The sequence below is a fragment of the Triticum aestivum genome, chromosome 3A (assembly GCF_018294505.1).
Source record: "Triticum aestivum cultivar Chinese Spring chromosome 3A, IWGSC CS RefSeq v2.1, whole genome shotgun sequence".
NCBI classification, from domain to species: Eukaryota; Viridiplantae; Streptophyta; class Magnoliopsida; order Poales; family Poaceae; genus Triticum; species Triticum aestivum.
The window spans coordinates 234,490,642-234,562,730 of NC_057800.1; positions in this window are offsets into that span (position 1 = coordinate 234,490,642).

Genomic DNA, 72,089 nt, shown 5'->3' on the forward strand with positions numbered 1-72,089 from the left:
TAGATATTTAATGACTAATGGTGATTCACACTTTATTCATGGTGCTTTCCATAAAATGCTTGCCATGTATGATGTTAACCATAGAATTGCATCACATTACCATCCTCAGTCTAGTGGTCAAGTTGAACTTAGCAATAGAGAAATAAATTAATTTTGCAAAAGACTGTCAATAGGTCCCGGAAGAATTGGTCTAAGAAATTAGATGATGCACTTTGGGCTTATAGAACAACATATAAAAATCCTTTGGGTATGTCTCCTTACAAAATGGTTTATGTAAAAGCTTGGCATTTGCCTCTTGAGTTAGAACATAAAGCATATTGGGAAATCAAAGAACTCAACTATGATTTCAAACTTACCGGTGAAAAGAGGTTATTTGATATTAGTTCATTAGATGAATGGAGAACCCAAGCTTATGAAAATGCTAAGTTATTTTTTAAAAAAAAGTTAAAAAATGGCATGATAAAAGAATTCAAAAGTGTGAGTTTAAAGTTGGAGATTATGTTCTTTTGCACAACTCTCATTTCAGATTCTTTGCAGGAAAACTCCTCTCCAAATGGGAAGGACCCTATGTTATCGAGGAGGTTTATCGGTCTGGAGCTATCAAAATAAATAATGTCGAAGGTACTAACCCGAAGGTTGTTATGGCAACGAATAAAACATTATATCTTAGGTACGTGATACGATAAGTAAACGGACTCCGAAAAATCCGCAAAAATATTTTTTGTCAGTTTTGGAATATTTAGAAAATTAGGAAAATAAGAAACTTCCAGGAAGCTTACCCTGGTGGGCACAATACACCAGGGCGCCAAGCGCCCCTAGGTGGTTTTTTCCCACCCCGGGTACCTTTCGGACTTCGTTTTTCTTCCGTTTGCTTGTTTCCCAAGATAAAACAATCTTTATATACCCCCCAAACCTATTGACCACCATATCGCGGAGAAATCTTCTGTGTTCTTTTCTTGACCACCATATGGCCTCTTCAAGCTCCTCCAAGGACAAGTTCTTCAAGAACATCATCAACCCATATTTGCGGGACGTGGTGCAACACCCTCAAGTCATCCAGATGCATGAGGGGGTGCTTCGCCTCCGTGATGTGCCAGGTCCTAAGGGGACGGGAACCATGGAGGCCAGACTTGAAGCTATGGAGCGGGAGGTCTTCTGGTGCAAGGGGATGGTGGAGCGTGGACTCAATGCCAAGCACCTCATGATCATGGACCTTTCCCATGATCTCAAGGTGGATGGCAAGTCCATGAAGGACATCGTCTTCACCCTCAACGAGCAAATCAACTTCCTCCAAAGCCAGATCTACGATCTCCAAAACCAAGTCTTTGAATATGAGGCGAGGTTTAAAGGTATGAGTTTGGCTGCCGGTTGCAGGACCCGTGAGACTCACTCCTCCTCTTATGATGGTGGACCTCTGCCATGGAAACCCGAGGACAAGATCTCTTCTTCATCACCACCACCATATTCTTCATCACCACCACCAACTTCTTCATCACCACCAGCATCTTCTTCATCACCAAAAGAAAATTGAGTATCGGGTATGGGCATTCCCCTTGGCTTCCGCCAATCTTGGGGGAGGTGCCCCGGTATCGTATCACCCCCGCTATCTTTTTCCTTTACTTATTTTTGTTTAATATTTTGCTTTAGATGAATAAAAGTTTAGTTTGATCCTTTCTTTTCGAGAGTTTGCTTAGTGATCTATCCTTGTAATCGTGTGCGAGATATATAATAAAGTGTAGTTTGAGTTTTTGCTTTCTTTACTTTCATGTTGCAATAAAAAGAAAGGAAATAAATAAAAGGGAAATAAATAAATCAAGAAGATCATATGCTAATCTTCTAGTAGGTGATGACACCACATAAGGAAAAGTATAAGTGTAACATCCCAAATTTTTAATTTGGAATGTTATACATTAGATCATCATTGCATATCATATTTTATTGCATTTTGGCTTGATCCTAGAAATTTCTACGCAACTCAAGAACCCACGGAGAGAGTTGGGGATTTCATAATTTTCATATTTGAGTTTTCTCAAATTTTGAAAAGAGGATTGTTTGATTTTCATTATTTTCTCTTCGAATATTTCTTTTATGAAAATAAAAGAGAGGGGATAAAATGACTTACTCAAAATAAAGAAATATTGGAGATTTAATATTAAAATCAAATAAGAATTTTATTCGGAGTTTTATCGCTATTTTGTTTGAATTAGGAAAAATATGCATTTTTCCAAATTGCATTTTAGGCCCAAATAAATGTTCACCTTGTCCGCTATATTTTTAGAGGACGGGGAAAATTTATTTCAGGATTTTTGGAGTCTGTTTAGTATTTATTTTCCTTTTTTTCCTGCATGGAATTATTTTTTTAAAAGTCAATCGACTTAGTCGGGCCGTACCCGACAAGGACATCCGCCGCCCCCGGCTTTATAAGCTGCCCCGCCGATCCCGCAGCCCACCCCACCCCACCCGCCGCCTCCACCGAACCCTAAACCTAACTCGCGACCGCGTCGCCGCCGCCGCCTCGCCGCGACACCACGCCGCTGCCAGACGCCGCCGACCCCGCCGCCGGAGTTGACCGTCGCCGCCGCCACACGAACCGAGGTAGCCGCCGGTTTTTGTTAGAAAACCGTTTGGTTTTTTAGAAACCCCGGTTATTTTTTAGATTGTTTTTTCGGTTTAGTTATTTAGCGAACGCCCGTTCGTACGTTCGTTTAAACGAACGGTTTTCACTCGTTAACCGCAGACAGCGAACGTTCGTTCGTTAGCCTGTTAGCTAGCTCGTCAGTTTTTCTTTTTCCAGGGTTTTCCCGTGATTATTTTCGATCGCGATTTCTCACTCGATTTTCGTTTTAGTTTATCTTTTCACTCGTTTATCGGAATCAGGCGATTCAAGTGCCTAGATCTTCGTCTCGAAGCCCTCTTTCTGTTTAACCAACTTGAACACGATTTTGCTACTGTAAAATTTGACTTAAGTCCAGATTAGTAAATGGATCTTGTTTCTTTCGTAGTTTGAGTTTTGTTGCTTCGTTTGATTTGATTCTTTTTGCAAACCAGAGCCCTTAAGTTGAACTTTCTGGTTAGATTTCTTATTTGAGTTTTACCCGTGCTTCTAGTTGAGTGCTTATTGTATGCTTGTTTGATTGCGATAGAGTACCCGGAGTGTGAAGCGTGCTACTACAAGTCTCTTGGTTTCACAGATCATCAACAAGGTAAGTAACACTTTGATCATACCTTTTTACTACCTAGTCTTATTGCATTAGATCAATCCTCAAACAATTGCATGGTTAGGATTTGATTAACTTGTGGGTTTTGGGAAGTAGACGAGATAGTACCTATTCACCTGCTTATTATCAAACCTATGGGAGTTACTTCTACGTTGCTTATATTGCTATGCTATGCTAGTAGACGTGTATTGGGTTTGATTGTATTCATGACAGATGTGAGTTTGTTAATTAATGGTTCAACTTAAGGTGGCAACTTTAATACACATCTGGGTGGATTGCTTGTGGGCACCTGGAGAATCCAGTGTTGTCCTAGGATATCCCGGAGGACCCGTGTGATCATCCTACGGCCCGCCACCCAGGCTCAAAGGGATCATAAGATTATTCATGCTAGAAACTTCCGTGTGCAGCCACAAGCCATTATGCGCTCTGGCATAGTTGAGTAAGTTGCGTGAAGCTCTCGAAGAGGTAGACTAGCTGATGTAGTGGGTTGTAGGTCGTACTGTCTATCCAGAGTAGAGAGTTAATGCTTCAGAAAGACTGTGTCTCGAATCTCCGACCATGGATGTATTTGAGTCTTGTGGGGAAAAGTGCACAAACCTCTGCAGAGTGTATAAACTAATCATAGTTAGTCGTGTCCCTGGTTATGGACGTTTTGAGTATCTAGTTCTTGGATTATTATGTTGATCTCATCACCCTTATTATAATTTGATTGGGTTTAATGATGATGCTTAATTGGGATTGAGTTGGAGGAACCTTCTCAATGTTTAACAACCACCATGATAGTTAAATAAAATTTATTCCTTTGTTGTAGGGAAATTGGCTTTATGCAAAACTATAACAGTAGAGCTTACCACCAGCCAAATATGCATGTAGTGATAGCAACTATTCTGTTCATTACTCTCTTGTGTTACGTTGCCAGCATATTCCATGTGCTGACCCATTTTGGGCTGCAACGTCCATGTTGTAGACTTTTCAGACGACGAGTAATGAGCCATAGGTCGTTGTCTTTCACTCAGTCATACCGTTGGAGTTGACGGACTCATTTTAACTTCCAAGGCTTCCGCTGTTATCGTTTTAGATGGCCTTAAGCCATATTTTTTGTATTAAGTTCTCTTTTGAGACATTCAATGTAATAAGTGTGTGATTGCTACTCTGTTATAAATCCTCAAGTACTGTATGTGTCAACATTACCGATCCAGGGATAACACTAATGCACAGATATCAGACTGCTTGAGGTCTGGTTGCTACAAGATGGTATCAGAGCACACGCTGACTGTAGGACACGACCACTAAGCTAAAACCCTAGATCACTACTCCCTTCTCATTTCTGACTCCTCTCCCTTTTTCTACTCTTTACGATGGCGGATGTAAGGAACAAGTTCACTCAACCGGATGAAGATACACCTTTTGGACGACACTTGTAGGAAGTTACTAGATACCTGAACATCGGAATACCAAGCTTCACCAGGACCTACAACGCCACTTTACCAGAATAGGAGCGTTGGATGATTCGAGTTCAAGTTCCAGGAAGGACGTTCATGCCAGTCATTGAGCCCATAGAGTTTTCCTTTGATGCACCAACCCGGAGTCTAGGAAAGAGCATGGCAGCCCACATCACCATGGGACGCATTGGAGAAGTTTACCACAAGGATCCCAAGGATACTATCTACCAGATTTGTGGGCACCGAGATGAGAAATGGGAGATGATCAACACCAGGAAGGATAGATCTATTGCAGCTTTCTTCCAGGAGCTAAAACAACACATTCATTGCCAAGAGAACCAGATGCACGCAGGCATGATAGATCTGAAGAAGGCAATGACCAGGATCACAGAGATGGAGGAAGAACTCAAGTATACACGCGATGGATACGAGAAGGAAATGAAGATACTAGTGGAGAAGAATGACGATCTGACAAGGAAGCTAGGAGTATTCGTGGGAGACCCCGCGCCCGGAGGAGAAGACGACGATTCCACTTGCCCGGAGAACTACATCATCATCGACGACACTGACTCAGACCCCGACGATAGCGATGATGACTTTGTTGATGAAGCTAGAGTAGATATTATGGAGTCTTCCACCGATCAATTTTTCTAGTCGACCACCATATCAGTAGTAGTATTTCCCCCATGTATATAGCTTAGTCCAAGCACTTTTGTAATGATAGTTAGACCGATTGTATGCCTTGTTTGAATTGATTGAAGTGATATGTTGGTGTTTGTCTCATGTGCATATGGGTAGTGTTTCCCCCTAGACCTCATTCTATTATGTTTTCTCATCTTTTCTAAACCTATTAGATGCCTCCGAGACGCAACAATGGATTTGCTTTCCCACCGGAGCTCACTCAGTTGATCCAGCAGCAGAATGCATTGATGCAGATACTAGTCTAGAATTAGAATTAGGGGAACAACAACAACAACAACCCACCACCACCACATGTTGATCACTTAGCCCGTTTTCTAAGGCTGAATCCGCCGGTGTTCTCCAGTAGCACCGGGCTAATAGATGCAGATGATTGGCTCCGCAAGATTGGAAGGGAGTTGACCACTGCAGGATGCACAAATGTGGAGAGAGTGCGTTTTGCCGCACATTAGCTTGATGGACCCGCAGCATCATGGTGGGAGAATTTCACAGCCACTTACCCCATTGACACTCTTACATGGGACTAGTTTCAGCAGGCTTTTCGCACTGCCCATGTATCAGCATGAGCTATGACCATGAAAAAGCGCGAGTTTCGCAACTTACGCCAAGGAGGACGCACCGTTGGCCAATATGTGGATGACTTTAGTAAGCTAGCACGTTATGCCCCATATGACATTGCTACGGATGCAGCTAAATAGGAGAAGTTTCTGGAAGGACTGAATGATGAGCTGAGCATGCAATTGATGGTGGCAACTTTTAATAACTACCAACGTTTGGTAGATAGAGCTCTCATGATTGAAGGGAAACACCAGTAGATTGACAACTGCAAGAGGAAGTATAGACAAGGGAACTATAATTCTGGAGCTCAGCAAAGGCCCCATTTTACCCAAAACTCGGGAGGGCCCCTTCAACATAACCATGGAGGTCACAACCACAATGGAGGGATTTTGCACAACCATAGTGGCCCCAGGAATGGGAATGGTAATGGAGGAAGCAACGGTCAGAACCGTTCCAACCCAGCAACGCCTGCTAAGAAGGATCTAAGTCACACTACTTGTTTCAAGTGCGGGAAGAATGGACATTATGCCACGGAGTGTTCTGAAACAAAGAATGGCAATGGCAATGGAAGCTCTGGGAAGAAGCCCAACCCTTCCAATAGGGGACAAGTGAACCACATGAACGTGGAGGAGGTTGAAGCGCAACCGGATGCAGTAATAGGTAAGTTTATGGTTAAGTCATTTACTGCAATTGTTCTTCTTGATACTGGTGCATCGCATTCATACATATCAAGGGGATTTGTGGATAAGTTTAAACTGCCAACCCATGCCCTTAGGACACCTATGTTAGTAACCTCGCCAGGAGCAGAGTATATGGCTAGCCTATGGTGTGATCGGTTACCATTAAGGATTGGTAGCTACGTGTTCCCCTCAGACCTAATAGTACTGGAGTCACAAGGACTGGATGTGATATTAGGCATAGATTGGTTATCGAAGTATGGAGGGAACATTGACTGCGCCAGTAAGTCGATTCTGCTTACCACCCAGAAGGAAGAAGGATGAAGTATGTATCCCGGCATGTGCCGAATAGGACTCAAGTGAATTCCTTATCAGGAGGAAATACCAGTGGTGAAGGATTTCCCGGATGTATTTCTAGAAGTGTTGCTAGGCATGCCACCGGATAGAGACATTGAGTTTTTGATTGAGCTTTTGCCAGGCACAGGGCCAATATCTAAGAGGCCGTACAGGATGCCCGCTAAGGATTTAGAGGAAATTAAGAAGTAGATAAAGGAGTTACTGGATAAAGGCTATATTCGCCCAAGCTCGTCACCTTGGGAATCACTAGTGTTTCTAGTTGAGAAGAAGGATGGTTGTTGATTATCGTGGATTGAATGAGGTGATGATCAAGAACAAGTACCCAATGCCGATGATCAATGATTTGTTTGACCAGCTGCAAGGAGCTAAGGTGTTTTCCAAGATCGATCTGCGATCAGGGTACCACCAGTTGAAGATTCGAGACCAGGATATACCTAAGATAGCTTTTACCACAAGGTACAGGCTATATGAGTATACCGTTATGTCATTTGGTCTGACTAACGCACCTGCCTATTTTATGAACATGATGAACGAGGTGTTTATGGAGTTTTTGGATAAGTTCGTCGTGGTGTTCATTAACGATATTCTGGTCTACTCGAAGAATGAAGAGGAGCATAAGGAGCATTTGCGTTTGGTACTTGGGAAGCTCATAGAACATCAGCTATATGCCAAGTTCAGCAAGTGTGAGTTTTGGTTGAAGGAAGCTGGATTCTTCAAACATGTTATATCTGGAGAAGGAATAGTTGTAGACCCTACCAAGGTTGTCACTGTGACAAATTGGGAAGCACCCACGCCAGTTGGAGAGATCCAGAGTTTTCTTGGACTCATAGGATACTATAGGAGGTTCACTGAAAATTTCTCAATGATTGCAAAGCCCATGACGGAGTTGTTGAAGAAGGACACCAAGTTCAAATGGACTGAGGAATGTGAGGCCAGTTTTCAACAGTTGAAGAAACGCTTGGTTACAGCTCCAGTGTTGATTCTGCCAGATCAACACATGGATTACCCGGTGCATTGCGACGCGTCTCGTCGAGGACTTGGAGCAATGCTTATGCAGGAGGGAAGACTTGTCTCATATGCCTCACGACATCTTAAACCCCATGAGTTGAATTATGCTACCCATGATTTGGAGTTAGCAGACGTAGTGCATGCGTTGAAGACATGGAGATATTTTCTCATCAGAAAGCATTGTGAGGTGTACAGGGATCACAAGAGTTTGAAGTATATCTTCACACATAAGGAGTTGAATCTCAGGCAGAGGAGATGGTTGGAGCTCATTAAGGATTATGATATGAAGTTGCATTATCATCCTGAAAAAGCTAACGTAGTAGCCGATGCGCCGAGCCGCAAGAGTCATGTCAACACACTCATGACCGGAGGATTACCCAAGGAGTTAGCAGAGGATGTTCGTGAGCTATGTTTGGAAATAGTTCCGAGAGGTTATGTAGAAGCATTGGGGATTCAGTCTACTTTGATGGATAAGATTCGAGAAGCTCAGAAGACGGACAAGGAGATTGCCGAGATAAAGGAAAGAATGAGCAAAGGAAAGGCTAACCGATTTCGTGAGAATGAGGACGATACCTTATGGTTTGAGGACCGCGTTTATGTGCCTAATGATCCGGAGATCAGTAAGTTGATTCTGCAAGAGGCCCATGATTCGCCGTATTCGATTCACCTAGGAAATACAAAGATGTATCTGGATTTGAAGGATAGTTTCTGGTGGACCGGAATGAAGAAGTATATTGCGGAGTATGTAGCAGTTTGTGGTGTATGTCAGAGAGTGAAGGCAGAACATCAAAAGCCAGCTGGATTGTTACAGCCATTGCCGATACCCGAATGGAAGTGGGATAAACTAGTCATGGACTTTATCATGGGATTGCCCAGGACTCATTCAGGCTATGACTCGATATGGGTTGAAGTCGATCGTTTGACGAAGGTAGCATATTTCATCCCAGTTAAGACCACTTACACCAGTGCTAAGTTGGCAAAGATATATATGACCAGGATCGTATGTCTGCATGGAGTTCCAAGGACCATTGTATCAGATAGAGGAACCCAGTTTATCTCAAAGTTTTGGAATCAGTTGCATGAGACTTTGGGAACCAGCCTAGAGTTCAGTGCAGGAGGACATGTTGAGAGCTTGTGCGCTAGACTATGGATCTAGTTGGGACGACAATTTTCCATATGTAGAGTGCTATCAAACCAGTTTGAAGATGGCCCCTTTCGAAGCATTGTACGGAAGGAGATGCAGGACACCGTTGTTATGGGATGAAGTTGGAGACCGTCAGTTGTTTGGACCAGATTTGATTGAAGAGTCCGAAGAGAAGGTTAAACTGATTCGCGATAGACTCAAGGTAGCCCAGTCTAGGCAGAAGAGCTATGTGGATTCTAAACGCAAGGAGACAGTTTACAAAGTCGGGGACATAGTGTATCTTCGTGTATCACCACTTCGAGGAGTGAAGCATTTTGGAGTTAAGGGAAAGTTAGCACCACGTTTTGTGGGACCATACAAGGTTTTGGAACATATGGGAGAAGTTGCTTACAAGTTGGAATTGCCCGAAGGATTGTCAGGAGTTCACGATGTGTTCCACGTTTCTCAGTTGAAGAAGTGCCACGCAGAGATGGCTGAAATTCCTCTGAGAGATACAGTGCCACTGGAAGCGATTCAGTTGGATAGCGATTTGACCTACGAGGAGAAACCAGTGAAGATTCTCGAGTTTGCCAGCCGAGTCACACGCAACAAGGTTATTAAGTTCTGCAAAGTTCAGTGGAGCCACCATACTGAGGATGAAGCCACCTAGGAACGAGAGGAAGACCTACGGAAAGATCACCCTCACCTATTTTCTAGCCACCCCGAATCTCGAGGGCGAGATTCATCTTAAGGAGGGCAGGTTTGTAACATCCCAAATTTTCAATTTGGAATGTTATACATTAGATCATCATTGCATATAATATTTTATTGCATTTTGTCTTGATCCTAGAAAATTCTACGCAACTCAAGGACCCACGGAGAGAGTTGGGGATTTCGTAATTTTCGTATTTGAGTTTTCTCAAATTTTGAAAAGAGGATCGTTTGATTTTAATTATTTTCTCTTGAAATATTTCTTTTATGAAAATAAAAGAGAGGGGATAAAATGACTTCCTCAAAATAAAGAAATATTGGAGATTTAATATTAAAATCAAATAAGAATTTTATTCGGAGTTTTATCGCTATTTTGTTTGAATTAGGAAAAATATGCATTTTTCATAATTGCATTTTAGGCCCAAATAAATGTTCGCCCTGTCTGATATATTTTTAGAGGACGGGGAAAATTTATTTCAGGATATTGGGTGTCGATTTATTATTTATTTTCCTTGTTTTTCTGTGCGGATTTTTTTTTAAAGTTAACCGACTTAGTCGGGCCTTACCCGACTAGGACTTCCGCCGCCCTAGGCTTTATAAGCCGCCCCGCCGATCCAGCAGCCCACCCCAGCCCACCCGCCGCTGCCATCGAACCCTAACCCTAACCCGCGACCACGCCGCCACTGCCACTGCCGCCGACGCGCCGTGACTCCGCATCGTCGCCGCCGCCGGACGCCGCCTCCTCCCTCGCAACCGACCCCGCCGCCGGAGTTGACCGCCGCCGTCGCCACACGAATCGAGGTAGCCACCGGTTTTTGTCACAAAACTGTTCGGTTTTTTAGAAACCCCATTTTTTAGGTTGGTTTTTTTCTGGTTTAGTTATTTACCGAACGCCCATTCCTACATTCGTTTTAACGAATGGTTTTCACTCGTTAACCACAGAGAGCGAACGTTCGTTCGTTAGCCTGTTCGTCAGTTTTTCTTTTTCCAGGGTTTTTCCGAGATTATTTTCGATCGCGATTTCTGACCCGATTTTCTTTTTAGTTTATCTTTTCGCTCGTTTATCGGAATCAGGCAATTCAAGCGCCTAGATCTCCAACTCGAAGCCCTCTTTCTGTTTAACCAACTTGAACAAGATTTTGCTACTGTAAAATTTGAGTTAAGTCCAGATTAGTAAACAGATCTTGTTTCTTTCGCAGTTTGAGTTTCGTTGCTTCGTTTGATTTGATTCTTTTTGCAAACCTGAGCTCCTAAGTTGAACTTTCTGGTTAGATTTCTTATTTGAGTTTTACACGTGCTTCTAGTTGAGTGCTTATTGTATGTTTGTTTGATTACGATAGAGTACCCGGAGTGCGAAGCGTGCTACTACGAGTCTCTAGGTTTCACGGATCATCAGCAAGGCAAGTAACACTTTTATCATACCTTTTTCCTACCCAGTTTTATTGCATTAAATCAATCCTCAAACAATTGCATGGTTAGGATTTGATTAACTTGTGGGTTTTGGGAAGTAGATGAGGTAGTACCTATTCACCTGCTTATTATCAAACCTGTGGGAGTTACTTCTACGTTGCTTATATTGCTATGCTATGCTAGTAGACATGCATTGGGTTTGAGTGTATTCATGACAGATGTGAGTTTGTTAATTAATGGTTCAACTTAAGGTGGCAACTTTAATACACATCTGGGTGGATTTCTTGTGGGCACCTGGAGAATCCAGTGTTGTCCTAGGATATCCCGGAGGACCCGTGTGATCATCCTACGGCCCGCCACCCAGGCTCAAAGGGATCATAAGATTATTCATGCTAGAAACTTCCGTGTGCAGCCACAAGCCATTATGGGCTCTCGCATAGTTGAGTAAGTTGCGTGAAGCTCTCGAAGAGGTAGACTAGCTGATGTAGTGGGTTGTAGGTCTTACTGTCTATCCAGAGTAGAGAGTTAATGCTTCAGAAAGACTGTGTCTCGAATCTCCGACCATGGATGTATTCGAGTCTTGTGGGGAAAAGTGCACAAACCTCTGTAGAGTGTATAAACTAATCATGGTTAGCCGTGTCCCCAGTTATGGACGTTTTGAGTATCTAGTTCTTGGATTATTATGTTGATCTCATCACCCTTATTATAATTTGATTGGGTTTAATGACGATGCTTAATTGGGATTGAGTTGGAGGAACCTTCTCAATGTTTAAGAACCACCATGATAGTTAAATAAAATTTATTCCTTTGTTGTAGGTAAATAGGCTTTATGCAAAACTATAACAGTAGAGCTTACCACCAGCCAAATAGGCATGTAGTGATAGCAACTATTCTATTCATTACTCTCTTGTGTTACGTTGCCAGCATATTCCATGTGCTGACCCATTTTGGGCTGCAACGTTCATGTTGCAGACTTTTCAGATGACGAGTAATGAGCCATAGGTCGTTGTCTTTCACTTAGTCATGCCGTTGGAGTTGATGGACTCATTTTAACTTCCAAGCCTTCCGCTGTTATCGTTTTAGATGGCCTTAAGCCATATTTTTTTGTATTAAGTTCTCTTTTGAGACATTTGATGTAATAAGTGTGTGATTGCTACTCTGTTATAAATCCTCAAGTACCGTGCGCGCCAGCATTACCGATCCAGGGATGACACTGATGCACAGAGATCAGACTTCTTGAGGTCTGGTCGCTACAATAAGTAGAAAATTTTATTAGAGATTGACAAACATAGCATTAGTCAATGATTCAACTCATGAAAGAATTAATAAGGGAAGAGAAGATTCACATATAAATACACTATCCTAGAAATCTTTTTTGATTGTGAGCCCCCATGAAAATATTATCTGCCAAAATTGTTGACATTGGACAAGGAACACAACTTAATGATTTATGTTTGTTCATATTCACATATTGTCATAGATCCTTCAACAAGTGGTGCTTGCCCCCAATCTTTGCTAGCCAAAAATTCCGCACTAAGTAGAGATACTACTTGTGCATCCAAAAACCCTTAAAACCAAATCTTATTTTCAAGAGTCCACCATACATACCTAGGGATTGAGCAAGGTCCCTCAGGTAAGTTGTCATCGGTGCAATAAGGCAATAAAAATTGCTTCTAAAAGTGTGAGATCGTTTAGTGTAAGAGAAAATTGAGCGTTGTACGAACTTGTGGTGGTGAAGAATAAAAGCGACAGACTGCATAATAAAGGTTGCCATCACAAGGGGCAATACAACGTGACGTTCTTTTGCACTAAGGGGTTGAGCATACAAATAAATAAGCGCATGGAAACCTCTGCTTCCCTCTGCGAAGGGCCTATCTTTTACTTTTATGTATTTACTTTTATGCAAAGAGTCAAAATTTTCTCTGTATTCCTTTTTATTTTTCTCCTTTTGCAAGCATCATGTGGTGAGGAAAGATCTAGGCACATATGTCCAGTTGAATATGGGTAGCATGAGTTATTATCATTGACATCACCCTTGAGGTGAATACATTGGGAGGCGAAACTATAAGCCCCTATCTTTCTATGTGTCTGGTTGAAACATTTTTCTCATGTGTATGCGGTGAGTGTTAGCAATCATAGAAGACTATATGATGGTTGAGCATTTGGACTCGCCTAAAGGCTCCGACATGTGGCCCGTCCTAAAAAGATGATGAATTGTAGTTGCAAAGTTCACTGAGAACATAGTTTGTTGGTTTCTAATAGAGTTTTTGATTTATACTTCGATAGTGTGATGAATTGTCACTTATTCATGAGAAGTCTATGATAAAAGTTCTATGATAAAAGTCTTAGGTTTAAGTTTGTTGCTATTATAATAATCTACATGATGCTTCTATGTCCATATTTTATTTTTATCGACACCTCTCTCTCTCTCTCTAAGCATGTGGACATGTTTTTCAATTTTGGTTTTCGCTTGAGGACAAGCAAGGTCTAGCTTGGGGGAGTTGATACATCCATTTTGCATCATGTTTTCATACTGTTATTTATGGTGTTTTTAAGCATAATAATGCTTTTTGGAGTAATTCTAATGCCTTTTCCCTCATAATTTGCAAGGTACACACAAAGAGGGAGAATTCTGGTAGCTAGAAATCTGGACCTGGAAAAGCTACGTCAGGCTACCTATTCTGCACAACTCCAAACAAGTTGAAACTTCACGGAGAATTTTTATGGAATATATGAATAATATTGGAGAAAATAAGTACCAGAGGGCCCCACCAGGTGGGCACAACCCACCTAGGCACGCCAGGGTGCCCAGGCACGCCCTAGTGGGTTGTGCTCACCCAGGCCTACCTCCGGCTCCCATCTTCTGGTATATAAGTCATTTTGACCTAGAAAAAAATAAGGAGAGGACTTTCGGGATGGAGCTCTGCCGTCTCGAGGCGGAACTTGGGCAGGAGCACTTTTTCCCTCCGGGGGAGCGATTCCGCTGGGGGAACTTCCCTCCCGGAAGGGGAAATCATCGTCATCATCATCAACAACAACTCTCCCATCTTGGGGAGGGAAATCTCCATCAACATCTTCAACAACACCATCTCATCTCAAACCCTGGTTCATCTCTTGTGCTCAATCTTGTTATCGGAACTATAGATTGGTGCTTGTGGGTGACTAGTAGTGTTGCTTACATCTTGTAGTTGATTACTATATGGTTTATTTGGTGGAAGATTATATGTTCAGATCCATTATGCTATTTAATATCCCTCTGATCTTGAGCATGTTTATCACTTGTGACTAGTTACTTTTGTTCTTGAGGTCACGGGAGAAATCATGTTGCAAGTAATCATGTGAACTTGATATGTGTTCGATATTTTATTAGTATGTATGTTGTGATTCTCTTAGTGGTGTCATGTGAACGTCGACTACATGATACTTCACCATATTTGGGCCTAAGGGAATGCACTGTGGAGTACCAATTTGTAACATCCCAAAATTCTAAATTTCGGAATGTTATATTAAATAAATAGTTTTGATTGATTGTTTGATTGTGGTGTGGTTGCTTGAGTGAAATTGAGTGAAATTTGAAATTTATGAAAGTGAAATGAGAAGGAATAAAAGTACTTTCCCAAACTTTCACCTTGCATTTTTGATCTCCATGAATTCAAATTCTTTTCAAATACAGAACCCTAGAGTGAAGATGAAATGACTTCTTCCATTTAAATAAATGAAAAGGGTTTTTTGAAAATATTTGAATTTCATTAGGAACTATTTCAAATTCAGAAACTTTAAGCAACTCAATGATTTCCATGAGAGAAGATAAAATGACTTCTTCAAAACAGATGAAATATGAGTTGGGAGTTTCAACAAAGCAAATTTAAATTCCCTTTGAAATTATTTTCAATTTGGAGTTATTTGGACTTTTTTCAAATTATTTTTCTCCAAAAATAAAATATATGGAAAATAGGGTAAAAATGATTCCCTACAGTAGAAAATTGGAGAGAAATAAATTTGAAATCATTTTTGTATTTTTAAAATGATATTTATTGGGTTTTATTAGAGTTGTAGCACCCTTTGCTTTATTTAAATTTTTGAGGAATTTATTTGACGCTAAAAAAATGTTCATGTTGTAGAAATTATTTTTCTGAAAACTTTAATATATAATATGCCTATATAAAACTTTATTTTTAAATTTTTATTCAGTTTTTCATTTTCTGTTTCTATTTTAAAAAAACAAACTACGTGTGCGGCCTATAACTATTAGTCGCCCACGGGCGCAACATAGTCAGCAGACAGGCCTGTAACTGTTTTTATTTATTTTTCGGTTTTGCTTGGAAAAATACTATTTTCAGAAATATTTCTTTTTCTTAAAAAAAGTTCAAAAAAACAACAACGCAGCGCGCGTCAGCCGGCCAGCCGAACACTTTAGCCCATGCGTTTTTCTCTTTTCTATTTTTACGTACATGTTTAGTCCCACATTTCCTATCCTTTGACTCCTAAACCTCTTTTCCACCTATAAGTATAGACCCATAGAGCCTCCAACAATCATCCGATTCGGGTTAAATCAATATTTTGATTTGACTAGATTCATTAAAGAAAAATATTTTTTCTCCTCTTCGACGGGATTTCTGCAAATTGTCTCTTTTCTCCGAAGTCGTCTTTTCTCTACCTTATAAAGGTATCTTTTTTTTCTTTTTATACTTCCATAGTTTATTATTTTTAGACTAGTACGATAGAATAATTAGATTATCAATTAGTCTATGTATTTATACATTAGACCTAGAATTCTTTTAGCCGTAGCTATTTTTCTTCCGTAAAACAGCCTGGCCCTCATTATGGAATTATTAATTTGGGATTGAGTTGGAGGAATCTTCTCAATGTTTTCAACAAACTTTGTAGCTAAATAAAATATATTCCTTTGTTGTAGGGAAAAATTGGCTTTATGCAAAATTAAACTTAGAGCCTCCACTAGCCAAATATGCATGTAGTGATAGCTGTTATTCATCATTATCCTATGGTGTGAATTTGCCAGTACATTCAATGTACTGACCTACATAGCTGCAACGTCTCATGTTGAAGGAATCTTACGACAAGTAAGTGATACGTTAGGGTTACGATTTCTACACTCAACTTTGCCGTTGGTGTTGATGGGAATCCACAACCTTGTTTACTTCCGCTTTTTGGATTGAGGTAATAGTATTTACGTTATTTTATACATGTGATTTACCTCTATTATAAATCCTCGAGTACTATGTGTCAGCATACCAATCCAGTGATGACACTTAAGCACAGAGACTTGACCGTCTGAGGTCGGGTCGCTACAAGATGGTATCAGAGCACATGTTGACTGTAGGATGTGACCCCTAGAAGCTGGCAAGCCCATAGGAAAGATTTTCTCTACAACTTTATTTTCAAAAAGATATTTTACCTCTCTTCTTTTCCGAGCTTTATCAAATATTCCCTTTTAGTTGGACAATACCCCTTTCCCTGTTGACCACATGAAGATTCGACTGACGAGACCACTCCAAGAAGTAAAATATATCAGACAACTAAGACCACACCGGACTGAAGAAAGATTTTACCGTGCATTATAATAATGGAAACTACAATGGTTGAAGACTCTGAAGACTAGGAGAATTTAAAGGCTCTGAAGAATTTTAGATTAGTATGACCTAGTAAGGCTACCCTTATGGAATTAGTTATACTATTGAAGGTGACAATACCCGAGATCAAGGTGTGTCAGAGAAAAAAACCTGGAACATGGAGCGTTAAAACTCAAAGTTTGTCAAGAAAACCCCAAGGAAGGAGATATCAATGATGGAATGATAGCTCATGGCAAAGATATGGGCATAAACACGACTATCCATGATGTTATCGCCCACTTATGTTATTGTCACCGTGCTGGGTTAAGCATGCATTCTTCAGAAGGATTGTAGAGGGCTAATGGAGCACCTATCAGCAAAAGATGCAGTTTTAACCTTAGCTGGTGTATCACCGGGATCTGGAGTATTACATCAAGAAGTTTTGGATGGACCCGCATGAAGCCGTATTTGACAAGGAAGCATTTTGTGAAGAACTCAGGACCCAGAAGCTGAAAGTAGCCAAGCTGGTGGAGCAAAACCACGAGACACCGGAGATTCGTCAGGAACTGAAGGGCAGTAGGACCATGGTTCATGCCAAGGATGTTGAAACCCAGAAGTTGGGAACGCGACTCTAGAAATATTAAAGGACATCACGAGAGACTTCGCGTCAACAGAGATGATGTGGCAAAAGAACCTGAGAAGGACAAGCACGATCAGAAAAAGCCATCAAAAACATAAATAAGACTTGAAGAGTTTGGCGACTTTGAAGATTTATTAACCTTTAGGAGACCAAACCCCTGTTATATACCTACGTTAGATGCGACGTTTGTGAGCTGTCATTTGTTTGATGTTTTTCTGACAGCCACAAAAAAATCTGTCTTTTCAAAACTATTGTTGGCATTGTGTGTGACCCTCTCTATCTCTCTTATCTTACCCCAAAAACCCATGGACCCAATAGAGGATGAATGGAGATGAACTCACATTTTCGTGACCGATAAGTCAATTGGAGACGGACTGATGGATTCAGAACATGGAAGGTCACATGAAGAATAACACTATAGTCGGAAAGGATATGGCCCAGCATGCTCTTCAGTGCTTTGAAAGTGGTGCCGCTACTTGGTGGAGGTTTTGCCAAACCATCAGTGGATGGCAAGGAGTAACCACTTGGGAAGAATTTAAGTTGACTCTACAAAGGTCTCGTCTTGTGTCTCAGCAATTGAAGCCTCATGGAAATGAGATGAAGAAACCTTGTGCCTGCAAGCTCTGTGGAGAAATAGGACACAACCATAAAAAACACAAGGATTAATGCCCTAATTGTGAAGGAAGTCACCCAGATGAAGAATGCCCCACCAAGCAGATTACTTGTTTCTTGTGTGAAGGGACTACCCACTACCCTGCTCAGTGTCACATTTACCCCATGGTACAAAGAACCATCCAGCAGAAGAAAGAAGCAATGAAAGGAGCCCTCATGGAAATTTTGGAAGAACCTGTGATGAAGGAATATGTCGAGGACACACCCAAAGGAAACAAAATTAAAGCCTGCACCAAGTCATGCTATTCGTGTGGAGAAGAGGGACACATCTCCCAAAACTGTATGAATGGAGACCTAGTAGAATTCCCGATAGAGGAAGTAGAGTATGACCCACAGGAAATAGAAGCCCTGATTGGAACGGAAAAGTCCAGGAAGAGAAATAGATTGGATTCCAGGAAGGACCTGAGTCATATCACTTGTTTCAGGTGCAAGGAGTTAGGGCACTACTTTAGCGGTTGCCCAAAAAGGAAGCAAAGGACCCAAGGAGGCTTTGAAATCACAAGGAAACCTCGAGACTTGTCAGAAGTAATATGTTTTCGTTGTAATAAAGTAGGGCACTTTGCCAGAGATTGTCCCAAAGAGAAGGACACTTGTGCTAAATATTTGAGTCTGTGAGAAATATAGTAGTAGTAGAGGGAATATTTCTTTTTATATTAAGGTGTTGAGTTGAGGCATGTGATGGAAGTGCAGGAGATTGTAATAATTTGAGAATCAATAAAGTTAGCATCGTGGGTACTGATTTGGATTTTATGAGTAGTTACTCTATGAAGAAAGATTTTGACCATTTTTGAGGATATGAGAAATATGGTCTATGGAAGATTTGTGCATTTTAAGGGTGGTAGTATCCTGTGAGGACACTTGACCCATGGAGAAGATAATGATATTCCACGGAGTGGACTTCGGACAAAGTAAGTATGAGTTTTATCTCGATATGTGGGATACCCCAAGAGTATGAAGGGATGAAATGCTATTGGATATAAAGGAGGTATAATGTTGGTAATATGGAACAAATTTAGCCCCACGATGAGTCTGAGTAATCACGTCTTAGTTTGGTACCGATAGAAGAAAGGGAGACAGTACAATCATATGGATTTAAGAAGGCTGGGAAGCTAGATGATTGAAATAATGATCAGTTGCCCAGATGATGATTTCAAGGTTTGCAAGTGATGAGATGGGCCATAACCCACAGGCCCCAGGACCTGCCAATAAGCAAGCACACTCTTGCTGATGGAAAAACCTTGGAAGAAGTTACGTTTATCAACAGACGATCTTATAGGAGTTCATGCAAAACCTGAGAGTTGTGAAGAAACAATATATGTTTGTTTAGCTTGCAGAATCAATGGGGTTTTCCAAAATTAGTTCATCAACAAGAGAAATTCTACAATGCTTGGGAGGATGACCTAGTGTTAGAATGTGAGATTCACTAAACCATGTACAAGGTAATGATTTGGGTGTGGGATGGATTGATCACCATACCGACTTACTCTTATTATTCGCCTTGCTATACGGGATGGTAAATCTGAGTGACTTACCCATAGTAGAGAGACGACGACCAAAACCTTGTTTGAACCCTAGAATGGTATGCCAGTTTCCCTTGTACAATGCAGCTTCTTCCAATCGTAGGTCATACGGTGATAATGAAACCCAGACCCATTTTCTGCAGGGACCCAGTCTAATTGTTTGATTACCACCATGAGCTATCGATAGTTGTTTAGTATTGGTGCCAGACCTGCAGCTAAAAATACCTAGTCACAGGAGGATTGTACCGAGATAAAATGATAGAAGCATTGAGGAAAAGTTTATGCCACTACCGGAAGAGCCAGAGAAGGAATTATCTTGAAGATCTAAGAAGACCGATGTCGGTGTCAAAACCGGCGGATCTCGGGTAGGGGGTCCCGAACTGTGCATCTAGGCCGGATGATAACAGGAGGTAAGGGACACGAAGTTTTACCCAGGTTTGGGCCCTCTTGATGCAGGTAAAATCCTACGTCCTGCTTGATTAATATTGATGATATGGGTAGTACAAGAGTAGATCTACCACAAGATCGGAGAGGCTAAACCCTAGAAGCTAACCTATGGTATGATTGTTGTTGTGTATGTTGTCCTACGGAATAAAACCCTCCGGTTTATATAGACACCGGAGAGGGTTAGGGTTACACAAAGTCGGTTACAATGGTAGGAGATCTACATATCCGTATCGCCAAGCTTGCCTTCCACGCCAAGGAAAGTCCCTTCCGGACACGGGACGAAGTCTTCAATCTTGTATCTTCATAGTCCAGGAGTCCGGCTGAAGGTATAGTACGGCTATCCGAACACCCCCTAATCCAGGACTCCCTCAGTAGCCCCTGAACCAGGCTTCAATGACGACGAGTCCGGTGCGCAGATTGTCTTCGGCATTGCAAGGCGGGTTCCTCCTCCAAGTACTTCATAGAAGATTTTGAACACAAAGATAGTGTCCGGCTCTGCAAAATAAGTTTCCACATATTGCCATAGAGAGAATAATATTTACACAAATCTAATCTGCTGACGTATTCCGTAGTGTGACACACCACGGCCAAGCCTTTATCTGATTCGTTTCATTATCCCACCTCAGCGCGTCATGCGAGGCGGTTTCCTTGGCACATCTTGTTAAAGCAGAGATCGTGTCCCCTTATTCCGGGATTCTCATCAATACGGGCGTGGGTAACCCAACCGCGCCATTGATTACGGCGCTTGGAGATAGGCGAGTTTTACCAGGCTGGTGGGGACACGTAGTTGCGTCCACCCATATAAGGGGATAAGGATCCACCTTTTCACCTACGCCTTCTCCCTCCCTTGCTTATCCATTCTCGCGCACTCGAGCTCCAGCGCCCAAGTCCGCACTCCCCACCTCAACCTTCTCCAGCCATGTCCGGAGCGGGTGGCAAGTGGATGGTCTCCTCCGTCATGGAGGGACACATCAAAAAACTGAGGAAGGCCAGATACTTGTCTAACGACATCGCGTACTGGCTTCCCGAAAAGGGGCAGCTCCTCCCCACCCCAAGGCCCCATGAGAGGGTAGTGTTCCTTCCCCACTTCCTCCGCGGACTGGGCTTTCCGATCCACCCATTCATCCGGGGACTCATGTTCTACTACGGCCTGGATTTCCATGATCTGGCCCCGAACTTCATCCTCAACATCTCGGTGTTTATCGTCGTGTGCGAGGCTTTCCACTGCATCCGCCCCCATTTCGGCCTATGGCTCAAGACTTTCAATGTCAAGCCGAAGGTGGTGCGCGGCAACCAGGCGGAGTGCGGAGGCGCCATGGTGGGCAAGATGCCCAACGTCTTATGGCTCGAGGGCTCCTTTGTGGAGACCCTGAAGGGGTGGCAATCAGGGTGGTTTTACATCATCGAGCCGTGCGACCCTGAGTGGGTCGCAGCCCCCGAGTTCCGGTCCGGACCCCCAACGCGGCTCATGTCCTGGAAAGAGACGGGCCTGTCGTGGGGCAACAAAGCAGAGGTGACTGGACTGCAAACATGCATCCAAACCCTGGTGGACAAGCAATTCAAGCTCGTCAACATAGTCCAGGTTATGCTCATCCACTTGATCCTCCTGTGTGAACAACGGGCCTTCAATATGTGGGAGTTCAACCCGGCGCAGCACTGAACTCTGAGCAGGCTCTTTGACACTACGTACGAAGATGCCTGGAAGGTGCTTTTCAAGGGTGCCGAGGCTCCCGCATCCGCCACCGAGGATCGCGGATTCAGCGCGCAGCGTCACGCTAGCGCGGTAAGTTGTTTGTACCTTTTTACAGGGTATTAGTTTTCCATAGTTTAACTCAATGTGGGATCTAAGCTCCCTTACCTTTGACAGAGTTGGAAGGCGAAGTCCGGACAGATCGACTGTCCGGCTCCCTTGCCCGAAGACCCAGCTGATGCCCGCTTGGGGAAGCTGCTGGTTCTGGCACCCTATGTGGTGCCGGAGAAGAAGGCCACGAGGACTCGAAAGAGTGCCCGGCGCCAGGAGGTGTCGGGTTCATCACCCGACAGCTCCGAGGCGCATTCCTCCCGTGAAGACAAGGAGGAAGAAGAAGAGACCTCTCCCCCTCCAGCGGGAGGAGAGAAGAAAAGGAAGGCCGCCCTCTCTGGGGAGGCCGGAGGGTCCAAGAAGGGGAGAACCCTTCCCCCGGAATACTCCACCGACGCCGACGAAGGCGGAGAAGAGTGGCCGCTCAGGGCCAAGCCCCTGGCGAAATCGTAAGTATCCAGATACTAGAGTAATTCATAGTATTCCTTTATTACACAGCTTTCACTTATGTCGAATATGATTTATGCAGCCCACCCAAAGACCGTCTCGACACATCGTCGAGCGGTTCACTGGACTCGTCGGATGTGAATTCGCTTCCGACGACTTCCTCCCCCCGCCCTACGGACGACGCCGAAGTGCTGTCTCAACAGGTTCCAAGCCGGGAGGAGGTGGTCCTGGAGGCGCCGCAAGGCGACCTCCCGGACTCCAGGACTAAAGGGGATGGAACCCCCCAGGGCTCCAAGTCTGGCTCTAGGCCGAACACCGCTCTGGAACCTTCAAAGGTTCCAGAGTCCGGTGGGGGACCTCCTTCCAAGAGGAGCAAGCCCACCTTGCCGGTGACCCCCGTCCAATCGGAGGTGCCGGACAATCTGTTGGAGGCGCTCCAAGGCGCCTCCATCGACGAGAAGCACTGCACCATTATGAGTGCGGTGGTCCAGAAGGTTCAGTCCGCCAAGAGCAGACTGGCTGAAGTTTGTACTAGCCTTTTAATACGCTTTGAGGTAAGTAAAGAATGTGTAAATAATATTACCGCATAGACAGTAGCCCCTGATGCTCTGTTTGGCGTTCGGGAAGAAAAGCCGAATAGAGGATCAAATAAAATTCGCAGGAGTCTAACAAAAAGGAGTCAATATGAGTATGCAGGCTTCTCTGCTTGCGTTCGCCGCACTGACTGCGGAAGTGGACACGCTAAAGCAGAACCTCGAGCGGTCCAAGCAAGAGCTCGGGCGTGTCAAGAAGCAGCTCGAGGACAATGAAGGTAAGAAATACCTTGTTTAAATATATATAAAAAGGTGCAATTGCAAAAAATGACAGGATTATCGTGGCTATTGTAGGGGCCACGTCTGAGGTGGCAACCCTTAAGCAAGCGCTGGTCGAGGCCGAGGAGAGGGCGGCCACGGAGCGCACCGAGTGGGAGAAGTACAAGGCCCAGGTTGGCAAGGTGCAGCAAGAGCTCGAGGTTCTCATGAAAAAACATGAGAGTTTGGAGCTTGACTCAAAGACGCGAGCATCCGAGCTCGCGGCGGCTATTGAAAATGCCAGGTCTGCCAAGGCCGAATCCCAGAAGACCCTCCAGGAGTTGGATGAGGTGAAGAAGATAGCGGTGGGTAAGGCATTCTTTATGCAAAGCAAACACATAAATGTGAGTTACTTGTTACTTACCCGAATCCGGAGCTCTCCAGGAGCGTTCGCAGATCTTCCCCGGAGTGTGTCCGATGCCGCCGCATTCTATCGAGCCGAGGAGGGCAGCTCAACAGAGAAGGTGATCTGGTCCCAGTATGCTGAGGCCGGACACCCCATGCCCCTGAGCGACCAGTTGAAGCAACTGGTCGAGCTCCACAAGGCGGCCGAACAGGCCATGAAGGGCCTCATAGTTTGGCTGTGGCCTGGAGAGGCTCTGCCTAGGAGCTATTTCGGGCTGGTGCGGCGGCTGGTGGAGGCCTGTCCAAGGCTCGAAGTCATCAAGCGCTCCGTCTGCATTGAAGGTGCCTGTAGGGCCCATGCCTGTGCTAAGGTGCACTGGGGCAAGCTGGATGCTGAGAAGTTTGTGAAGGATGGGCCACCGCCGAGGAAAGAGCATCGCAAGCCCGAGAATTATTATAAGGATGTTCTGAAGGGTGCCTGCCTTGTGGTGGATGAATGTTCTAGGGATGTAATTTTTGAGTGAAACTTGCTCGTTTTGTCCTGTGCGCTGAAAACTTGTTCATATGCGCTAAGCAATGCTGTTGGAATTTAAAATATTACCTTCTGTGCGGCTGTTTATCAATTCTGAGAGATGGCGAGTCGTCGGCTTCTGCCCCCCGTGCCGCTAGTGTTGGGGTGTTCGGGGATAAACCTGAGCACTCTTTTTCCCATGTTTGGGTCCTTCAAGGGAGGCGCTCAGCCCAACGAACAAGGCAATCGGACTATAATGCGTGAACACTCTCACTTAGCCATAGAATTCTATAATTTTAAATTTCGGCGAAGCCCCTGGTATTCGGAAGACCGAGTTCGGGGCGCTATCCACGCCTTGGCCGGACAGAGCCGACTCCTCGCTCTAAGCGGCATAAGTCTTTAGGGACTCGAAAAACCTCTCGAACAGCGACCAGCTCTCGCTTCATCATGACAGTCAGTTTTAGCTTTCTCCACTGAGGTGCTCGACCCAGCTCAACTGGGGCACAATCGCAGTAGTTCTCCTAGTGCTACCTTAGCCGATATGACAGAATGTAAGGTACCAAAACATAGGAGCCGGGCAAACCCAACTATTGACCCAAGACATGATTCGGAGCCGATGCATATAATGCTATAAGTTTGGGGTGCCGCACTTGTGAAAGTGTTCAGACTCCTCACACCATGTTGTGGGGTACTTAAGCCCCTGGCGTATCTTGGCCGTACCGAAGTGCACGGGTGCAACATGTCGTTAAGGAACATATATTTGTAAAAAAAAGAGTAATGCAAAAATAGACAGAAGCTATGGATTGTTTATTAAAAAGGGCTGTGATCAAAGTAGAACAATACAAATAATGTGATAAGCAAAAGGTTGGACTATTTTAACATGTCCGTTCCAGGGGCAGGCTGCGGAATGGTATGCGAAACAGGTATACTGCTCGTGATAGAGACCACCTAGGATTTCCGTAATGCGACATGGCTTGTCTGCTTCCCTGGTTCTTGCATCGTTTGTGCGGCAATTGAACTGCCGAACAGGCCTTCTGAAGAGTGGAGTCCTGAAAGTAAGAGAAAATTAAAAAATCGGCAGCCCCTGGTGCGGTTTAAGCCGTGTTTTGGGCGTGCCGTGATGGTGCCCCTCCCCCTGTACCCATGGTATTTCTAGAGCGTAGTTATGTACGTGGAGTACTAGTGCCACATTTTTGCCAGGGCTGTGGTTGGGGCCGCATTGCTACACCTGCTCGGAACGTGCCAGGCGGTCTTGTTGTAGGTCACTCCGGGCATGCTTGACGGTGTCCGGACGTTTAATGGCCGGACTGGAGAACTACCTGGAGAGGCTGCTTTGTACTTCCGCTGCAAGGGCCGCCGTGTGCTCCTCCGTTCGGAGGGAGCATTCAGTGTTTCCATTGACCGTAATTACTCCTCAAGGGCCTGGCATCTTGAGCTTAAGGTATGCGTAGTGTGGTACCGCATTGAACTTGGCGAATGCGGTTCGTCCAAGCGGTGCGTGATAGCCACTGCGGAATGGGACTATGTCGAAGATTAACTCCTCGCTTCGGAAATTATCCGGAGATCCGAAGACCACTTCAAGTGTGACTGAGCCTGTACAGTTGGCCTCTACACCTGGTATTACGCCTTTAAAGGTCGTTTTGGTGGGCCTAATCCTCAAGGGATCTATGCCCATTTTCTGCACTCTATCCTGGTAAAGCAGGTTCAGGCTACTGCCGCCGTCCATAAGGACTCTAGTGAGATGAAATCCGTCAATAATTGGGTCTAGAACCAACGCGGCGAATCCGCCATGACGGGTGCTAGTGGGATGATCCCTTCGACCAAAGGTGATCGGGCAGGAGGACCATGGGTTGAACTTTGGGGTGACTGGCTCTATCGCGTATACGTCCCTTAACGCGCGCTTCCACTCCCTCTTGGGGATGTGGGTTGCGTACATCATGTTCACCATCCGCACTTGTGGGGGAAATCCCTTCTGTCCATTGTTGTTCGGCGACCGGGGCTCTTCGTCGTCATTGCTATGCAGCCCCTTGTCTGTATTTTTGGCATTTAACTTGCCTGCCTGCTTGAACACCCAACAATCCCTGTTGGTGTGATTGGCCGGCTTTTCGGGGGTGCCATGTATCTGGCACAAGCGGTCGAGTATTCGGTCCAAACTGGACGGGCCCCTAGGATTTCTTTTGAATGGCATTAACTGCCATATCCTCAGAATTGTCGCCATTAATGCAGCGCTTCTGCTTGTTGCGACGCGACCTGCCACTACTGTCCCTGGTATCCGAATTACCAGGGTTCTTGGTCATGTTGTTGCTACGAGCAAGCCAGCTGTCTTCTCCCGCGCAAAAGCGGGTCATGAGTGTCGTGAGTGCTGCCATAGATTTTGGATTTTCCTATCCAAGGTGCCGGGCAAGCCACTCGTCATGGATATTGTGCTTGAAGGCTGCTAGGGCCTCAGTGTCTGGACAGTCGACTATTTGATTTTTCTTTGTTAGGAACCGTGTCCAGAATTTCCTGGCTGATTCCTCTGGCTGCTGAATTACGTGACTTAGGTCATCGGCGTCTAGGGGTCGCACATAAGTGCCCTGGAAATTGTCGAGGAATGCGGCTTCCAGGTCCTCCCAACAACTGATTGATCCTGTTGGCAACCTGTTAAGACAATGCCGAGCTGGTCCTTTAAGCTTGAGTGGGAGGTATTTGATGGCGTGGAAATCATCGCTGCGGGCCATCTGGATATGAAGGAGATAATCCTCGATCCATACCGCGGGATCTGTTGTGCGATCATATGATTCGATGTTTACGGGTTTGAAACCCTCGGGGATTTGATGATCCATTATTTCGTCTGTGAAGCATAGTGGGTGTGCGACGCCTCTGTACTGGGCTATATCATGACGTAGCTCCAATGAGCTTTGTCTACTGTGTTCGGCCCTGCCGAGTTTGTGGCCGGTGTGACGGTTACCATCTCGAGTCGTGGGACGCCCACGCGATCCGTAGATCGATCTTGTTTGCCTTGCCTTGTCCTCCAACATATCTCGCAGGTCCGGCGCATTTTCCCATGTACGGGGTGCGGCTTGAGTGGAGGGCCGAGAGGCCTCTCTGTCGCGGCCACGAGGTGGCCGATCGGCCGTATCGAGTGCAGGTGATGCAGGTTTAAGTGCTTCCTCCTCTAATCGGGGTAGCAACGTACGCTTTGGGTAGCTCTTGGAGGGGCGTTCGAGTTTATGCTCTTCGGCCGCAAGGACTTCAGTCCATCTGTCGACTAGCAAATCTTGATCAGCTCTAAGTTGTTGCTGTTTTTTCTTGAGGCTTCTTGCCGTGGCCATAAGCCTGCGTTGAAAATGCTCTTGCTCGATGGGGTCCTCTGGCATGACAAATTCGTCGTCGTCGAGGCTTGCCTCGTCTTCGGAGGGAGGCATATAATCGTCCTCGACCTCTCTGTCTACCGATCTCTCATGAGGGCTGGTTTCTCCATCCTCCTGTGCTAAATCTTGCTGGAGGGGGTTTTCTTCGGCACTCTCCGGAGTATTATTATCTCCCGTGCTGGAATCACCGTATTTGTTTTGGCGGGATTTTGATCGGCGCCACTAACGCCGGCGCTTAGGCTGTTTCTTGGAGGGGTCATCCTCCGCTGTTCCATCGCCATCTCCTTCTTTTGGGGTGTCCACCATGTATATGTCATATGACGAGGTGGCTTTCCAGGGCCTAATAGGCGCTGGTTCTTCATCGTCTCCTTCATCGGTGTCCATACCGTCGATGTCTTCGGAGTCGAAGTCGAGCATGTCGGTTAAATCGTCGATAGTGGCTACAAACTGGGTGGTGGGTGGGCTTTGAATTTCTTCATCGTCCGTACCCCAACCTTGCTGACCGTAGTCCGGCCAGGGCTCTCCTGATAAAGAGAGAGACTTCAGTGTCTTCAGAATATCGCCGAAAGGAGAGTGCTGAAAGATGTCCGCGGCAGTAAACTCCATGATCAGCGCCAGGGGCGCAGAGGGTTCGGAGTCCGGAGAGGAGTCCGGCTTCTTGGAGTCACGAGTCTCGCAGAGTGCGGGGCTGGTGTTCAGCTCGATCGCCATTGGGATCGCAGCCCCCGAGGCGGCGTCCAACCGCCCATCCTCGATCGGCGCAGTTGGCTCCGAATTAAAGGTTAAAGCCAATGCGGGTGCAGCCTCCAGGGCACTGTTCGGCGGCAGGGCTAGATCATGCTCGTCGTGACAGTGCGGCGCGCTCGGCAGTGGCTCGAATTCGTCGAAGATCAAGTCCCCGCAGATGTCAGCCGTGTAGTTTAAACTTCCAAATCTGATCTGATGGCCAGGGGCGTAGCTTTCGATCTGCTCCAGATGGCCAAGTGAATTGGCCCGCAGTGCGAAGCCGCCGAAGACAAAGATCTGTCCGGGGCGGAAGGTCTCACCCCGGACTGCATCGCTATTGATGATCATAGGAGCCATCGAGCCTGACAGCGACGACACAGAGGAACTCTCAACGAAAGCACCAATGTCGGTGTCAAAACCGGCGGATCTCGGGTAGGGGGTCCCGAACTGTGCGTCTAGGCCGGATGGTAACAGGAGGCAAGGGACATGAAGTTTTACCCAGGTTCGGTCCCTCTTGATGGAGGTAAAACCCTACGTCCTACTTGATTAATATTGATGATATGGGTAGTACAAGAGTAGATCTACCACGAGATCGGAGAGGCTAAACCCTAGAAGCTAGCCTATGGTATGATTGTTGTTGTGTATGTTGTCCTACGGACTAAAACCCTCCGGTTTGTATAGACACCAAAGAGGGTTAGGGTTACACAAAGTCGGTTACAATGGTAGGAGATCTACATATCCGTATCCCCAAGCTTGCCTTCCACGCCAAGGAAAGTCCCTTCCGGACACGGGACAAAGTCTTCAATCTTATATCTTCATAGTCTAGGAGTCCGGCTGAAGGTATAGTCCGGCTATCCGAACACCCCCTAATCCAGGACTCCCTCAACCAACACTGCCAACAATAAGGATGGAGTATATGAGTTTTGTTGGAACCGTAACCATGCTTCTAAGGTTGGTAGCACCCTAGACCCCTTGTGACGATCGATGGACTTTGAGAAGCCCTGAACCTAACCTATTTTCTTTCTAGCCTCTCCGAATCTCGAGGGAGAGATTCATTTTAAGGGTGGTAGGTTTGTAACATCCCAAAATTCTGAATTTTGGAATGTTACATTAAATAAATAGTTTTGATTGATTGTTTGATTGTGGTGTTGTTGCTTGAGTGAAATTGAGTGAAATTTGAAACTTATGAAAGTTAAAGGAGAAGGAATAAAAGGACTTTCCCAAACTTTCACCTTGCATTTTTGATCTCCATGAATTCAAATTCTTTTCAAATACAAAAACATAGAGTGAATATGAAATGACTTCTTCCATTTAAATAAATGAAAAGGGGTTTTTGAAAATATTTGAATTTCATTTGGAACTATTTCAAATTCAGAAACTTTAAGCAACTCAATGATTTCCATGAGAGAAGATAAAATGCCTTCTTCAAAACTTATGAAATATGAGTCGGGAGTTTCAACGAAGCAATTTTCAAGTCCATTTGAAATTATTTTCAATTTGGAGTTATTTGGGTTTTTATTCAAATTATTTTTCTCTAAAAATAAAATATATGGAAAATAGGGTAAAATGATTCCCTACAGTAGAAAATTGGAGAGAAATAAATTTGAAATCATTTTTGTATTTTTAAAATGATTTTTATTGGGTTTTATCAGAGCTGTAGCACTCTTTGCTTTATTTAAATTTTGGAGGAATTTATTTGATGCTAAAAAAATGTTCATGTTGTAGAAAATCGTATTCTAAAAACTTTAATCTATAATATGCCTGTATAAAGTTTTATTTTTATTTTATTTATTTAGTTTTTCCTTTCTGTTTCTATTTAAAAAAACAAACTGCGTGTGCGGCCTATAACTATCCATCGCCCACGGGCGCAACATATTCAGCAGACAGGCCCGTAACTGTTTTTTTATTTTTGGTTATGCTTGGAAAAGAAAAATACTATTTTTAGAAATATTTCTTTTTCTTAAAGAAAAGTTCAACGCAACGCGCGTGCGCCGGCCGGCCAAACACTTTAGCCCATGCGTTTTTCTCTTGTCTATTTTTACGTCTACGTTTAATCCCACATTGCCTAGCCTTTGACCCCTAGACCTCTTTACCACCTATAAATATAGACCCATAGAGCCTTCAAAAATCATCTGATTCGGGTTAAATCAGTATTTTGGTTTGACTAGATTCATTAAAGAAAAATATTTTTTCTCCTCTCCAGCGGGACTTCTGGAAATTGTCTTCTCTCTTCGAAGTCGTCTTGTCTCTACCTTATAAAGGTATCTTTCTTCGTTTTTTCTGTTTATACTTTTGTAGTTTATTATTTCTAGACTAGTACGATAGAATAATTAGATTATCAATTAGTCTATGTATTTATACATTAGACCTAGAATTCTTTTAGCCGTAGCTATTTTTCTTCCATAAAACAGCTTGGCCCTGATTTTTCAAATAGCCATAACTTTCTACTTGTTTATCCAAATTAGATGAAACCAGCGCTTATAGTTTTGTCTTGTTTTCACCTATCCAGTGAACCTGTTGAAATTTTCAAATTCCGAAATTTGTTCAGATTCATATTCAAACTTTTTTTGTACATAACTTGTGTTTTATAACTCCGATTTAATTGATTTTTTTTTTGCAAAACGAAGCTCTTGACCTAAACTTTCTGATAAGGCCAAATTCACTTAATTTTGGTAGCGTTAGAAATTGTTTTCTTTTGCAAGAGTTATTTGCATGTTTTTGAATTTTTCGAGATCTTTTCTTCGATTCTTTTGCATGAGTGCTTATGTATGCAATTGCTTGCTCACGATAGATTGACCGGAGTGTGACGAGTAGAACTATCAAGAGTTATGAGTGTGAATCATCTTCATCAATAGTACAAGGCAAGTTCACACTTTGATCATACTTTTCATACCCTGTTTTACTTGCATTAGATTCACCCTCAAACATTGCATGGTTAGGATTTGATTTAACATGTGGGTATTGGGAAGTAGTTGATGAGGTAGGAACCTATTGCCCTTCATTCAACCTTGGCTTTAAACGTTATGCTTATACTACTTTGCTATGCTCGTAGACGTGCTTTGGTTTGTGAGACGCATGGAAGATGTGAGAGATTTTAACCAATGGATATTTAAGGTGGTTACTTTAATACACATCTGGGTGGATTGGTTGGGGCACCCTGGAGCACCTAGTGGTTTGCCCGGGCACTTGGAGAACCCAGTGCTTACCCAGGGGGATCCCGAAGTACCCATGTGATCAACCTATGGAATGCCACCCAGGCTCAAAGGGATCATAAGATTATTCATGCTAGAAACTTCCGTGTGCAGCCAAATGCCATTATGGGCTCTGTCATAGTTGAGTAAGTTGTAGGAAACCTTTCCATGATGGGCTAGCAGATGTAGGGGAGTGTAGGTGTACCGGCCTATCTATCGGTTAAGGGGACCTCTTCGGAAAGACTGTGTCTCGGTCATCCGTTTCTCAAACACCATGAAGTGCGAGAAATCCGACGGAGGAGATCGAGTCTTGTGGGGAAAAATGCGCAACCATCTGCAGAGTGTACAAACTAATCATGATTAGTCGTGTCCCCGGTTATGGACATCTTGAGTATCTAGTACTTGAACTATTGATTTGATCTCATCACGTTACTTAAAATTAATTTGTTGGGTTGATGATTATTAATTTGGGATTGAGTTGGAGGAACCTTCTCAATGTTTTCAACAAACTTTGTAGTTAAATAAAATATATTCCTTTGTTGTAGGAAAAAATTGGCTTTATGCAAAATTAAACTTAGAGCCTCCACCAGCCAAATATGCATTTAGTGATAGCTATTATTCATCATTATCCTATGATGTGAATTTGCCAGTACATTCAATGTACTGACCTACATGGCTGCAACGTCTCATGTTGCAGGAATCTTATGACGAGTAAGTGATACGTTAGGGTTACGTTTTCTACACCCAACTTTGCCGTTGGTGTTGACGGGAATCCACAACCTTGTTGTTACTTCCGCTATTTGGATTGAGGTAATAGTATTTACGTTATTTTATACATGTGATTTACCTCTATTATAAATCCTCGAGTACTGTGTGTGTGTGTCAGCATACCAATCCAGGGATGACACTTAAGCACAGAGACTTCACCATATGAGGTCGGGTCGTTACACAATTAGATGATGGGTTGCGAGAGTGACAGAAGCTTAAACCCTAGTTTATGCGCTATTCCGTAAGGGACCGATTGGATCCAAAAGTTTAATGCTATGGTTAGAATTTATTCTTAATACTTTTCTCGTAGTTGCGGATGCTTGCGAGAGGGTTAATCATAAGTAGGAGGTTTGTACAAGTAAGAACAGCACCTAAGCATCGGTCCACCCACATATGAAATTATCAAAGTAGCGAACACGAACCGAATCAACATGATGAAAGTGACTAGATGAAATTCCCATGTACCCTCAAGAACGCTTTGTCTATTATAAGAGACTGTTTTGGCCTGTCCTTTGCCTCAAAAGGATTGGGCTACCTTGCTGCACTTTTGTTACTATGATCATTACTTGCTCGTTACAAAATATCTTGCAATCAAACTACTCTTTTACTTACAATTTTAGCACTTGCAGACATTACCTTGCTGAAAACCACTTGTCATTTCCTTCTGCTCCTCGTTGGGTTCGACACTCTTACTTATCGACAAGAGCTACAATTGATCCCCTATACTTGTGGGTCATCAAACCCAAAGCTAAGCACTTCTCCCATTGCAAGAAAAACCAATCTAGTTTGCCAAACCAAATTGATAGTTCGAAGAGACTTGCAAAGATATTAAATCATGCATATAAGAATTCAGAGAAGATTCAAATAATATTCATAGATAAGTTGATCATAAATCCATAATTCATCGAATCTCGGCAAACACACCGCAATAGGTATTACATCGAATAGATCTCCAAGAACATCGAGGAGAACATTGTATTGAGAATCAAAAAGAGAGAAGTAGCCATCTAGCTACTAGCAATGGACCCGTACGTCTGAGGTAAACTACTCACGCTTCATCGGAAGGGCAATGGTGTTGATGCAGAAGCCCTCCGTGATCGAATCCCCCTCTAGTAGGACGCCAAAAATATAAAGTAGAATATTAATGCATATAAAACATCCAAAACAGATAATATAATAGCATGGAACATTCAAAAATTATAGATACGTTGGAGACGTATCAAGCATCCCCAAGCTTAATTCATGCTCGTCCTCGAGTAAATGATAAAAACAGAATTTTTGATGTGGAATGCTACCTAACATATTTATCCATGTAATTTCTTTATTGTGGCATGAACGTTCAGATCCGTATGATTCAAAACAAAATTTTAATACTGACATAAAAACAATAATACTTCAAGCATACTAACAAGGCAATTATGTCTTCTCAAAATAACATGGCTAAAGAAAGCTTATCCCTACAAAATCATATAATCTAGCTATACTCCATCTTCATCACACAAAATATTTAAATCATGCAGAACCCCAACGACAAGCCAAGCAATTATTTCATACTTTTGATGTTCTCAAACTTTTTCAACTTTCACACAATACACTAGCGTGAGCCATGGACATAGCACTATAGGTGGAACAGACGGTGGTTGTTGAAAAACAAAAAGATGGAGATTGTTTCACATCAACTAGGCATATCAACAGGCTATGGAGATGCCCATCAATAGATATCAATGTGAGTGAGTAGGGATTGCCATGCAATGGATGCACTAGAGCTATAAGTTTATGAAAGCTCAAAAAGAAACTAAGTGGGTGTGCATCCAACTCGCTTGCTCACGAAGACCTAGGGCAATTTGAGGAAGCCCATCATCGGAATATACAAGCCAAGTTGTATAATGAACATTCCCACTAGTATATGAAAGTGACAACATAGGATACTCTCTATCATGAAGATCATGGTGCTACTTTTAAGCACAAGTGTGGTAAAAGGATAGTAGCATTGCCCCTTCTCTCTTTTCTCTCATTTTTTTATTTGGGCCTTCTCTCATTTTTTGGCCTCTTGTTTTTCGTCCGGAGTCTCATCCCGACTTGTGGGGGAATCATAGTCTCCATCATCCTTTCCTCACATGGGACAATGCTCTAATAATGAACATCATCACAGTTTTATTTACTTACAACTCAAGAATTACAACTCGATACTAGAACAAAATATGACTCTATATGAATGCCTCCCGTGGTGTACTGGAATGTGCAATGAATCTAGAGTGGCATGTATGAAAGAATTATGAACGGTGACTTTGCCAAAAATATGATGTCAACTACATGATCATGCAAAGCAATATGACAATGATGGAGCGTGTCATAATAAACGGAACGGTGGAAAGTTGCATGGCAATATATCTCAGAACGGCTATGGAAATGCCATAATAGGTAGGTATGGTGGCTGTTTTGAGGAAGGTATATGGTGGGTTTATGGTACCGGCGAAAGTTGCGCGGCACTAGAGAGGCTATCAATGGTGGAAGGGTGAGAGTGCGTATAATCCATGGACTCAAGATTAGTCATAAAGAACTCATATACTTATTGCAAAAATCTATTAGTTATCGAAAGGAAGTACTACGCGCATGCTCCTAGGGGGATATATTAGTAGGAAAGGACCATCGCTCGTCCCCGAGCGCCACTCATAAGGAAGACAATCAATAAATAAATCATGCTCCGAGTTCATCACATAACGGTTCACCATACGTGCATGCTACGTGAATCACAAACTTTAACACAAGTATTTCTCAAATTCATAATTACTCACTAGCATTACTCTAATATCACCATCTTCATATCTCAAAACAATCATAAGGAATCAAACTTCTCATAGTATTTAATGCACTTTATATGAAAGTTTTTATTATATCCCTCTTGGATGCCTATCATATTAGGACTAAATTTATAACCAAAGAAAATTACCATGTTGTTTAGAGACTCTCAAAATAATATAAGTGAAGCACAAGAGTTCATCAATTTCTATAAAATAAAACCACTACCGTGCTCTAACAATATATAAGTGAAGCACTAGAGCAATATTGCCTAGCTCAAAAGATATAAGTGAATCACATAGAGTATTCTAATAAATCACGATTCATGAGTGTCTCTCTCAAAAGGTGTGTACAGAAAGGATGATTGTGGAAAACTAAAAACCAAATACACAAACCATACAAGACGTTCCAAGCAAAACACATATCATGTGGTGAATAAAAATATAGCCTCAAGTAAAGTTACCGATAGACGAAGACGAAAGAGGGGATGCCTTCCGGGGCATCCACAAGCTTAGGCTCTTGGTTGTCCTTGAATATTACCTTGGGGTGCCTTTGTAATCCACAAGCTTAGGCTCTTGCCACTCCTTATTCCATAGTACATCAAATCCTTCCCAAAACTTGGAAACTTCACAACACAAAACTCAACAGAAAATCTCATAAGCCCCGTTAGTATAAGAAAATAAATCACCACTTTTTGTACTGTTGTGAACTCATTATTTATTTATATTGGTGTAATATCTACTGTATTCCAACTTTTCCATGGTTCATACCCCTGATACTAGCCATAGATTCATCAAAATAAGCAAACAACACATAGAAAACAGAATCTGTCAAAAACAGAATAGTCTGTAGCAATCTGGATATTTCGAATACTTTTATAACTACAAAAATTCTGAAAAATTAGGACAACCTAAGAAATTTGTTTATTAATCTTGGGAGAGAAGAATCAGTATTTTATCGCGCTTCTGTTAAAAATGGGAATTGTTTTCTGGAGCGCAAAAGTTTCTGTTTTTCAGCAAGATCAAATCAACTATCACCGTAAGCTATCCCAAAGGTCTTACTTGGCACAGGCACTAATTAAAACACAAAACAACATCTAACCAAAGGCTAGATGAATTATTTATTGCAAAACATAAAGGAAAAATATTGGGTTGTCTCCCACCAAGCGCTTTTCTTTAAAGCCTTTTAGCTAGGCATTAATATTTTTAATGATGCTCGCATGAAAGACAAGAATTGAAGCACAGAGAGAGCATCAAATAGCATGTGAAAAACAAGTTTAATTCTAACATACTTCCTATGCATAGGTATTTTATAATCAAACAAATTATCGAAACAAGCAAAACCTAGCATATGCAAGGAATAATAAAGAAACAATAGCAATCTCAACATAACGAGAGGTAATTTAGTAACATGAAAATTTCTACAACCATATTTTCCTCTCTCATAATAATTACATGTAGGAGCATAATCAAATTCAAAAATATAACTATCACATAAAAAATTCTCAACGTGATCCACATGCATGCAAAGTTGACACTCTTCCAAAATAGTGGGAATATCATTAACTAAAGTCATGACCTCTCCAGACCCACTTTTATAAGGAACTTCATAAGATTGAACATTATCCAAATATGTGGGATCTAAAGTTGGCACTCTTCCAAACCCACTTTCAATATTATTGCAAACATTATTATCAATCTCATATTTATCACGGAGCTTAAATAGTTTTTCAAGATTATAAGAAAAAAATCACCCCAATCATGATCATTGCAACAAGTAGTGGAGATAGCAAAACTAGCATCCCCAAGCTTAGGGTTTTGCATAACATTAACACAACTGTCATTCATAAAATTTCTACGAATATCATTGCAATCATGCTTTTTATTCAAGGTGCTATCGTGAATCACTTCATAAATTTTATCTTTCAACACTTCATCACAATTTTCAGATTCATGAATTTCAAGCAAAACCTCATAAATATAATCTAGTGCACTCAACTCACTAGCAAATGGTTCATCAAGATTGGATCTCTTAAAAAGATAAGCAAGTGGATGAGGATCCATAAGGTTTTTGTTCTTGCTTTCAAATAAATACATAATTATGCCAAGCGAACAAGCAAACAAACCAAGTAAGACATAAGGGCAAACTAAAAGACGAACGTAAGAAGGGCGAAGAAAAAAGAAAATATTTTCGGAAATCGTTTTAGAAGTGGGGGAGAGGAAAACGAGAGCCGAATGGCGAATGATGTAATGCAAGAGGTGAGAGTTTATGATTGGTACTTGGTATGTCTTGACTTGTCGTAGATCTCCCCGGCAACGGCGCCAGAAATTCTTCCTGCTACTTCTTGAGCTTGCATTGGTTTTTCCCTTGAAGAGGAAAGGGTGATGCAGATGTAGAGTAAGTATTTCCCTCAGTTTGAGAACCAAGGTATCACTCCAGTAGGAGACAATGAAGAAGTCACCGAATACCTGCACAAACAATCAAACAACTTGCACCCAACGCGAAAAAGGGGTTGTCAATCCCTTCACGGTTACCTGCAAAAGTGATATCTAATAGAGATAGACAGATGGTAAAGTAAATATTTTCGGTATTTTTGGTTTATAGATCAGAAAGTAAAAGATTGCAAAGGAAGTAAATCAGAAACTTATATGATGCAAAATAGACCCGAGGGCCATAGGTTTCACTAGAGGCTTCTCTCAAGATAGAAAATATTACGGTGGGTGAACAAATCACTGCCGAGCAATTGATAGAAAAGCACAAAGTTATGACGATATCGAAGGCAATGATCATGAATATAGGCATCACGTCCGTGCCAAGTAGACCAAAATGATTCTGCATCTCCTACTATTACTCCACACATCGACCGCTATCCAACATGCATCTAGAGTATTAAGTTCATAAAGAACGGAGTAACACATTAGGCAAGATGACATGATGTAATGGAATTAATTCAAGCAATATGATGAAAAACCCATATCTTTATCCTCGATGGCAACAATACAATATGTGCCTTGCTGCCCCTATTGTTACTAGGAAAGGACACCGCAATATTCAACCCAAAGCTAAGCACTTCTCCCATTGCAAGAAAAACCAATCTAGTTGGCCAAACCAAATCGATAGTTCGAAGAGACTTGCAAAGATATTAAATCATGCATATAAGAATTCAGAGAAGATTCAAATATTATTCATAGATAAGCTGATCATAAATCCACAATTCATCGGTTCTTGGCAAACACACTGCAAAAAGTATTACATCAAATAGATCTCCAAGAACATTGAGGAGAACATGGTATTGAGAATCAAAGAGAGAGAAGAAGCCATCTAGCTACTAGCTATGGACCCGTAGGTCTGAGGTAAACTACTCACGCTTCACCGGAAGGGCAATGGTGTTGATGTAGAAGCCCTCCGTGATCGAATTCCCCTCCGACAGGACACCAGAAAAGGTCCCTAGATGGGATCTCATGGGTACAGAAGGTTGCGGTGGTGGAAAAATGTTTTTGTTGCTCCCCCTGTTGGTTTTGGGATATATGAAAATATATAGGCGGAAGAAATAGGTCGGTGGAGTCACGAGGGGCCCACAAGGATGGGGGCACGCCCTACCCCCCTGGGCGTGCCCTCCGTCCTTGTGGCGCCTCGTGGCTTCTCTGACTTGCACTCCAAGTCCTTTGGATATCTGCTGGCCCAAAAAAAATCATCGCGAAAGTTTTATTCTGTCTGGACTCCGTTTGGTATTCCTTTTCCGCAAAACTCTAAAACAAGGAAAAAACAAAAACTGGCACTCGGCTCTAGATTAACAGGTTAGTCCCAAAAAATAATATAAAATAGCATATTAATGCATATAAAACATCCAAAATAGACAATATAATAGCATGGAACAATAAAAAAAATTATAGATACATTGGAGACGTATCAAGTGGCTATTTGTTTTCGCCCTCTTTCTATAACCCAATTTGACGTCTTTTGGAATTAGATTTGGAGTTTCGTGTGCTTAATCAAAGGAAAAGGGGGGAAATTTTTCAATTCGCGGTGTTTTCTTGCCCTTTGGTTTCTGTTTAAAGGTAGGGCTCATGCCTGCTACCCCCCCTCCCCCCCCCCCCGTGGGCACCCCGCGAGTGGGGGCTGGGCATGGTGTCCGTGCTATGTGCACGCTTGGGCTAGCCCGAGTGGCGTCGAGGCCCCCTTAGGGTCAAGAATGCAACTGTCGAAGGACCACTATGCGCACACCTTGCCGTAATCCAGCAATCGGCTCCTCACACGGCGCTCTCGGCCGGGCATGCAGGCTACCCAGGAGGCTTAAACCCTTGCGAGCCCCCGGAGGGTCCACCTCGAGAGAGGAGTGCCTCCGCGATACAATAACCCACTCAAGACCACCAGCACCTAAGATAAGTCATGACAGCTACTCTAGTCGGGAGCCTTCTGGCTCACGACAGCACATTCCAGAATCTATCTCAAAAGCATATCATCATTTCATACATTATATGGGAAGCCCCCTCCAAAAATGCTTTCACGCCCCGCAGGGCCGTATTCGAAAATTTTGGCATACAGGTCAGGACAGGAAAGGAAACGCAAGCCTAGCGAGACCCGCTGTTGGCGTCTTCATCATCACAATCCGCACTGCCCTCTTCGGCTGCAAGCACATCCACGCCGTCTTCGGGGGTGAACTCCACGACCAGGTCGTCCACATGGTCATTCTCCCAGCTTGCCAGATGGCCCTGGGTGACCATGGGCACGGGGGCTATCGCAACATTGAAGTCAAAGTCGGGGTCAAGGCTAAGAAGGTAGTTCAAGACGCGTGAGAACACGCGCGCCCAAGAAGGCCCCGACTCCTCACTTCGACAAGCTGGCGAGCCCTCGTGGCCCGGTCTTCTAGATGGGTCATGACTTGAGTGAAGAAGTGGAGGTAGCCGGCGCCATCATCTTCCTGCGGGCGGGAGATGCTCTCTTCACAGATGGTGTCTAAGGCCCGGTTGGCCCTAACCCTGTGGTACTCAAGCATCGAGGAACACCCGCGCTGCATCATCCGATGATGGCTTGCTTCATTTGTGGCCTTCTCCACAAGAGACGTGATGTCCGCGACCTGCTGCTGAAGTGAGGACAAGTCGGCTTGGGCGGAGGCCAGAGCCTCCTTGGCAGCCATCTCGCGCTGCTCTACTGCGGCCAGCTTCGCCCTGAGGGCGTCGGTCCTGCCCTGTAGCTTGACCTGCTGCTGTTGGAAGCGGGTCTCCTAGAGCCTCAACTCCCGGTGGTGCTCGCCAACAAGAGCCACGTGGATCTTCACCACCCTCTGGTCAGTCTCTTACTGGACCCTGGCTTCCTGAGCGGCAAGGGCGTCCTCAGCCGAGGCTACTTGGCGCTCCCTCACCTCCAGCCGCCCGAGTTCCAGGCTGTGCTCTAAGACCTCAAGCGCCAGCGCGTCCTCACGCGCCTGGACCTCCTTCTCATTGGAGGGGTCGTCGCTCGATGGCGCCGCCAGGGAGGCCCTGCGCGCCTGGACCTGCTGCTCAAGGGCGGCATTTGAAGCTCGAAGCTCCCTCTCCCGCTCCTCAGCAACCTCAAGGCAGCAGTCAGCGGCCCTGGCTTCCTCTAGAGCGCGGGCGCAGGCCTCGTGAGAAGCTGCGAGGGACACAGCCGCATCCGCCCTTGGCGCGGTCGTGCTACAGATGCCCGAGGTTGATGCTGACCTTCAACTCATGCCACTCGCGCGCCAGGCGGAGGCCTCTGCCTCGAGGCGTGCATCGATGTCAACATGTTCTCCCCCAAGCTGACCCAGTGCACTCATTGCTTCTTGGAAAAGGTCATGGCAGACGGTGTTGCTCCCGCGTGCGAGCTCCAGCGTGCGGCCGAGTCCTTCCTTCACGTCAGGGGCTGCCAGGGAGGTGTAGGATGACTCACCCGTCTTCGACAGGGGGGTGGAAGCCGACGCTCTTCCCGGGCCTCAGCGGAGGCGCTATGCGGCTTGGCATCGCCGCTCGAGGATGACGCTGACACTGGGGCTGCCCAACCACCAACAAGCACCAGTGGAGGAGCCCTCGACACGCCTGATGTCCACTACGCAACTTTATTCTTGTAAACTTGTGTTGGGCCTCCAAGCGCAGAGTTTTGTAGGACAGTAGAAATTTTCCCTCAAGTGGATGACCTAAGGTTTATCAATCCCTGGGAGGTGTAGGATGAAGATGGTCTCTCTCAAACAACCCTGCAACCAAATAAAAAAGAGTCTCTTGTGTCCCCAACACACCCAATACAATGGCAAATTATATAGGTGCACTAGTTCGGTGAAGAGATGGTGATAAAAGTGTAATATTAATGGTAGAAATATATTTTTATAATCTGAATAAATAAAAGCAGCAAGGTAGCAAATAGTAAATGGGCACAAAAAATGGTATTGCAATGATTGAAAATGAGGCCTAGGGTCCGTACTTTCGCTAGTGCAGTCTCTCAACAATGGTAATATAATTGGATCATATAACCGTCCCTCAAAGTGCAACGAAGAATCACTCCGAAGTTCCTATCTAGCGGAGAACATAAGAGGAATTGTTTGTAGGGTACGAAACCACCTCAAAGCTATTCTCTCCGATAAATCTATCCTAGAGTTCGTACTAAAATAACATGAAGCTATTATTTCCGATCGATCTAACCAAGAGTTTGTACTAAAATAAACCAAAGCAAATTCAGATTCATAATACTCAATCCAACACAAAAAACTTCAAAGACTGCCCCAAGATTTCTACCGGAACAAAGATAAGAACGTGCATCAACCCCTATGCATAGATTACCCCAATGTCACCTCGGGAATCCGCGATTTGAGTGCCAAAACATATATCAAGTGAATCAATATGATGCCCCATTGCCACCACGAGTATTCAATTGCAAGACATATATCAAGTGTTCTAAAATCCATAAAAGTATTCAATCCGATAACAACGAAATCTCAAAGGGAAAAACCAATTCATCACAACAAGATAGAGAGGGGAAAACACCATATGATCCGACTATATTAACAAAGTCCGCGATACATCAAGATCGTGACATCTCAAGAACACGAGAGAGAGAGACAGAGATTAAACACATAGCTACTAGTACAAACCCTCAGCCCCGAGGGTGGACTACTCCCTCCTCATCATGGTGGTCGCCGGGATGATGGAGATGGCACCGGAGATGATCCCCCCTCCGGCAGGGTGCCGGAAAGGGTCTAGATTGGTTTTCGGTGGCTACAGAGCCCTGCGGTAGTGGAACTTCTGATCTAGATTAACCCCGAGGGTTTTTGGAATATTTGTGAATTTATAGGATAAAGAGGGGTGCATGAGGCCACCGAGGTGGGCACAACCCACCTGGGCGCGCCTGGGCCTCCATGCACGCCTTGGTGGGTTGTGCCCCCCTCGGGGCACCCCTAGGTGCTGCTCTGGCCCACTGGTGGTCTTCTGGTCCATAAAAAATCCACAAAAAGTTTTGCGGTGTTTGGACTCCATTTGATATTGATTTCCTGCGATGTAAAAAACAAGCAAAAAAACAACAACTAGCACCGGGCACTGGTTCAATAGGTTAGTCCCAAAAATGATATAAAGTTGCTATAAAACGATTATAAAACATCCAAGAATGATAATATAACAACATGAATACTTCATAAATTATAGATATGTTGGAGACATATCATCATCCCCAAGCTTAATTCCTACTCGTCCTCGAGTAGGTAAATGATAAAAGAAATAATTTATGAAGTGCGAATGCTTGCAAAGTGCACAAGTTTGATCAATGACAATTTCAATCACTTTTCCTAGCATCATAACATCAACTCTTTCTGATAAAACTTATCATGATAAAGTAGCAATTGAAAATGGAAATTTTATTGTGTAATGCTACCTATCATATTCAACATAAACTCTTTTCTTTTGTAGCATGGACATTTCGACTTTTATATGGTTCAAAGCAATAGTCTAGCTTTGACACGAGGACTTTAATACTCAAGCATACCAACAAGCAACCATGTCTTTCAAAATATCAACGCTAAAATGAGTTATCCCTAGCCCATCATGCTCAATCATTGATCCATTCATGAAACACACTCGCATATTAGCTACACCCAATGCTCAAGTACAATCATAGTGCCTCCTAGTTGGTGCTTTATAAGAGAATATGGAGACTCAAATTAAAAATAAAAATTTCATAAAGTAAAATAAAGGCCCTTCGCAGAGGGAAGTAGGGATTTGTAGAGGTGCGAGATCTCAAAGCGAAAATTGAGAGATAAAAAACCATTTTGAGAGGCATACTTTTCCCACCAACGAAAACGACTTAGAGCTCCCAAAACTTTCCATGCTAGATATATCATAGTCGGTTCCCAAACAGAAAATAAAGTTTATTCCTTTTTCCACCATACTTTCACTTTCCATGGCTAACCGTATCCATGGGTGCCCTCCATACCAACACTTTCCAAGGAATTTATTATTTGACAACATAAAGTAAATTCATTTTTCATTTCAGGACTGGGCATCCCTAATACCTTTGCCCTACTCTTGTGCAATGACAAGTGAATAAACAGTCATCGTGAGAATAACACATATAGCATGGAAAATATTGGCCACCCCTCACCGCCTCACGAGCGATACAAGAACACAAAAGAGAAATTTATTTTGAAAATTAGAGATGGCACATACAAATTTACTTAGAACGGAAAAATAATACCGCATATAGGTAGGTATAGTGGACTCATGTGGCAAAACTGGTTTAAAGGATTTTGGATGCACAAGTAGTGATCATACTTAGTGCAAAATGAAGGCTAGCAAAAGATTGAGAAGCGACCAACCAAGAAACGAATAATCTCATAAGCGAGCATTGAGCAAAATTAACACCGAATAATGCACCACAAGTAGGATGTAATTTCATTGCACAACTATTGACTTTCATGCTTGCATAGGGAATCACAAACCTTAACACCAATATTCTTACTAAAGCATAATTAATCATCAACTAGACTCACATATCACATCATCATATCTCAAAACTATTACAAGGAATCAAGTTAATTTTGTCCAATGATCGTCATGAGAGTTTTTATTATATCCTTCTTGGATATCTATCACTTTGCAACTAATTTTCATGTGTTGCTTTTGATAAGCTCAAACAAATATAAGTGAAGATCATGAGCATAATATTTCTTTCTCTCAAATTAATTTAAGTGAAGCAAGAGAGATTTTCTTGAAAATTTTACTAACTCTCAAATAAATCTAAGTGAAGTAAGAGAGCATTTCTTCAAAAATACTAAAGCCCACCGTGCTCAAAAATATATAAGTGAAGCACTACATCAAATCCATAGCTCATAAAAATTTTAAGTGAAGCATAGAGAGCAATTCTAACAAGTCATGGCATAATTTTGGCTCTCTCAAATAGGTGTGCCCAGCAAGGAATCAAGACTTAAAACACAAAATAAAACAAGCAAAGACTCATATCATACAATATGCTCCAAGCAAAACACATAGTATGTGACGAATAAAAAATATAGCTTCGAGTAAAATACCGATGGTCGTTAGAAGAAACAGGGGATGCCACTCGAGGCATGCCCAAGCTTAGTTGCTTGCTCTCTTTGGATAATAGCTTGGGATGTTGGGGCATCCCCAAGCTTAGGCTCTTCTTACTCCTTCTTCCTTCATCCATCGTAAGATAACCCAAAACTTGAAAACTTCAATCACACAAAACTCAACAAAACCTTCATGAGATCCGTTAGTATAAGAAAACAAATCACTACTATAAGTACTGTAGCAAACCAATTCATATTTTATTCTTGCATTATATCTACTGTATTCCAACTTTTCTATGGCAAAAAATCATCAAAGTAAACCATAGAATCATCAAAACAAGCACACAATGCAAAAAACAAAAAACAGAACCTGTCAAAGACAGAACAGTCTGTTGCAATCCGGATATTTCGAATACTTCTGTAACTCCAAAAACTCTAAAAAATTAGGACGACCAGGGCAATTTGTATATTAATCTTTTGCAAAAATAATTGGTATGTTATTGCTCTCTTTTAGAAATTAGAATTATTTTCGTGAGTGCAAAAGTTTCTGTTATTCAGCAAGATCAAACAACTATCACCCAAGAAGAATCTAAAGGCTTTACTTGGCACAAACACTAATTAAAAAAATAAAAAACACAACATAATAGTAGCATAATTGTGCTAACACTCAAGAACAGAATGCAAAAAGCAAAAATGGATTTTATTTATGGGTTGCCTCCCAACAAGCGATATTGCTTTATGTCCCTAGCTAGGCATAAAGAAAGGATCCAAGTTTCGTCATCTTTGTCCAACTCTTAAATCAAACACTTAGAATTCTCTAGAGATTTAGCATAAAGATTTTCAATGATAGTACTTCAAGGAAAAAATTTCAAGAATTCATTCTTGCCAAAGGGATCTCTTATAACTTCAACAAAATTTGGGTGAATACTAATCATCTTAAGATCCTCTTTACTATTATTACTAGAAGTTTCACCCTTGATCTTAGTAACTTGAGTAGTCTTGCAAATATTTACAGGAGTTTTTTCAATAGTTTTATTAGAAGCAAAAGTCGTGCTCAAATTACTAAAGATTTCTTCCAGTTTATCATTCCGAGATAGACTTTCTTCAATTCTTTCATGAATTACGATTCCCTTTTCTTTTAACAACTTAAAAACATCTCCCACTTTTGACCCAATTTTAGTAGCAAAATTATGCATCTTTTTATCCAAGTTTTCAATATGCTCTGCAGTAAGCATTTTCTTTTCAATAGCATCTAATATTTCCATAACATGCTCAAGAGTCAAAGTTGTATCATTAATCATAAGAGGTGGTGAGCCTACTAAATTTCCCATAGCATTAAAAGCATCAAGAGAGGGACACATCAAGAAATTTCCACCGGTAATCGTATCAAGGATGAATCTATACCAAGTAGGGATGCCCACATAAAAACAACAAAGAAGAACCACGGTACATTGCTTACGGATAGATCTATTATGAGCATTGCAAATTCTATACCAAGCGTCTTTTAAATTCTCCCCTCCACTTTGTTTAAAGTTGAGAACCTCATTCTCGGGAGTGGACGTAATAGAGGAAGTACTTTCCATGATGATAATAACAACAAACAAGATTGCACACAAAAATAGATCAGGCAAGAAAACAGCGAACAAAAAAGAGGATGAATAAAACGTCAAATTTTTGTGAAGTGGGGGAGAGGAAAATGAGAGGCAAATGGAAAATAATGTAAATTGCAAGGAGATGAGATTTGTCATTAGGAACCCGGTATAAGTTGAAGATCCTCCCCGGCAACGGCGCCAAAAATTCCTTTTGATGCAGCTTGAAGCTACGTCGGTATTTCCCCAAAGAGGAAGGGATGAGGCAACACAACGGCGATAGGTATTTCCCTCAGTGATGAGACCAAGGTTCTCGAACCAGTAGGATAACCAAGCAACAATACATAAACGATACCTACACACAAATAACAAATACTCGCAACCTGAAGTATTAAAGGGGTTGTCAATCCCTTTCGGGTAACGATGCCAGAAATTGGCAAACGGACATGAATAAATTGTAGTAGATTGATAGATCGAACGCCAAATAAAATAAATAATAATAAAGTGCAGAAAGGTTTTTTTGTATTTTTGGTTTAATAGATTTGAAAATAAAAGGGCAAATAAAATAGATCGCAAAGGCAAATAATATGAGAAAGCGACCCGAGAGCCGTAGATTTCACTAGTGGCTTCTCTCGAGAAAAATATTAAACGATGGGTAAACAAATTACTGTTGGGAAATTGATAGAACTTCAAATAATCATGACGATATCTAGGCAATGATCATTATATAACCATCACGTCCAAGATTAGTAGACCGACTCCTGCCTGCATCTACTACTATTACTCCACACATCGACTGTATCCAGCATGCATCTATTGTATTAATTTCATGGAGAAACGGAGTAATGCAATAAGAACGATGACATGATGTACACAAGATCTATTTATGTAGAAATAGAGCCCATCGTTTTATCCTTAGTAGCAACGATACATATGTGTCGGTTCCCCTTCTGTCACTGGGATCAAGCACCGTAAGATCGAACCCACTACAAAACACCTCTTCCCATTACAAGATAAATAGATCAAGTTGGCCAAACAAAACCCAAATATCGGAGAAGAAATACGAGGCTATAAGCAATCATGCATATAAGAGATCAAAGAAACTCAAATAACTTTCATGGTTAAAAATATAGATCTGAACATAAACTCAAAGTTCATCGGATCCCAACAAACACACCGCAAAAGAGTTACATCATATGGATCTCTAGGAGACCATTGTATTTAGAATCAAACGAGAGAGAGAGGAAGCCATCTAGCTACTAACTACGGACCCGAAGGTCTACAAAGAACTACTCACGCATCATCAGAGAGACACCAATGAAGTGGTGAACCGCTCCGTGATGGTGTCTAGATTGGATCTGGTGGTTCTGGACTCTGCGGCGGCTGGAATTGATTTTCATCGACTCCCCTAGGGTTTCTGGAATATTGGGGTATTTATAGAGTAAAGAGGCTGTCCGGGGTGCACCCGAGGTGGGCACAACCCACCAGGGTGCGCCTGGGCCTTCAGGCGCGCCCTGGTGGGTTGTGCTCCCCTCGGAATAGCCCCAAGGTGCTTCTTCGGCCCATTGGATGTCTTCTGGTCCAAAAAAATCCACGAAAAGTTTTGCCGCGTTTGGACTCCGTTTGGTATTTGTCGGGGGAAACTGATCCACGAACACCTATGGGGCCGGCGGACCGGGCCCCTTTCGGTTCGGCGGGGGGGCGGAGATTGCACGAAGAGCAGATCGAGGCGAAGCACATGAGCAGTTTACCCAGCTTCGGAGATCTCCGGAGAGATAACACTCCTACTGCTGCTTGTTTGATTATCTTGTGTTCTTGCTCTAGAGAGAGAGAGCGTAGTGTTTTTCTGGGTTACGAATGAGTCGAACTTTGCGAACCAGTCGACCCGAACCCCCTCTACATTGCGCATGGGCCTCCTTTTATACGCTAAAGGGGTCACCGACAGGTGGCAACGCAGAGAAGGGTACAAATGTAAAAAGTGAGGTGGTTGGTACAGTTACTTGTACAGTGCACCCTACCTAACCCTGACGGCAGGGGACAAGGGCATTAAATGCCCGTCTGAGTCGCCCGAACAGTGCAGAAAAGGACCGTTAGGGGCGCCACCGTTCGCCACGATGGCGATCTTGTCAGCTTCGCATGCCACTGCGCACCGCTGGCTGCACAGCCTCCCGCCACGCGCGCCTGGAGAGGCCCCCAGAGCGACACGTTGGTGGATGTGCTGGAGCGTGGGCACAGAGTGGCCGCCTGCCGCGGCAAGCGCCTTGCCGCTGCTACTATCTTGTCGGGTCCGGAAGCTTGTCGCTCACCGGGCTTCGAGGTGCCTTGGTTGGCCTTCCCGGCAAGCTCCTCTTGCCGGGGCCTTGTTGCCTTGCCGGAGCGCGTGGCGCATCGCGGCAAGTTCCTTGAAGTGCCTTGGTTGGCCTTCCCGGCAAGCTCCTCTTGCCGGGGCCTTGTCTCCTGAGCTTAAATGCTTTGTTCTTGAATGGCTCCAAGGGAACCACGGAGGATCTTGGCGTTCGCCCGGCAAGCCTTGCCGCGGGGTGCTGCAACTGCCCGTGCATAAGTTCGGGGTACTAGGGTACCCCTATTCTAGTACACCGACAGTATTGATTTCCAGTGATGTAAAAAACATACAAAAAACAACAGACACTTGGCACTATGTCGATAGTTTAGTTCCAAAAATGACTATAAAATGATTATAAAACATCCAAGAATGATAATATGACAGCATGGAATAATAAAAAATTATAGATACGTTGGAGATGTATCAGTATGATAAAGAGGAAATCATTCATTTTGGTACTGTCAAGATAAGATTCATACTTGTTCTCACACAATGCCTACTATACCCTATCATTTCTACAATTTATATTGAGCAATATAAGCCATAGAAACTAGAAAACAAGCAAATTATGCATTGAAAAAAGAATCTATCAGAAACAGAACAGTTTGCAATGATTTGAACAACAACCATATTTATGCTACTCCAAAAATTCTTAAAAATTAGAAAAACCTAGTACATTTGTATATAAATCTTGTGTAAAAACTTCAGATCAAAATCACGCCTTTGTGATTTTTTAAAACTCTGACAATGAGCGCAAAAGTTTCTGTTTTTCAGCAAGATCAAATCAACTACCACCATAGACCACCCCAAAGGTCTTACTTGGCACTTTATTGAAACAAAAGCTATAAAACATGATTACTACAGTAGCTTAATCATGTGAACACACAAAAATAGTAAGGATAAATATTGGGTTGTCTCCCAACAAGCGCTTTTCTTTAATGCCTTTTTAGCTTGGCATGATATTTTAATGATACTCTTCCAAGTCCAATCTTGATGGTAATTTTTGTTCATATTCTAAAAGATAAAAGTGAAGTTCATAGAGCATTCTACAATTAATATAGATCGACCAATATCAAGCTCAAAATATATAAGTGAATCACGCGAAGCATTCTATAAAGCCATACTCAAAAGATTTAAGTGAAGCACAAATAGCATTCTATAAAGCGATACTCAAAAGATTTAAGTGAAGCAAATGAAGCATTCTATAAATCGATGAAGGACTATCTCATACTAGCATGGTGCATATAGGATAAGAAAATAAAAATACACACAAAAGACGCATATCATGTGAACAAAACAAAAATCAAGGTATACCAATAATTGTTGAAGAAGAAAGATGGGATGCCAACCGGGGCATCCCCAAGCTTAGATGCTTGAGTATCCTTGAAATATTTAGTTGGGGTGCCTTGGGCATCGCCAATATTGAACTCTTGCCTCGCCTTATTCTTCTCATATCGATAACTCCTCGATCTTCGAACACTTCATCCACACAAAACTTAACAAAAACCTTGTGAGATCCATTAGTGTAATAAAGCAAATCACTATGTTTACGTACTGCTATATTTCAATTTCATATTAGCATTATATCTACTATATTCCAACTTCACCATGGTTCATACCCCCCGATACAACCCATAGGTTCATCAAAATGAGCGAACAACGCATAGAAAACAGAATTTGTCAAAAACAGGACAGTCTGTAGCAATCTAGAAGCTTCATATACTTCTGTAACTCCAAAAATTCTAAAAACTTTTGCATAGCAGTACTGTGTAAAAATTTCAGAAACTTTTGACGTTCTAGTAAAAAATGTAAATTCACGCACTACAACCAAAGTTTCTGATTTTGCACCACATGTAGCAAACAAGCAATCTAATCATCCTAAAGCCAAACCTTGGCACATTATTTTTTATAATACAATGGATATATAGAAGGGGATAATTATTTTTGAGAAACTTCCATGAAATTTCTACATTGTTTCCTTGAGCATGAACACAAGTGTTCAAGGTCGACCCTCACTTCTCCAATGCATAACCTTCTAATCACTTCTCTTTTTGAAAAAGTGTTTAGGCATAAGAGGCAAGTAACCCTTTTTTGTATTTTTCATTCTTTTATTTTTTTTAACCCACAACTAAAGAAAACAAAAACAAAAGGGAAAGCAAAATCTACTTAGTGAAGAAAGCAAACAAGCACACACGAGAATATCAACCCCACGCTATTGCTCCCCGGCAACGGCGCCAGAAAAGAGTTTGATAATCCCTAAGTGCAAGGAATCATCGTAGCAATTTCCAGAGGTGGAAGTGATAAGTATGGAGTGTCGAACCCATAAGGAGCTAAAGGTAAGATCAATATTCTCTCGAGTCCTATATACAACTGATACGACTCTACGTACACCGAACGTTTGCTTCCATCTAGAAACGAGAAATAAAACTACGTTGTGGGTATGAAGAGGATAGCTTTGCAATATCGGATAACTAAAATATAAAATTAGGGGTTGTTAACATAAAGTTAGAATATATTATAATATATTACAAATACCGAGTGTGGAATAATGATGGATCGATGTGCGGAATTATCCTAGGCAATTATTAACAAGATTAGTAATCATTATTGCAATTTTATATGAAGGAGAGGCATAAGCTAATATACTTTCTCTACTTGGATCATATGCACTTATGATTGGAACTCTAGCAAGCATCCGCAACTACTAGAGATCATTAAGGTAAAACCCAACCATAGCATTAAAGTATCAAGTCCCTTTTATCCCATACGCAACAACCCCCTTACTCGAGTTTATGCTTCTGTCACTCTAGCAACCCACTATAAGGAAATCATGAACGTATTGCAACACCCTACAATGGGAATCCTTCACGTGTGCATGGCACGGAAGGCACCATAGGACAACACCAAAATAAAACATACAACTCAAACCAATCTAGATCATCAATCAACCCAAAAGACAAAAGAAATCTACTCAAAACATCATAAAATGGCAACACATCATTGGATCATAATATGTGGCATAAAGCACCATGTTCAAGTAGGGGATTACAGCAGGGTGCGGGAGAGTCGACCGCTTAAAAGAGATGAGGAAGGTGATGAAGATGGTGATGTTGATGAAGACGATCACTGCGGCGATGGTTCCCCCGGCGGCACCCCGACGCCACCGAGAGAGAGAGGTGGAGAGAGTCTTCCCCTTTTGCTTCCTCCTTCATGGCATCCCCCTAGATGGGGAGAGGTTCTCCCTCTGGTCCTTGGGCTCCATGGTGATGATGGCCCCTTCCGACTTCCTCCTTCGTGGTCTACGCTGATGATGGCCCCCTCCGGCAGGGTGCTAGAGAGGGCCTAGATTGATTTTTCATGGATACAGAGGCTTGCGGTGGTGGAACTTCCGATCTAGGTTTCTTTCTGGGGGTTTCATGATTTATAGGAATTTTTGGCATCGGTTTCACGCCAGGGGGGTTCCTGAGGAGTCCACAAGGCAGGGGGCGCGCCCTACGCCCTGCACCCTTGTGTTTGCCTCGGGACTCTTCTGGCCTAGCTCTGGTGCTTTGTGGGTCTCCTTTGGTCCATAAAAAATCACCACGGTGGTTCCGCTGAAAACAACGTCAGTCCTGGTTAGTTCTAATCAAATCATAACAAAACCATATAAAATTGTTGTAAACATGGCATGAATACTTCATAAATTATAGATATGTTGGAGACGTATCACTAATGATATGCAAAGCCATAAGCTTGGGGACGCTATGTTTGATGAAGATGATATTTTTAGTCCCCCAAGATTTGATGTGCAAATTTGTTATAATGATTGCATGCCTCCTATTTATGATGATTATATTGATGAAAGTGGGTTTGGAAGAGTGTCAACTCTAGGTAATGATCCCACTATTTTGGAGGGTGTTGAATCTTATTATAATAATTATGAAAGTGGATTTGGAGAGGTCATGACTTTACTTAGTGATGAATCCACTATTTTGGAAGAGGTTTCAATTGATTAGGACAATAAAGTTGTTATGTATGATGATTATGGTGATGGCATGTATGATATAAAGAATAATGATAACCATGAAACTTGTCATCATGATTTTATTTTTCAATTGGACTATGCCAATCAAGTATCTCATGATAGTTATTTTGTTGAGTTTGCTCCCACTATTTTGAATAAGAATAAATTTGCTTATGCGGTTAGTAATACAATTTATATGCTTGTGCGTCATGAAAATAATGCTTTATGGGAAAATTATATTGTCGAATTCATTCACGATGCTACTGAAAATTATTATGAGAGAGAAACATATTCTTTTACATATGCCAATAACATCAAGTTTCCCCTCTATGTGTTGGAAGTTTTCAAGTCATGCTTGTTTTTCCTTCCTATGCTAGTTGATTCTTGCTCCCATAAATTGTTTTCCCACAAAATCCCTATGCATAGGAAGTGGGTTAGATTTAAATGTGCTAGTCATATGCTTCATGATGCTCCCGTTATGTTAAAATTCCTATCTTTTATGTGAGCATCATTGAAATCATCATGCCTAGCTAAAAAGGCATTAAAGAAAAGTGCTTGTTGGGAGACAACCCAACACTATTACCTATTGTTTTGTGTGTTCCCATGATTAAACTACTGTACTAGTCATGTTTTGTAGCTTTTGTTTCAATTAAGTACCAATTAAGGTCTTTAGGATAGTGTGGATGACAGTTGACTTGATTCTGTGCAAAAACAGAAACTTTTATGCCCAGTAACATAATTGTTTAAATTCACTAGAACGTGATAAAATTCTGAATTTCTTTATAGATGATTGATATAAAAATTTCCTACTTGTTTAAATTTTTAAGAATTTTTGGATTTATAGAATTATAGTCATTGTCCAGATCATTACAGACTGTTATGTTTTTGATAGATTATGTTTTCAATGCATAGTTTGCTTATTTTAGTTTTTCCATATAGCTTATATTAAGTGATATAAATTGTGGAAATGATAGGATACAGTAGGCATTGTGTGAGAACAATTATGAATGTTGTCTTTGACAATACCAAGTGAATGGTTTGCTCTTTATCTTTACCTACTAATAAGGCACACATTGATTTTGTCGGGTTTACCATCATGGCATTTTTGCAAACAACTCCATGTCTTTTTATATAATTGAACCCGTAGTCCTATTTTGAATGGCTTTTAGATAATTGAACCCGTAGTCCTATTTTGAATGGCTATCTGCGAAAACATTTAATTTTTGCAAAAAAGACCCTTTAATTTGGTATATTCAACCCAAACTCCATATGTCGGTGGCTCGAATGGCTGGGGGTGCCGTAGCTCCTTGATGCAGAACGGCAGTGGCAGTTGGAGCTTGCTGGGGGAGAATTCGTGTGCAGCAGGGGTTGGGGAGGTGGATCCGGAGACGGGGTCGCTGGTGACTACGAGGAAGGCTGGAGCGCGGATTCGGCTCCTAGGCAGGAAGAAGATAGGGAGGTGAGGGAGAGAAGAAGGGAGAACGGAGGGGCGGTGCGGCGACCTAGGCAGGAGTTCGCCGGAGCAGGGTGACGACGGACAAGCGCGGGAGATAGAGGAATCCAGCGTGGCAGCGGGAAGTCACATGAGGTGGAGGTGGGCCAAGAGAGATCAGATCGAGACCAAGAGGCCACGTGGAGCGCTCGTGGAGATGCGTCGTCACCTCAGGCGGATGACGCCACGGCCATGTCTCCACCGCCCCTCCCACCGCGAGGAAGACTACGCCAAGTGTAACACCCATGATGCGGCTATATCTCCCATGTGTCGAGGCATGACTTAGAGGCATAACCGCATGGTGGTTTAGTCGCAAGTGGGTGTTACAAGTTGGTATCAGAGCCATCCCCGACTTAGGAGCCCCCTGCTCGATCGAATCGCTGACGTTGTTGAGTCTAGAACAAAATGTTTTGAGTCTTAGGATTATATATATCGGAAAGTAGGATTCTTTTTACTCCTCAGTCCCTTCGTTGCTCTGGTGAGGCCTCCTGATGTAGAAGTTTTGACTTCCCTCTCCTCAAATTTCACGAACATTTTTTATGATCACGCGGGTATCTTGGAATCGTTCCGATAGTCTTGTGACAAGAACATTGTTCTTGGTGCCTCCTGACATTTAGGGGTTGTGGCAGTGTCCCGGGGAGTTGAGCTCCGAGGTGTTGTCGTCACAATTTTTTCGTTGTAGTTCTGGAATACCTGAGTTCGCTGACATCAAAAATTTCTTTTATGCAATTGTTGGTGAGATAACCTCGACGCCACCCAGTACTGGGGCGGGAGTTTGGGAGTATTGCCCTAACTCATATAACGGATGCTTTTCGAAGGTTGAGGTACATGATTTCCGAAGGTTTCTTGGTTATGTGTTGAAGGATGGATACATCTGGATGTAGGGATTGTTAGTTTGGGTGAGATATTATGCTTCCCCTGTATCCCCAACACCTGATTGCATAACCAGAAAGTTTCGGGAGTTTATAGGTGGTAATTCAAGTGGCTCCTAGAATATCTTTTCAATAGACACATGATACGATATGGGATCTATCACATGTTTGTTTTCAGCTTATTTTGCAAGCCAATCCTTTGTTTTTGTTTTGAGTTGTGGTATTCGAGTTGCTTCTATGTCAAGTGTTGATTCCATACCTTCCCTAAGCAGTGTTCTCATATTTCTATGTGGATGCTAATCCTTTGTGATCATCGAGATTGTCCTGTCAATTCTTTCCAACTGGTGTGCTCCTCTTCCAGTGGATCCAATCATTTCAACATTTCGCAAGATCAATCCTAAGTTTTCCCAACGTTGTTCGTTTCATCTGTCCCCAAGTTGCCTTTGTTTTTCCCGCCCTCCCACCCTTTTTCTTCAAGGACTCAGATTTCTTAATCAAGTATCCTTTTATTGATGGGAAGTCTCTCCATTCTTTTCCGTCAATGTTCTTACCCGGTGGTTCTCATGAAGATGCTCTACAGGTTCATCATTCTTCATTCTTTTTCTTCTCTGGTGGACTAAATTCAAGCCTTTAGTGTTGATCACATTCCTTTTCTTGTTTCAAATGTTTTCCCATGCCAGTGCACCTCTTAATCACTCACCTCTCTCTATTCACATCCGAAGTGCTAAAGATATCTCAGAAGATTCAAGTTTCCATTATCAATTCACTCAAGTTCTTTCGAGGATGTTATCTCATTCAAGCCATTTAATTCAAACGACGCAATCTCCCTTTCAAGTAATCGTTCAACAGTGTTTCTTTTGAGTGGGCCCTAACCCATAGGTCTTTTCCCAAGATCTTACCTGACTCTTCTAATTTTCCCGGAGATATCCTCAAATTATTTCAAAGTTTTCGTAAGAATGAATTATCAACAGTCAAATGTATTTCTCCAAGATCTTTCAAATTCATTTCATTGTTGATTCAACCTTTATATTCTTCATTATTCCGGAGTGTCTCAACAATTCATGGTGTTGTTTCTCGTCGTCATTCTCGGATTTTGAAGACCGAAGAAGAGTTCCTCTTAATTCCTTACCCGTTCTTTCAAAGATTTTGTGGTTCTAGCTTGTTGCCACCCTCTCATAATTATTTTCTATTGTGAGAATTCTTTGCACCCATCCTAAGCAATTCAGGAGTCTTTTCAGTTTGATTCTCCAGAGCCCATCATCTCAGAATTATTCATTCCAGCTTTCAGCTCTCGTTCTCCAAATCATACCGGTGCATCATTCAAGTATGATCTAATCAGCTCGGGATCTCTTTGTTAACTTGTATCTAAATTCTCTCAAGTATCTTCGTTCATTTTATAATTCTTCCCGGTGTTTCTCTATCTTTTCTTTGTTCATTTTCAATTCTTACGGTGGTTTATTCAAGATTCTTCTTCCTTCATTTTCATATCAATTCATTCGTTGTTTCTAAATCCTACCGGTGGTTCCTTGAAGACCTTCCCAAGTGACGCTATATCTATCTTAATCCTTTCTACGAGAGTAAGTAGTATGCCAAATCCGTTGCTTGTCATCAATATAAATTGGTGAAGGATATGCATAACGTAATTCTTATTATTGTTCCATCCAAGTGATTCATCTTTCTTTCTGGAGTTGTTCGTCATATCACATTCTTGGTTCGAGATGCTTCATATTTTCTTTTCCAGAGTTCCAAGTTTTCCGCATAATCTCGTCGCGAAGCTCCATCTAATCATTGCAAGGCTTCTAATGGAGTTCTTTTCAACTTTCCTTTCGTTTGATCATTCTTTTATTACCGGAGTTCTTCACAGAGGTTCTACATTGTGGTTCGTCAAGGATTCCTTTCATTCTTCAATTGTTCTTCAAGATTTCTCTCGAAGTTTTGATCTGCTAAGCTATACTCTAAATTAAACATGGTGTTCAACACATGTCTTGTTTTGAGGAGTTCAAGCATTCTTCATCTTGCATTCGGAAGTGCAATTCTTTCATATCTCATCTTTTGAGGTGGTGTTATGTCATTGTTGATAATTTCCCTTCATGTTTCATGATTCACATGTTTTCAAGAGTGACATATCTAAATCCATCATTTTCTCTTCACTCAAGACATCTTTTCAATCCATCAATCTCTTCATTGGAATTATCTTGGGTTATATTTCACCTAAAGCTTTCCCTAGGGATTGTTGCTATTTATGGTGCTCATAAAGGACCCAAGTTCTTCATTTATCCTCCCGGTGAAATAAGTTTCTCGTCTCCTTATTCATATCAATCCAATCTATTGTTTTTCGTTAGTGGCAACATTTCACCTCAAGATTTCAAGATGTTTTCCATAAGCCCACAACAAGCTTACTCTTTTCGTTGTTGGTTTTCCAACAACTCCATTTGACCCTTCTCCTAAAGATGCTTTTCAAGATCATTTGACGTAGAAGATGTTGTTTTCTCCTCCGTTCTTTTGATTCCATTTTTACATTTGTTCCGGAGGCATTGTGATGTTGCTCTCTTCGACCCATCATCTTGTTTTGTCAAGTTCATGTTCAATTCCTTCCATTTACAGTCGGACTGCTGTCGAAATTATATCATTCTTATTCCTTCTCTATCTTGTTTTAACCGGAGTGTTGTGGCCATCATTCCTCTTCTAACCGGACTCTCATCCAAGTGCTTTCATTTTAACAAGTTCATATTCTTTACCATCCTTTTCCAACCAGAGTGTTGTCGTAATTGATCCTTATCGTTCCTTGTACATCTCGTTTCTATCAGAGTGCTTGCATGTACTTCTTGTCCATTTCAACCCTTTTTATTATGTATTTCAACCTACAAGGTTCTAGTAATGTTCCTTGTTCCTCTTTCCTAACGGAGTGTTTTCAACTTTGTTCATCTTCATTGTATTCTTTCTTTCACTTTGTTCAACCTCGCAAGGTTCTTTGGTTTCACTCATTTGCCAAAGAAGCAACTTAGTTTACCTCTCCTCTTCCTTTTTTGCTTCTCTCTGGTGCCATCCTAGATCTCTGGACGAGATCCTCTTGTAGTGGTGGAGTGTTGTAACGCCCCAAGACCGATGCTCTAGAAGACTTCCATATTTTCGTGATCACCGTGTGTTTCATTTGTGCTTGCTCTTTTATTTTTGCATTGCATCATGTCATCATGCCATCATGTCATTAATCTTTGCATCTCAATTCTTTTAATAAATTGCATCATGTCATCATGCCATCATGTCATCACGCCAACTAATAAATTGCATAGATGGTTGATGCAAATTATCCCAATGCCTTTGTTATCTCAATTCTTGGTCTACAACCATGCCATATATTTCTTTCATCATTTCCCGGAGCTCCACCAAATATCCGAACATTTTTGTACCTTCCTAACACTCACTTCCTATTCAAATCATTTGAATTCAAATCAAATGAGTTTGAATTTAACGTGGCAATCTTGCCCGCTCCAATTTTCTTGGAACGAGCACATTTTTGTGAGTACGGGAAAATTGTTCGCGTGCACAAATTCTTTCCCTAACCCCCTCGTTCCTTTTCTTCTCTTTATTTGTTTTCTGCTAAAGAATAAAAGGGAGAGAGAGAGCTTGCGCCCGCTGGCCTTCTGGGCCTCTCAACCATCCGCACCGGCCCACCTAGGCCACCCGCACCCAGGCCGGCCCATCCAACCCCTAGGCCCACTCCCCTAACCCTGGCAACCCCTGGTTTGATTCCCTCCTCTCCCCCTCATTTTTCCCCTCGCGCCACCAGGAGGCAGAGCGCTGCCTCACTCGATCCCCTCGTCTCTATCCTTCCCTCGTCCTCCTCCTGACCGCATCATGCCAGGAGCCGCTGCCTCCCCGCCCCCTTGCAGCCCCGCGCCGTTCGGCCGCCGTCGGCGACCACCTCCTTGCCCCGCCGAGGTGCTGCATCCTCTGCTAGGATGCCCGGAAGCCGTCGCCCGCACCTCCCTCTCCTTCCCCTGCTCTGGTCAACGCCAAACCGTCATCCTCGGCCACCCTGATGCGCCCCTCTTCTTCCCTCCTGCTTCGTGCCCATGGTGTCGTCGTCGTCCCGGCGCTCCGCCCTTCACCATCGCGCCACCGAGGGCCCGCCCATGTTTCCAGCCGCTGCCAGCGAGCCCTGTTTCCGGCCACCGCCAGCGAGTAGCTCTGCCGGAGCCATATCCGCTCCCCGCCCCTCCCGGTCACCTTTTTCTTTTCTTCTCCTGCTGCTGTGAGTACCAGGTCCGCAAACCCCGCTGCTCTCCTCCATGCTGAGGCCTCCTTCGGCCTTGTCCATGTCCATCGCCATGCTCATGTTCATGTGGCTATAACAGCCACATCCCAGTAACACTTTCGTGATCAAGACCACCGATGCACCTACACACCACAACGTTGCTCGCTGCACACCAAGTACCCTGGACCACCAAATTCGTCTACCGTTGTCTCCGGAATCGTCAAGTCCAGTAAATGCCAAGTACCCCTACGCGCAAAGACACCAAGACCTTTTCGGGTTTCACCAAGTACCGCTACCGATGACTCAAACATCTATGAAGACGGGTACCACTATCGCAGAGTATGACTACTTCCGCGATGATACGAGAACAACTACCGTCGATGTGCATTTTGCCAAGTACCACTACCGTCAACCCTCGAAGCCTCCGTGGACGTAAAGTTCCTCGCCGTGACCCCGAACATCTACGAAAACGTTTACTACTACCATCGCTGAGATCGCGAGAACCGCTACCGACGACCTCGGAGTGTGTACGATGACCATTGTCGAAGACCCGTACCTCTATCACTTTCCGTACACGAATATCTACTTCCACTATGACCGTCCTGAGAACGTCTACTTCCTCTACATTGCACCGAACCCGAACCATCCCATTCGCACGCTTCGAAGGTATAACCCCGAGACGACCGTCCGAGATTGAATACTTTTGTGGCATGAGATGCATCCTTGTTTGCCTCGAGTTCGAACTGTCGGTGCATGTTGCCCCTCTTTTTCCTTGCCACCGACATGTGGGAACCCGGTAACCGGGAGCAACCCACCGTTCATCGCATGACACGCTCCCGTCACACTTCCTTTTGCACCGGCATCTCGATCGAGTTACCGAAACCGGAATGTTGCCGTGGCACGATTTCCGTTGTCGTTGCCGTGGCACCCCTTTAGTTTCCGCCATGATGACAAATGCTTCATAACATGCTCTTATCAACATTTTTCTTAAATATTGCATAAAACTTGCAAATGTCATCCGCATCATGATAACATCAAGAATGTTTAAATTGTTGTTTGCTTCAATTGCTAAATGACATGTGGGGAATTACTAGAATGGTTATTTGTTGTTTCTGGCCTCACTTAAAATTTCCTAAAATGTGTAGTTTACTTTTGCTTCACCTCTTGCCATGTTTAATAACATTTAATATTGTTGGGTACATAAACAGAAGAGAACTAAATAAGTCATGTGGTGTTTCGTCACTATGCAACTCGTTGCATATTGAGCTCCACTTAACTTGTAGTGTTGTTTGTGCACTTTGCCATGCCATGTTTCATTAAACCAGACATGCATCATACTTGATTGTGCATCATGCCATGTTTATGAGATGGTTGTTTACCATGGTGTTTGCTTCTTTCCGGTATTGCTTCTTCTTGTTAGTTCCGGTAACGTTGTGTTTGTGAGGATCTGTTTGACTACGTCCGTTTGTCTACTTCATGGACTCATTCTTCTTCCTTGCGGGATTTCAGGCAAGATGATCATACCCTCAAAATCACTTCTATCTTTGCTTGCTAGTTGTTCGTTCTATCGCTATGTTGCACTACCTACCACGTGTTATATCCTGCCTCCCATGTTGCCATGTCTAGCCTCTAATCCACCTTCCTAGCAAACCGTTGTTTGGCTATGTTATCGCTTTTTCTCAGCCCCTCTTATAGCGTTTCTAGTTGCAGGTGAAGCTGAAGTTTGTTCCATGTTGGAACATGGATATGTTGGGATATCACAATATCTCTTATTTAATTAATGCATCTATATACTTGGTAAAGGGTGGAAGGCTCGGCCTTTTGCCAAGTGTTTTGTTCCACTCTTGCCGCCCTAGTTTCCGTCATACCGGTGTTATGTTCCTTGATTTTGCGTTCCTTACGCGGTTGGGTGTTATGGGAACTGCTTGACAGTCCGCTTTGAATAAAACTCCTCCAGCAAGGCCCAACCTTGGTTTTACATTTGCCTAACAACCTATTACCCTTCCCTTGGGTCGGCCAACCTGAGGGTCATCTTTATTTTAAACCCCCCAGGCCAGTGCTTCTCTAAGTGTTGGTCCAAACCGAGCCGCCTGCGGGGCCACCTCAGCTAAACTCGAGGGCTAGATTTACTCGTAGCCTGTCTCATCCGGTGTTGCCCTGAGAACGAGATACGTGCGACTCCTATCAGGATTGTCGGCACATCGAGTGGCTTTGCAGGTCTTGTTTTACCATTGTTGAAATGTCTTGTAATGGGGATTCCGAGACTGATCGGGTCTTTTCGGGAGAAGGAATATCCTTCGTTAACCGTGAGAGCTTGTGATGGGCTAAGTTGGGACACCCCTGCAGGGTATAAACTTTCGAGAGCCGTGCAACTTTCGAGAGCCGTGCCCGTGGTTATGTGGCAGATGGGAATTTGTTAGTATCCGGTTGTAGAGAACTTGACACTTAACTTAATTAAAATGCATCAACCGTGTGTGTAGCCGTGATGGTCTCTTTTCGGCGGAGTCCGGGAAGTGAACACGGTTCTTGTGTTATGATTGTGCGTAAGTAGTTTCAGGATCACTTCTTGATCACTTCTAGCTTCACGACCGTTGCGTTGCTTCTCTTCTCGCTCTTATTTTCGTATGTTAGCCACCATATTTACTTAGTGCTTGCTGCAGCTCCACCTCATTACCCATCCTACCCATAAGATTAAATAGTCTTGATCTCGAGATTGCTGAGTCCTCGTGACTCACAAATACTTCCAAACAGTTGCAGGTGCCGATGATACCAGTGCAGGTGACGCAATCGAGCTCTAGTGGGAGCTCGAAGATGATCTTGATCATTGTTTTGTGTCTTTTCTGGTTGATTAGTAGTGGTGCCTAGTTGGGACGATCGGGGATCTAGCATTTGGGGTTGTCTTCTTTTATTTTGGTTCCATAGTCGGACCTTGATTGTACTTCCAATAGTAACAACATTTGCAATCTAAAGGCCATAGGCCATAGAGCACTCATGCATCTGGATACACCGCATGCACTACAAAAAATAGACACATCCGTGACATTTTGGGCCGAACAATTTTTTTCTGTCATGCTTATGACACTTGTATGCCGATAATTGTGACAAAACCCAGTATCATCATAGATGTGGTGGGCTCCTACTTCTATGAAAAAAATCATGAAAGAAAATGGGCTTTTCATCCTAGGCGGGCCGGAGATGCAGCTGCATGACATTCTTTGGGCCGTCCATGATGGAAAAAACCATGGTAGAAGCGAGGGCGAGGAAAATATCTGGGAGTTCCCGTTTATGGTGGGTGGTCGGGGCCGAGCGATGCACAGAGATTTACGCATTTCTATTGTACATATAGGCGCATGTGTGCGAGGCATTGGGCTCTAATTGAACCCGAGCGAGGTGTTCGCTTACTGAACCCGAGCGATTGCACTGGCTACCTATGCGTTACTGTACCCGAGCGATTGATCGATCCATGGGTGTTAACTGAACCCGATCAGGCGATTCCTTCGCTACTGCTGCTAACTGAAGCCAGTCAAACCTGTTGTCTCTTGATGAATACACTACTAGGGAAAACCTTATACACAGAATGTTACCAGTAGCGCTTGCTAAAATGAGGCGCTACTTCTACTCAGCAGTAGCGCGTCTGCTAGAACGGCGCTACTGTTACCCGCATAGCAGTAGCGCGGCAGGAACAGAACACGCTACTACTATAATTGCCACACCGTTCGCGACGTGCTAGGTATAGTAGTAGCGCCTTTTTACGAACAACGCTACTATTACAGATTTTGGCAGCAGCGCGTTTTGCCTCCCCACGCTACTGTTAGAGCTATTTTCACCTAGCCCCCCCGCGTGGCCTGATTCCCTCTCCTCTGCTTCCTCCCCCAATTCTCCTCTACTATTCCTCATCGCCTCCGCCTTGCCGCCGTCTCCCCCGACCTCACCTCGCCGCCGTCTCCCCCGACCCCGCCTCGCCTCCGTCTCCCCCGACCCCGCCTCGCCGCGCCTCGGTGCTGCCGTCTCTCCCGACCCCATCTCTCTCCCCGCCCTCTGTAAGCACTCTCCCCTTCCAATCCTTCTTCTCTGCTTAGTATGAACCCTAGCTATTTAGTGCTAGTTAGTATGAACCCTAGTCTATTTTTAGTGCTAGTTAGTTAATTACTTATATGGTAATTAGGGTATTAGTTCCTAGGTACTAATTAGTTAGTAAGAACTAGGTACTAATTAGGTATTAGTTTATTTTTATTTATAGTAAGTATATTTTTAGTAAGAACTAATTGAATTAATAGAACTCGTTAGTAAGAACTTGTTGCTATTTTTTTAGTTAAAGCAATTTTTCCCGCATCGACGTCGACGATGCCTATCCCGCATCCTCGTCGTCGAGTCGGCGGAGGAAGACACCTGCTTGACCAGATGGGCCATGTCCGGGACTGGGCTCCACCGGGGTGGTATTGGGAGGCGCTACCTACCGGGAGGCGCAGGTTGGTGAGGAGCCAGCCTGTCGTTGACCTGGACCTTCTTTGGTGGCGGTCGCGTGGGCCAGTGAAGGTCCAGAGGCTCGAGGACCCCGCGGAGGTGGTGCGTCACTGTGTCAGTGAGGAGGACGCGCACATACGTCGCTACTTGTTTGCGTTGGAGCACAGGTTCTCCAATACCTGGCAGGTTCTCCAGGGATCTCACTGGAGCTATGATCCCGTGATGGTTCCTTCTCTGTGGGTGTCCACCGCCCGCGCCGATACCCATCGTGTGCTAGGGTTTTAGTTGTATTAGTGATGTTATATGTATGACACTATTCGGGATGTATTAGTGATAATATTCGACGATGTACGGACGCATGAGATGATTTACTTTTGCTTATTGAATGCATGCTAATTTGAGTCCTATAAGATATTTTGAAATGTATATCTTGTGTTGCTCAAATAGGATATGTGCTTGCCCAAGTGGCCGGTCATGTTTCCAGGTTACACCTCCGAGTGGCCTATGTTGCCGGAGTGTTGATTCATTTCCGTTCCGGCAAATTTCAGGTGCTCAATATGTCCTATTTTAGCAAAGGTCATGTCGGATTTTTCCGTGAATTTTGGCATGACTTGTGCTAGAATATGTAGCAAATATCGAGTGCCCCAGATTTATGTGTTGAGTATCCTGGTAGTTGTCTTCGATCGGTTTTCAATTAATGTTTTAACTATGAACATAGGAAATGTCTGACGATGAAAAGGATTTTGGTATTTGCAAATACTGCGAAGATGAGCGTGGCCTATGCGATGGAATCTTCCTAGATGATTATAGGCGCTTCAGCATCAAGCTAGACGAGAACTTCGAAGTGGATACAGTAAGTCACAACGACAAGTCTTTTTTCGTAATTAAGCATGACATTTGCTTCATTTGCTTCAACTTATAATTTAAGCATGACATTAAGCATGACAAGTCTTTTTTTACTATTCTACTAGCGTATCCCCTGCCATGCAAGAGTTTTTATATTGGATAAGATAGGTTTCAGTTGTACTATGGAGGAAAAGAAATTTTACTTGAAGACCGATCATGGTTATATTTTCAATGTAAAATTATACAATTCAGACGACTACACCTATTTTGGATGCAAAACATGGCGATCACTATGCAAGACTTATGCATTTGAGCCTGATATGGTTATCACCTTTGATATTCGTCCGGAAGATGATATTGAAGGTAATTCCGACATCTGGGTCGATGTGCAGACGCCTCCAGTTATACCATTATGTAAGTTTTTCAACCATATTTATGTCTTTGATATTGTTTATTCAAAAATAGTTGACAACTAATTTGTATTGTCAGCTTATTTCGGTGCAAGCAAACATGTCCAGCGCTTGGTAGACAGGACCTACTACTGTCCCGGGGCTGAACTAAACTGCGAGGAGCTAAGTCATTATGTTTCATGGCTTGAGGATCTTGATACTGTTAAGACAAATTTTCTTCCTGCACTTAGAAATGTTAGAACTGAAAACGTGCGACCAATAGTGTTCGTAATGAACTACGGTCACATCTATTTAGGAAGGATGGTAAGATTTTTACTATTTGTCCTCAGTGCATCTTTTCCATACATTATTTTTGCAGCTAAACTTCATTGCTAAGTATGTTACCATACGATGTTCTTCAACAGGGACTCCCGATGAATGTTGTGCCTTATGCGATCGAGACTAAAGGTACCATGAGTATTATTAGCTTACGGCCAAGATATCCTACGGATTACTTTAGTGCATTCAAGATTAGCGACGGATGCTTAATAGTGCAAGACTGGACCAAATATGTGATGGGGGAGTGCACAGAAGTACTAGGGGGCAGCAAACAGATGCGCTACCCACGATTAGGAGACAGGTTCGTCTACATGCTCCAACTTGATCAAGGAGGAGAGCTACACATGTTTTATGTTATTTTACCTAAGAGAGAGCAGCAGGAGTGATTAGCTATGTTGCCGGAGAGTTTGAGGATGATGATGTGCTACACTATTACTATGATGATAAAATAGCTAGTGTTGGTGGTAAGGACTATGATGATTATTATTAGCTAGTGTTAGTGGTGATTAAATAAATACTGTTGGTGGTAATGACTATGATGATGATTAAATAGCTTGTGCTGGCGGATTAGATTCAAGTGGAGGCAACATGTGGTGCACATCGAAAGTACTACTAGTCCAAACTAGATCAAGTTTGGATTAGTAGTATACTTTTGACATGCACCACATATTGCCTCCACTTGAACCTAATCCACCTTCATTTGACACAATGTTATGGACATAATGATGTAAACCTCATACCTGGTATTGTACCAATATTTGTATGATGGCGCATAAATACACTAAAAATAAAAAAAGAAAAAAAAGAATACTAGTAGCGATGGAGAGAAAACACGCTGCCAGTAGTTACATTAGCAGTAGCGTGGGAGTGAACAAACGCTACAGCTATTTGTCCTAGTAGTAGCGTGTGTGGGCACGTGTTACTGCTAAGCAATAGGTGTAGCGCCTTATTAGTAGCGCGCCTACCCGCGCTACTAGTGAGCACAAAACCAACGCTACTGCTAGGGTTTTCCCTAGTAGTGATAGTGAGCGTTGTTGGGGGTTGGATGAACAATTCCCGGTGGGGGTTGGATGAACAGGACCCCGTGGTAGTAGAGGCCGTTGCCCCTGGATGAACAGGACCTCGATCGAGCCGGTTGGAGGTGGATGCATAGTAGCCGGTGGAGGCTGGATGAACAAGACCCCATGGAGGGTTGGTTGAACAGTAGCCGGTGGAGGCTGGGTGAATAGGAGCCCGTGGATGAAAAATAGTTGGTGGAGGTGGGAGGGAGACATCGTGGATGAACAGTCGCAGGTGGAGGCCGGAGGAGGTCGACGGTGGATGAACAGTAGCTCGTGGAGGCTAGAGCGAGGCAGTCGATGGTGGATGAATAGTAGCCCATGGAGGCTGGAGCGAGGCAGTAGACGGTGGATGAACAGTAGCCCGTGGAGTCCCGTTTTGCGGTACGCCACACCCCTCCCGATGAACAAGACCCCGTTTCGACCATAGGAGGTCAAAGAGAAGTCCATTTCCTCTGTTTTAAAGCACGCCACACCCCTCCCAATCAACAGGACTCCGTTTCGACCGTAGGAGGTCGAAGAGAAGTCCGTTTCCTCTGTTTTGTGATACGCCAGACCCCTCCCGATGAACATGATCCCATTTCGACCATAGGAGGTCGAACAAAAGGTCGTTTCCTCCGTTCGGCGGTACACCGGGCCTCGTTTCGTCTGTTCCATCCAAGCTAGTTGGCTCTAATACGTCCATTTTCCGTCATGCTTTTATATCAATATTTATTGCATTAAGGGCTGTTAGTACACATTATATCACAATACTCATGCCTTTCCTCTCTTATTTTATAAGGTTTACATGAAGAGGGAGAATGCCGACAGCTGGGATTCTGGACTAGAAAAGGAGCCAATGTGAGAGACCTATTCTGCACAACTCCAAAAGTCCCGAAAGTTCACGGAGAATATTTTTGGCATATATAAAAAACATTGGGTGAAGAAAGTACTAGAGGGGGTCACCATCCATCCACAAGGGTGGAGGGCGCACCCTACCCCCCGGGCGCGTCCCTCATCCTTGTGGCCCCCCTAGTAGGCCTCTGACGCCCATCTTCTGCTATATGGTGTGTTTTAACCTGGAAAAAATCAGAAGGAAGCTTTTGGGATGAAGTGCCGCCATCTCGAGGCGGAACCTGGACAGAACCAATCTAGGGCTCTAGCGGAGCTGTTCTACCGGGGAAACATCCCTCCCGGATGGGGAAATCATCTTCATCGTCATCACCAACGATCCTCTCATCAAGAGGGGGTCAATCTCCATCAACATCTTCACTAGAACCATCTCCTCTCAAAACCCTATTTCATCTCTTGTATCCGATCTCGGTCTCAAAACCTCAGAGTGGTACCTGTGGGTTGCTAGTACTGTTGATTACTCCTTGTAGTTGATGCTGGTTGGTTTATCCGGTGGAAGATTATATTTTTAGATCCTTAATGATAATTAATACTTCTCTCATCTTGATTATGAATATGCTTTGTGAGTAGTTACATTTGTTCCTGAGGACATGGGAGAAGTCTTGTTACAAGTAATCATGTGAATATGGTATTCGTTCGGTATTTTGATGAGATGCATGTTGTCTCTCCTCTAGTGGTGTTATCTAAACGTCGACTACATGACACTTCACAATTATTTGGGCCTAGGGGAAGGCATTGGGAAGTAATAAGTAGATGATGGGTTGCTAGAGTGACAGAAGCTTAAACCCTAGTTTATGCGTTGCTTCGTAAGGGGCTGATTTGGATCCTTATGTTTCATGCTAAGGTTAGATTTACCTTAATTCTTATTTCGTAGTTGCAGATGCTTGCGAGAGGGGTTAATCATAAGTCGGAGGCTTGTCCAAGGAAGGGTAGCACCCAAGCACCGGTCCACCCACATATCAAATTATCAAAGTAACGAACGCGAATCATATGAGCAAGATGAAAACTAACTTGACAACAATTCCCATGTGTCCTTGGGAGCGCTTTGCTTTATATGAGAGTTTGTCCAGGCTTGTACTTTTCTACAAAAAGAACTGGGCCACCTTGCTGCACCTTGTTTACTTTCATTACTTGTTACCCTTTATGAATTATCTCAACATACAACTATCTATTACCAACAATTTCAGTGCTTCCAGAGAATACCTTGCTGAAAACCGCTTGTCATTTCCTTCTACTCCTCGTTGGGTTCGACACTCTTACTTATCGAAAGGACTACGATAGACCCCCTATACTTGTGGGTCATCAAGACTCTTTTCTGGTGTCGTTGCCAGGGAGTGAAGTGCCTTTGTTAAGGAAATATTTATATAGTGTGCTGAAATTTACTGTCACTTGTTACTATGAAAAAGAATCCTTTAAGGGGCTTGTTCGGGGTATCTTCACCTCGAGCGGAAGAGCAAAGAGTTGCTCCTCAACCTACTGCACCTACTGAAAATATTTATTATGAAATTCCTTCGGGTATGATCGAGAAACTGCTAGCTAATCCTTATGCAAGAGATGGAACATTACATCCCGATATGCACCTAATCTATGTGGATGAAGTTTGTGGATTATTTAAGATTGCAGGTATGCCCAAGGATATTGTCAAGAAGAAGCTCTTCCCTTTATATTTGAAGGGAAAGGCATTGACATGGTATAGGCTATGTGATGATATTGGATCATGGAACTACAACCGATTGAAATTGGAATTTCATCAGAAGTTTATCCTATGCATCTGGTTCATCGTGATCGGAATTATATATATAATTTTTGGCCTCATGAAGGAGAAAGTGTCGCTCAAGCTTGGGGGAGGCTTAAGTCAATGTTATATTCATGCCCCAATCATGAGCTCTCAAGAGAAATTATTATTCAAAAAATTTATGCTCGGCTTTCTCATAATGGTCGATCCATGCTCGATACTTCTTGTACAGGTTCCTATATGAAGAAGGATATTGAATTCAAATGGGATTTATTGGAAAGAATTAAACGCAACTCTAAAGATTGGGAACTCGACGAAGGTAAGGAGTCAGCTATAAACCTTAAGTTTGATTGTGTTATATCTTTTATGGATACCGATGCTTTTCGTGATTTTAGCACTAAATATGGACTTGACTCTGAGATAGTAGCTTCTTTCTGTGAATCTTTTGCTACTCAGGTTGATCTCCCTAAGGAGAAGTGGTTTAAATATCATCCTCCCATTGAAGTTAAAGTAGTAGAGCCCATCAAAGTTGAATAAGAAACTATTACTTATAATGTTGATCCTATTGTTCCTACTACTTATATTGAGAAATCACCTTTTCCTGTTAGAATAAAGGATCATGCTAAAGCTTCAACTATGGTTCGTAAGAGTTATACTAGAACACCTACACCCTATGAGCAAATTAAAGTTGAACCTAGTATTGCTATGGTTAAAGTCTCTTGGTCGATAATATTGATGGGCATGTTACTTATTTATGTGATGAAGCTGCTAGAATTGCTAAACCTGATACTAAAGATAAACGTAGACCTGTTGTTGGCATGCCTGTTGTTTCTGTTAAAATTAGAGATCACTGTTATCATGGCTTATGTGATGTGGGTGCTAGTGTGAGTGCAATTCCTTATACTCTATATGAAGAAATTATGAATGATATTGCACCTACTGAGATAGAATATATTCATTTTACTAAGCTTGCCAATAGAGATACTATATCACCAATGGGGATTGTTAGAGATGTTAAAGTCTTGTGTGGGAAAACTAAATACCCTACTGATTTTCTTGTTCTTGGTTCCCCACAAGATAACTTTTGTCCCATTATATTTGGTAGACCTTTCTTGAACAATGTTAATGCTAAGATAGACCGCGAGAAAGATATTGTTACTGTTGGTTTAGGGGATATGTCTCATGATTTTAATTTCTCTAAATTTCGTAAACAACCCCATGATAAAGAATTTCCTAGTAAGGATGAGATTATTGGTCTTGTTTCTATTGCCGTGCCTCCAGCCGATCCTTTAGAACAATATTTGCTAGACCATGAAAATGATATGTTTATGAATGAAAGAAGGGAAATAGATGGAGTATTCTTTAATCAAGGCCCTATTTTGAAACACAATTTGCCTATTGAAATCCTTGGGGATCCTCCTCCACCCAAGGGTGATCCTGTGTTTGAGCTTAAACAGTTACCTGATACTGTGACATATGCCTATCTTGATGAACAGAAGATATATCCTGTTATTATTAGTGCTAACCTTTCAGAGCATGAAGAAAAGAAATTATTGAAAACTCTGAAGAAGCACCGTGCCGCTATTGGATATACTCTTGATGATCTTAAGGGCATTAGTCCCACTCTATGCCAGTACAAAATTAATTTGGAACTTGATGCTAAACCAGTTGTTGATCATCAACGACGGTTAAACCCTAATATGAAGGAAGTGGTAAGAAATGAAATACTAAAGCTTCTGGAGGTAGGTATAATTTATCCTATTGCTGATAGTCAATGGGTAAGTCTTGTTCATTGTGTCCCTAAGAAAGGAGGTATTACTGTTGTTCCTAATGATAAGAATGAATTGATTCCACAAAGAATTGTTACTGGTTAAGAATGGTAATTGATTTTTGCAAATTAAATAAAGCTACTAGAAAATATCATTACCCTCTACCTTTTATTGATCAAATGCTAGAAAGATTTTCCAAGCATACACATTTCTGCTTTCTAGATGGTTATTCTGGTTCCTCTCAAATACCCGTGTCAAAAGCTGATCAAGAGAAAACCACTTTTACTTGCCCTTTTGGTACCTTTGTTTATAGACGTATGCCTTTTGGTTTATGCAATGCACCTGCTACCTTTCAAAGATGTATGACTACTATATTCTCTGATTTTCGTGAAAAGATTGTTGAGGTTTTCATGGATGATTTCTCCGTTTACAGAACTTGTTTTGATGATTTCTTAAGCAACCTTGATCGAGTTTTGCAGACATGTGAAGAAACTAATCTTGTCTTGAATTGGGAAAAGTGCCACTTTATGGTTAATGAAGGTATTGCCCTGGGGCATAAAATTTCTGAAAGAGGTATTGAAGTTGATAAAGCTAAAGTAGATGCTATTGAAAAGACGCGGTGTCCTAAAGATATCAAAGGTATAAGAAGTTTCCTTGGTCATGCTGGTTTCTATAGGAGGTTTATTAAAGACTTTTCTAAAATTTCTAGGCCTCTCAGTAGTCTCTTTTAAAAAGATGTTCCTTTTGTTTTTGATGATTATTGTGTAGAAGCATTTGAAATACTTAAGAAAGCCTTGATTTCTGGTCCTATTGTTTAGCCACCTAATTGGAATTTACCCTTTGAAAATATGTGTGATGCCAGTGATTATGTTGTTGGTGTTGTTCTAGGACAAAGAGTGGACAAGAAATTGAATGTTATTCATTATTCTAGTAAAACTCTAGACAGTGCCCAAAGAAATTACGCTACTACCGAGAAAGAATTTTAGCAGTTGTATTTGCTTGTGATAAGTTCAGATCTTATATTGTTGATTCCAAAGTAATTATTCACACTGACCACGCTACTATTAAATATCTTATGGAAAAGAAAGATGCTAAACCTAGACTTATTAGATGGGTTCTCTTTCTACAAGAATTTGATTTGCATATTATTTATAGAAAGGGAGGTGAGAACCTCGTTGCAGAAAACTTGTCTAGGTTAGAAAATGTTCTTGATGACCCACTACCTATTGATGATAGTTTTCTTGATGAACAATTAGCTATCATAATGCTTCTCATAATGCTCCATGGTATGTTGATTATGCTAATTACATTGTTGCTAAATTTATACCACCTAGTTTCACATACCAGCAAAAGAAAAAGTTTTTCTATGATTTAAGACATTACTTCTGGGATGACCGACAACTTTGTAAAGAAGGAGTAGATGGTGTTATTAGACGTTGTGTACCTGAGCATGAACAGGAACAGATCCTACGCAAGTGCCACTCCGAGTCTTAGGAGGACACCACGCTGGAGATAGAACTGCGCACAAGGTATTGCAATCGGTTTTTTATTGGCCTACTCTCTTCAAAGATGCTCGTAAGTTTGTGTTGTCTTGTGATGAATGCCTATGAACTATTCACTTGTTATTGAACCATTTGATGTTTGGGGCTTTGATTATATGGGACCTTTTCCTTCCTCTAATGGACATATAC